The sequence below is a fragment of the Xenopus laevis genome, chromosome 9_10L (genome assembly GCF_017654675.1).
Source record: "Xenopus laevis strain J_2021 chromosome 9_10L, Xenopus_laevis_v10.1, whole genome shotgun sequence".
NCBI lineage: Eukaryota > Metazoa > Chordata > Amphibia > Anura > Pipidae > Xenopus > Xenopus laevis.
In genome coordinates this window covers 131,281,765-131,340,241 of record NC_054387.1, presented here as the reverse complement: position 1 = coordinate 131,340,241, position 58,477 = coordinate 131,281,765, and the positions used below count along the sequence as shown (strand labels likewise).

General features: G+C 40.0%; 1 protein-coding gene across 1 annotated transcript; it reads right to left on the bottom strand.

The window, feature by feature from the left end:
- Positions 1 to 14,547: 14,547 nt before the first annotated feature.
- On the bottom strand, positions 14,548 to 57,845 carry LOC121398113. Its single transcript, XM_041576699.1, has 21 exons — positions 57,755 to 57,845; positions 54,043 to 54,325; positions 53,530 to 53,727; positions 50,638 to 50,775; positions 49,042 to 49,146; positions 47,015 to 47,065; positions 45,256 to 45,312; positions 44,923 to 45,009; positions 42,978 to 43,077; positions 42,747 to 42,880; positions 36,507 to 36,560; positions 35,072 to 35,146; positions 32,938 to 33,144; positions 32,331 to 32,405; positions 29,195 to 29,401; positions 28,578 to 28,655; positions 27,681 to 27,884; positions 27,315 to 27,389; positions 23,248 to 23,451; positions 19,656 to 19,730; positions 14,548 to 15,301 (listed from the first exon to the last, which is right to left on the bottom strand). The coding sequence occupies exons 1-21, from the start codon at positions 57,811 to 57,813 to the stop codon at positions 14,960 to 14,962; spliced, it is 2,808 nt and encodes a 935-aa protein (XP_041432633.1). The 5' UTR covers positions 57,814 to 57,845; the 3' UTR covers positions 14,548 to 14,959.
- Positions 57,846 to 58,477: the final 632 nt, after the last annotated feature.

Here is a 58,477-nt window from a genome sequence, read left to right as displayed (position 1 = left end):
TCATGCAATTTTTTTTATGATTTGGGGGTTCCCTTTTAAATCCGACACATATAAAATCCTAATATGGAATGGCTAAGGATCTGTTGGGGACTCCCGAATAAGGGACACATTGTTATACACTGTCAAGTCAATGGCAGTCAGCACAAGCTCTAACAGGCAACTCTCTGCCAGTTAAGCCAACACTACATGCATAATGTATCATTGCACTAGCAAATAGCCCATCTGTGGGTAATCACTCAGCAAGGATACTTACTGGAACTACAATTTCCAGCATTAGAAACTATCATTTAAGGTGACCCCAAACCCCAGGGGAGAGACTGAATTCCTGCCTAGGTGTGCTCTGCTGCCTATAACAGCCACCTTTGGAGTTGGGCCTGGCCCTCAGCTATTCTGGTTCTGCCAGAACTTAGAAAAGGAGCTGGTAAGGAAAGAACTGAACGTAGTCAGACAGGCCAAATCAGAACCAGATAACAGGAGCAGAATCATGAGGCAAACTCAAGGTCAGGAGCAAGCAGGGTCAGAGCCAAGCAGTCACACAGGGGACATGAATCGATGAAAAAGCTAAGCAGTATTCAGAGCACGGAGGAGCAAGAAGCTTGAAATATAACAGGCAGTGAGTAAGTGCAGAGCAGGAGGTTTTATAGCCCGACTGATGTTCAACTCAAAACACATGTGGCCAGATTAATAACAGGTGAAACAAGCCATGACAATTTGCAAATACAGAAATACACAGTGAACCTTAGTTGTCTGCTCGTATAGAGTAGAGGTAATGCAGACAGCAGGTCATTGGTTCAAGCCCAGGCAAGATGATACAGAAACAGATTTATTAAAGGTCGTGTTGTATTTAACCCGGAAAATTTGAGTTTTTAAGGGTCATTTTATGTCAAAACTCGAATTCTCTGGTTAAAAAAAACTTGAATTTTTGAGCTTTTGCAAAAAAACTTGAATTTTTGGAGATTTATTATGCCCTAAAAGCTGGAAATAGCTGAAATCCGAAAATACACTATTTAAAACCTGGTCAGGGACAATAGGCCCGACCCTCAAGGGCCCCAGCCGGGCCAGTCCCCTCGTCCGTTATTGGAAATGGCACAAATGTATTTTTTTTCACAAAATGCTGGGAGTTGCAATAAAACAGAACCATATTTATTATTTGTGTCACATTCCAAACAGGCAGACGCACTTCCAACAAGGCATACATTCACAGTACACAGCATCCAGAACAGTTTCACAGTCAGGTTAGATACACACAGGCAAATATCAAGTGCCCTCTTCGGTCCCTCCAGTGTCCTCTCTCACCATCAGCCTGTGCTGCCTCACTAGGGTCCAGTCTGCAACTCTCCCCCCTCTACAGGGTTTAGCCCAAACACCATATAGAAAAGTGGGCGAATTTTTCTGTTGTAAATTCTAATCTTACATTTTGATAAATCTGCCCCCCAGGGAGAAACTCACTCTGTCTCTGTTAGTGCAAGAGAGTTCAACTGTGCTCTCTCCACACTAGCGTTGTGGCCCTCCTACACCTGCGGCATCAGAAAGGCCACCTCAGGCAGCAATAAACTCTGAAACGCCCTTGTCTGCCCCCGAAACTCCAGGCCGAGTACTGGTGCTAAAAACATTTTAAAGTTAATTTTGACTTAAAATTGCTGTTATACTATTTTTAACATGGGTACCAAGAGAATGGGATTAAAACATGGGGCAAATTCACTAAGGCGCGAAGCGCCGAACGCTAGCGTTAATTCGCTAGCGTTTGGCATTTTCGCTACTGCGCATATTCACTAACGAACGCTGGCGTAGTTTCGCTAGTGTTACTTCGCAACCTTACGCCAGGCGAATCTTCGCTAGCGACGAAACTACGCAAATTCACTTACTTGCGCAGTGTAGTGAACGCTACCTTTTACGCTAGACTTCCTTCGCCACCTCAGACCTGGCGAAGCGCAATAGAGTAGATAGGGATTGTTTTAAAAAAAAGTCAAAATTTTTTCTAAGTCCCAAAAAACGCTGGCATGTTTTCTACATGATGGCCGAAAATTTTTTGGGGCTCCCCTTCCTCCCCCCTACATTTCCTGACTCGTGGCAACTTACCTAGACAGTGGGCACATGTGTAGGGCAAAATAAAAATTTTATTTGCAGATTTGAAGGTTTTCTAGGCATTTGTAGTGCTGATACGTGTTCCTCCATTGAAATTTGAATTTCGCGCCGTATGCAAATTAGCCTTCGCTAGCGCAACTTCGTTTTATATAGCGAAACAACGCTAGCGCAACTCCGCAACCTTACGCTACCCCTGTGCGCAACTTCGGATTTTAGTTAATTTGCAAAGCACTGGCGAAACTACGCCTGGCGAAGTGCGGCGAAGTGCGGTGAAGTTGCGCCTGCCGCAACTTCGCATCTTAGTGAATTTGCCCCATAGGGTGATAAATAACACAATTCCTGATGGGTACATGGCCACCACAGGTATTTAAGCATGTCCTAAATCACATTCAAGAGGACTGGATGAAACCTTGTTGTTACTCAAACCCCTAAAATACAAAGTCAGTGCAACGTTCCACCTCCAAAATCCCCTGATTGAGTAGCTGCCCTGCTATCTGTCATTATCTCTGTGTTTGTTAAGTCCCAATGACTTTATTGCTTTATGGTCTGTCATTAGATGAGTTCCTGATTGAGCAGGTAGAGAAACCACAAGAGATGTGGCACCATGCCCAAGAATGATGGGCTGATATTGTGTTTGTTCCCAGTACTATTATGATAATGATCAGGGAGATAACACTGTGTCAAAGAGATAATCTCATATCTCAGGTGTGTTATCAGTACATATAACCCGGTAGGAATCTTTAAAGATAATTTAGTGGCACGTGTCCTTATTTATTATTATTTTATTTAGTGGCACATGTCTTTTATTCAATCGAATGGTTCTGAGAAAATTAGAATCATATTCGATTCGTAATCGATTTGTACGAATCGAGTTTTTCTCGAATGTCAGGAAGGCTATTAACATTTCCAAATGGCTCAGTGAACCTCTGCCCTTGACTTCTATGTGAAGTCGGCAGGTTTTAGGTGGCGAAAATTTGAATTAGGACTGTTTCCAGGGTTGAGGTGTGATACATCTCATATTCGAAGGGGGATTAAAATACGAATGTGTACATTTATAAACTCTGACTCATTATTGCTCATTAAACTCTGAAAAAAATTCTATAGTCATGTTATTTACAAAAGAGTTTATTTGTATTACATTAAAATGATAATGACCCCACATGGAGCCTAACACATTTCATGCTTACCTTGCTTAATCATAGGTAATCCCAAATGGGACACGTCTTCATACATACATATAAATTTTCAAATGAACCCACCCATCATTTACCGTATATACTCGAGTATAAGCCGAGTTTTTCAGCATCCAAAATGTGCTGATAAAGTCTACCTCGGCTTATACTCGGGTCAGCGGGCAGTAGCTGCCCCCCAGCAGTCACTTTTAATCATTCCTATACCAACAGTTCACTTGGGGAGAGACTGCAATATCCCACAATGCCCTCTGTTGGTTATATGAAAGAATAACAGTGCGCCCTCTGTTGGTTATATGAAAGAATAACAGTGACTGCAATATCACACAGCGCCATCTGTTGGTTATATGAAAGAATAACAGTGCGCCCTCTGTTGGTTTTATGAAAGAATAACAGTGACTGTAATATCACACAGCGCCCTCTGTTGGTTATATGAAAGAATAACAGTGCGCCCTCTGTTGGTTATATGAAAGAATAACAGTGACTGCAATATCACACAGCGCCCTCTGTTGGTTATATGAAAGAATAACAGTGCGCCTCTGTTGGTTATATGAAAGATTAACAGTGCCCCTCTGTTGGTTATATGAAAGATTAACAGTGACTGCAATATCACACAGCGCCATCTGTTGGTTATATGAAAGAATAACAGTGACTGCAATATCACACAGCGCCATCTGTTGGTTATATGAAAGAATAACAGTGACCGCAATATCACACAGTGCCCTCTGTTGGTTATATGAAACATTAACAGTGACTGCAATATCACACAGCGCCCTCTGTTGGTTATACGAAAGATTAACAGTGATGGCAATATCAAACAGCACCCTCTGCACATGGTAGTGGGACAGTGGGACAATGCACACAGTAATCCGTTTGGCAATTCTCTGTCACCATCAACTTTGCAAAGAAGTCCGGTTGATCGCTGGGGGGGTCGCTTTGGCAGAATGTGCGCTGCTGGGAGACAGGGCTGTAGTTGTGTCTAGGCTTATACTAGAGTCAATAAGTTTTCCCAGTTTTTGTAGGTAAAATTAGGTACCTCGGCTTATACTCGGGTCGGCTTATACTCGAGTATATACGGTAAAACCAATCGTGTTTGTTGTTGTTGCATAAATAGCTCATCAAGATATTCCTAAAAGCGCTTACTGGAATGTAAAATTAACTAGAGAGGTACATTTCCTGAAGAAAATGTGAGTGGTGCTTGCCGTGGCAAAACTCAGGCCCAAATCTGATTGGCTGTTGTTGCCCTGCCCCTTTTTTTCCTAATTGTGAACCACAGTCACTCAGTGACTAACATACCAAAGTTTGGGAATGCTGTCATTTAATGTGTAAAAATGGCAGCATTTCTATTTTTTTCTATTGAAAATCAATGAATGAAATTTGATTGGTTGTTGGTGGCTCCGCCCACTTTTTCTAAACTTGAAGTGGAAACCCCCAGCGACCACATTTGTGATATTCAAGGTCCCTGACATCAATACTGAGAGAATGGCAGCCTTCTTAATTTTTCCCATTAAAACCAATCAAAGAAATCTGATTGGTTGGTTTTGGCTCCACCCACTTTTCTTAATTTTAATCCCAGTCCCCCAGTGACCAACTGTGCCAACTTTGAGGAGGCTGCCATTAACCGTCTAAGAGCGGCAGCAGTTTAAAATTTTCCTATTTAATTGAATGGCTGAAATTTGATTGGCTGTTGTAGACTCCGCCCACTTTTTGTAAATTTTGGCTGCAGTCACCCAGTGACCCACGGTGCCAAGTTTGGGAGCTCTGGCTTTATTACTGTGAGAATTACAGCTGTTTACATTTTCTCATTGAAGTCAATAGGGAAAATCTGATTGGTTGTTTGCGGCTCCGCTCACTTTTTTGGGTCCCCAAAATAGGACAGAAAAGTCACAACACCCCATTCCCGAATAAGCTGAACGGTTTGACACCTCATTCATGGGTCTGCGACAAACTAATTATTCGATAAATTCCCCATTATAAGTCAATGGGGCAAATTTGGGGACCTCTCCTGCCCCGGGGGTAAAACTTATACCCTCGTGTGGGGTATCATCTGACACAGGTCGCAAACCTCTTCAAATGTGGTAAATTTAACGTTTCTACAAGATTCCCTCTCTGCGCTAGAATCCGTCAAAAGTTGGCCTCAATGTTAATCTATGGGACTTTTCGGGGTGGTTAATTGCCCCCGCAAGGGGCAATTAACCACCCACCCCTTAGAAAAGTCATACCACCCCATTCCCGATTAAGCCGCACGATTTGACACCTCATTCATGGGTCTAGGACAAACGGTGCGGGACTAGTTACGCGCCAAACTTTCATACGGAAGAAGAATAAAAATAAGTTTGCAAGATAACAGTAGTGATGCTTTGCTTCGCAAGCACCACTAATGAGGGGGCTATTCTAAGCACTTTTGCAATGTACATTCATTATTTATTTTTTTTAGATTCCAAGATATTAAGGGATACATGTACTGTTAATGTGAATTAATTTTGTTCCAACAGCGCCACCTGCTGGTCAGTTTCCCACCAGTCTGACCACCAAGCAGTCAAGGAAGTTGTCAGGAGAAAGAAAGAGGCTGCTCTGATGTTCTTCTGCTTATGAAAGATTTTAGAAAAGTTTCCTATTACATTCAATAATATTCAAAAGTGTCTGGTGACATTGGTTTTATTGCAATACTTAATGTTGCTAATCTGATTTATATGTTACCTAATCCGTTCAGTGTAAAAATAAAAACTGGGTAAATAAATAGACTGTGCAAAATAAAAAATGTTTCTAATATAGTTATTTAGCCACAAATGTAATGTATAAAGGCTGGAGTGATTTGATGTATAGCAAGTCAGTCAGATCACTACTTCCTGCTTTTCAGCTCTCTTGGTTTACACTGACTGGTTACCCTGGCTACCAGGCAGTAACCAATCAGAGACTTGAGGGGGGGCCGCATGAGTCATATCTGTTGCTTTTGAATCTGAGCTGAATGCTGAGGATCAATTACAAACTCACTGAACAGTTATGTCCCATGTGGCCCCCCTTAAAGTCACTGACTAACTCAGAGTTAGAGAGCTGAAAAGCAGGAAGTTGGATTCTGGCTGTTTTATTAGACATCTGTTCACTCCAGCCTTTATACATTACATTTCTGGCTAACTAACTATATTAGAAACATTTTTTATTTTACACAGCCTATTTATTTACCCAGTTTTTATTTTCACACTGAACTGTTCCTTTAAGGGGCCGTGTAGTGCAACCCAAATATTGTGTATTGCACTTTCTACAAGTAATCAGATAGATTACTCCTATACTATTGCAATTTACAATTTGTTTATTACTGTATATTTTATTAGTAACTGTAGATTTAAATTCCTGAAAAACTTGGAGAAATTTACACGTAAATGTTTTACCTCTTTTTGGTCACTAGAGGTCTCTATGTTGCAGTTTGCATTCCACATTTGTAGCCAAGGTTTCTGTATGTGCAACACTGTCTAGATGAATGGTGCAGGCTAGAAATAGGATAGAAATATCAGCAGTCCAATAGAACTTATATTTTTGATCTTCATTGCTCAAGTGATGGAGGTATCACTTACCAACTCCAGTACCAACTCCATACCTGAACACAAGGGCCAGTTTGTGAGATATTGGATCTCCTTGCATATATGTTTAGAAAATGGGACAATTAGCATAAAGAACTGAAAATAAGCCAATGAAAATGGATGTTGGCAAGGTGGCACTGGGACAGAATTTATTTGTTGACCTTAAAGGGATACTGTCATGGGAAAAAAACATTTTTTCAAAATGAATCAGTTAATAGTGCTGCTCCAGCTGAATTCTGGACTGAAATCCATTTCTCAAAAGAGCAAACAGATTTTTTTATATTCAATTTTGAAATCTGACATGGGGCTAGACATATTGTCAATTTCCCAGCTGCCCCAAGTCATGTGAGTTGTGCTCTAATAAAATTCAATCACTCTTTACTGCTGTACTGCAAAGTTAGAGTGACATCACCCCTCCTTTTCCCCCCCAGCAGCCAAACAAAAGAACAATGGGAAGGTAACCAGATAGCAGCTCCCTAACACAAGATAACAGCTGCCTGGTAGATCTAAGAACAACACTCAATAGTAAAATCCCATGTCTCACTGAGACACATTCAGTTACATTGAGAAGGAAAAACAGCAGCCTGCCAAAAAGCATTTCTCTCCTAAAGTGCAGGCACAAGTCACATGACTGGGGGCAGCTGGGAAATTGACAAAATGTCTAGCCCCATGTCAGATTACAAAATTGAATATAAAAAAATCTGTTTGCTCTTTTGAGAAATGGATTTCAGTGCAGAATTCTGCTGGAGTAGCACTATTAATGGATGTGTTTCGAAAAAAACATGTTTCCGATGACAGGATCCCTTTAAACCATGTTAGGAACCAAAACACCAATGAGCATTTTATCATGTTGTATGAACCAATTGTATTATGTGTATGTATGTTTATATCAATGCCCAAAATGTTGTCCTATCTTAATGGAAAATCATAATTAGACATAAGACAAGGAAACAATGTAGTAACAATTTAGTAATGGATTTTTTTTGCTGAAAAACTAATCCTGGATTTGGTGCATCCCTAATTAAGGTACTTGTGTCCAAACACACAACTTTTGACTTCCTTGTTTTTGTGATGAAAAGTCACATGATTATTTGGATTCAGTTTAGACAGGTACTTGGATTTGTCCCATTCCAAATTCTGCTGAAAAAGGCAGAATCTTGGCCGAATCCTGAACCGAATCCTGGATTCAATGCATCCCTTATTAAGGTATTTGCGTTCAAACACACTCCAGCTCTTCCACATGGTTTCCAATTTGCTCATGCACAATGATTAAAGGGGTGCACCTGTACATACTGATGCTGGGGAAACCTGGAACTGCTACCCATGTGGACCTGGCAGTGGGTCATGTCAATAGGCACACCTGACTTGCACCCAGTGATTTGGATGTTTTACACACATGACGTAACTAGAGGAGCCACTTTAATTTTTTTTTGTGATCAGGTTGGGTTTACTTGAGTTGGACATGAGTCAACTTTTTGGGGAATGGCTGGACACTGTGCCTTTGAATATTCCCTAGTAGATCCCCTTCTACCCCTCTGCTGATTCCCACCATGCTGCGCTTACCTGAGCTTAAAACATAGAAACCAGTACAATTTGCAGGAAAATTTTATAACTTCTATGACAGACTGCAACTCCAATAACAGGCGCAATCAAATCTTTCTTTTAACAGGAATACAAATGATGAGAGCTAGGGCAGAACACAAGATTTATCAAAGTAATGGCTTAAAGTGACCACTTCAATACATGGGTAGTGATGGGCGAATTTCGCCGCCAGCGAATAAATTCACGAAACGCCCGCGAAAATTCGCGGCAAAAACGGGCGCCGGCGTCAAAAACGGGCGCTTGCATAAAAAAAACAGGCGCCGGCGTCAAAAAATGAGACGCCGGCGCCGTTTCGCAAATTTTTCGGCGAACCGAAACGCCGCAAATTCGCCCATCACTATACATGGGGCATGTAACTGAAATATTTTTAAATAATAAACTGATTTCTTTACAAATGGCAATATATTTAGATATAACTTTACAGCAGACCTTTTCTCTCTCTGACCCGTGCATCCGTAACTAACAACTCAATAGTCTGTAAAGGAATTGCTGCACATTTCCAATGAAAACACATTCCAGAAATGATCTGAAATTATTATATACGGTAACATATCACAAAGCTCCATCTATGGTCTGTTTGTTTTAATATTACAGGTATAGGATCCCTTATCCAGAAACCCGATATCCAGAAAGCTCAGAATTACGGAATGGCTGTCTCCCATAGACTCCATTTTATTCAAATAACCCAAATTTTTTAAACTAATTTCCTTTTTCTCTGTAATAATAAAACAGTAGCTTGTACTTGATCCCAACTAAGTTATAATTAATCCTTATTGGAAGCAAAACCAGCCTATTGGGTTTATTTAATGTTTACATGATTTTCTAGTAGACTTAAGGCATGAAGACCTAAATTACGGAAAGATCCATTATCCGGGAAACCCCAGGTCCCCAGCATTCTGGATAACAGATCCCATACCTGTATTATAAAATAAAGATGTGGATATTTCATCTGTGTTCACACAACTAAAACTCTACCTGAATTCTTAATTCAAGTTGAGTGATCTGAAAAGGTAGTGCTAGCTCTGATGTTCATACCCTTTGAGCTGAATGGACTTTGTATGCACAATGGATATAATATAGTGGATAATGTACTCCCTACTGTAATTTATAAAGATATTATGTTACCGAGGAGTTATGTGACCATATAAAAGCTTTTATACAGGTCACATAACTCCGAGGTGACTATTAATATCTTTATAAATTTTCAGTGGGGGGTACATTATTCATTATAATCTACAATTTCTGGGTTCAGTTTGTACTTTCTGACGAGTTCTTTGCTTTTTAAATTATGTCGTACTTTAGTATATTTAGCTGGGTACCTTTATTTCTTCTTGCTATGGTCATGTCACATGTGTGTTGCAGCTGGGATGTAGTTCTTTCCTTTTTTTCTTCACAGGATTCCTCTCCATTTTTGCGCCCCCCCCCTCTGCATTACCAAAGTCTCCTCCCCTTCGTATACACTACCTGGAGTCTCTCTCACCCTCCCTTACATTATCTAAGTCTCGCTCCGCCTCCCATCCACACTGAAGGCTAGCTCCCCACTGTGTGACATTTTCTTTCACTGCATCACAGACAGGTGAAGGCAAGGGAAGGAGGCGGAGCAAGTCTTCAGAGAGTGGACGGGAGGTGGAGCGAGACTTTGGAAGGGTAAGGGAGGGGGAGCGAGACTTCAGATAGTTGATGCGAGGGGGAGCGAAAATGGAGAAGAGAAACGCTAGTGTGGCAGCTGCAGATTTTTTACTGGAGTGAGATCTGCTATGAAGGAAAGAGAAGCCGAAGGGAGAGGGTGGAGCGCGTTGTGGGAGGTAAGCAAATGCAGAGCCGAAAGCTATGGTGGTGGGAAGGTCGGGTAGAGGCGATGGCAGCAGCTGCGAGTGCTGTCCCTTTAAGTTTATAAACGGCGCGTTCTGGCGTAAGAACGCGCCGTTTATAAGGATATAATTTACAGTCTGGTCCCATTGGGAAATGACCAGACTGTAGATTATATATACATACATGGTCAAACTGGGGTTGGGGCCCACTAGAGAACATCACTCCAGGGGCCCACCAAAGATATAAGCATACCTGCCACTGAAACCGCTGCCACCCCCTAAGGGATGGAAGTGAAGAGTGAGGCTACAAAAAATAACTGAGCTTAGAGGGGTGCCAATATTTTTATTCTCTTTGCAACACCCTTTCGCCATAATTACCCAGACGTGCAAGTAAGATTACTGCAGAAAATTATTAATGAGCACATTATCCATAGGCCTGCCAGTAAGATAACTGCAGAAATTGACAATGAGCGTATTGACTTCAGACATGTCAGTAGAATCACTGCAGAAATGGATTATAAGAATATTAACCTTAGATCACTGCAGAAAATGGATTATGAACACATATTGATAACCCACTGATTGTCTAACTAACACAGTTCTTTATATAACACAGTCCCACTCAATTCTAGAAGGGATTCAACCAGACACAGTTTAGATCAAATGAAATGCTCAAGCCCAAGCCCTGGAGGTTTAAGCTGAAAACAGGAAGTCTGATACAGAAGCCCATGAGTACACAATAGAAGGAAAGAAATGTGGTGTTTCTTTTGACAGAGGACTCAGAGCAGAATTACTTTGAGGGGTTACTGGTGTATTTATATAGAACTTTCTGATAAAGCTTATTTAATTATAGCCTTTAAAGCTCTATCTATAGTCAATTGATTCTAATGCTATTGAGTCTGATGTTTGTCTTAATGATAATTATAGTAAAAAGAATGAATTCTTCACAGACAAGAGAGAGCTTGTTAATTCATTCAGTTACACAGTTGACCAGTATACATACTTAAGTTACTACTTGAGTTACTAAAACTCAAATTAATCTTTTTTTAGTTTTTATGAAAACAAAGTCATCCAAACTCCCTTCCACGAATTGAACTCATTTATAAATTTTTCGCTGAAGAATTAGAGCGAAAAAAAAAATCAAGTGTCAATTTGTATCATACGACTGACGCTCCAAAACGTCAAACTCAACATCAAATTGTTCCTGCGACTTTTTCAGATTATGGAATGAAAACCCCGATTTTATGGTACAAAAACCCTGACTCTTTTGGATTATCAAACGAAAACCCTGACTTTTTCGGATTATCCAGAGCAGATCAAAATGTCAAGAAACAACTTCTGGGACATCGGTCATTGACCTCGACAGGTTTCAGATGAAGTATTTTCAGATTCAGATTTTTACGCAGCTTTGGGGTATATCTCTAAAAATTCATTTTTTTTCCTTCTAAAATTTGAGTTTTCACCTCGACCAGTGTTTTTCTATGTTTTTCTCCATTAAGTTTTATAAATTTTGAAAATAGCATGTCATTGTACCAATTACAGCATATCCAGGACAAAAACTTGACCACAAAAATTTGAGGTTTAATAAATGGGCTCCATAATGCTAATTTATGTGATCTCAAAAACCAGCAACATTGATGATATACTTAGCCTTTGGTCTGTAAGAATGTTATAAAACATAGAAATATTATATACAACAACTCAGTTTGGTCACCAAAATTAGTATGATTTGGACGCAGACTAGGGTTAGTGTAGATTTCCAGGTACAAATGGAACCAATGGAGAGACAATGTTTTTTATTGAATGATGTTTATTTGGAGAACTCCTTAGGCAAGAAGAAAGCATTTTTTTTTGCTAGGGATTGCCAAAAGTTAAGCACCCTCAAGTGATTGTATTGACTTAGCTCACACCCGGGGCTGGTGTTCCTATCAGCAGAAAACTGCACCAGTCTGGGGGTTCTTCCAGCAGGCACCATGGAGCGATCCTCTTCCAACTTCTTCTTTCTTCTTGAGGCTCCACATGTGCAGTAGCGTGAAAAGCTGAACAAGTCGTCTATTTCCTTCTACTGCTCATGAGTCCGTCCTGGGAAATTTGAAGAACAGAGAAGAGAAGAGGACAATCTCTCAGTGGTGCTTGCTGGAAGAACCCTGGGTTGGTGGAGTTTTCTGCTGATAGGAGCACCAGCCCGGGGTGTCTGGTAAGTAAATATTTGGCCTAACTTTTGGCAACCCCAAGTTAAAATTACTTTCCTTCTCCTTTAAACCTCACTAATTCGATTTTTGTTAAATAAGGCCAATAGTGTACAGAGATATATGTAACAGGTGGATTAGGCTTAGACTTAACCTTCCTTGGGTTATTATACACTGGTTCCAGAACCAAGGCAAGGGGTCCAACTCCCAACACACTATAATTAGACTCTTTATCCTCAGGTGGGGCCCTCTCTTATGGTATGGAGGAAGGGATTACCACTCTGGTATCAGCACACACAGTATTCACTCTTGATCAAATAAACTTTGGGTGCCAGTGGTTCTTTCAAACAGTAGAACACTTAATTGAACTGACACTTCTCATCAAATCAACGCATGGTTGCTAGGCTAATTAGCAACCAGATTGCTGAAATTGAAATTGAAACAACCACAAATAATAAAAAATGGAAACCAATTGCAAATTGTCTCAGAATATCACTATACATCATACTAAAAGTTGATTTAAAGATGAACAACCCCTTTAAATATGACTGAAGTTACGTTATGTAAACAAGAGAAGTTGTATATACAAAAGAAAATGTCCATTGGGGCATTCTGTATCTTCAGTGTCTTTCCACCTTATTAAATATGGAAGTTCCCCACAAGGATTAAATCACTGGTCAGTATTTATTTTTTACTTGACAGATTGAATTCCCTTTAACATAATTTGGCCTCGCCTCCTTAAAGGCAGGATCTAGAATTTAAATGAGCTGCCACCGCTAGTGATGGGTGAATCTGACCCATTTCAGAATTCCAAAAATTTGTGAAACTGCAAAAATAACCAAAATGCATTAAAGTCTACTGGCGTAGACCCATTGTGTATGGGCATCATTTTTGAGGCGAAACACAGCTAAAAATTTTGCTCATCACTAATCGCTACTATAAGATTAGTGTAGAGGACCAGAGAAATCCTTCTCCTGTTTTTCTGTCTGGGACATCATCCTGCCCAGTTACAGGCTGGAGAGCCATCCAATTGGCTGGGCACCCCAGTTCATCCTTGGGAGAGAGGGTGTGCCTGAATTTGGAGCCTTTTGTACAGGGTTTCTGACATAGTTTAACAGGGGTTGTGTGGAGAAAGATCCAGCCAGAACCAAGTCGTGTGAAACTGTCCAATCTGTTGAATCTGTTGGAATACAGAAAGAGACAATCCTGTTCCCTGCCAAGATGCTAGAGACTCAGAAGGAGAAAGGTGCCACTGGTGAGATTGATCCTGCTGCAGAGCTGCCTTTAATCTCCATTGTGACTGCCTCTGAGAGCACCCCGGTGAGCGAGCCACCCAAGGGAGGATACTGGCAAGCATGGGGCCCCAACTTGAAGACAGGTCTTGTGCATTTACCTGCTATGTGGGAGCAGCTGCTAAGTTTCAAAGGGAGAGCTGCTAAGTTACAAAGGGAGAACAAGCAAGTTAAAAAGCTTCCCCCAAACCCAACACTGGAAGGATCACATATCTGCCCTGGGGTGGTCCATTTATTAAAGGTCCAATTTTAGTGGTATCCGAGCTTTATGAAACCACAATTAAACTCTATTTCCATAAATGCTATAAAAGTTATTCAAGTTAAGATCCAAATATAAAATTTACAAATAAAAAAAAAACTCTGAACAATCAGACAAGCAATACAAATATCTCTAAAACCTCTGAAAATACTAGCGAAAAAATACCCGAAAACCTCTAAGGGGCACATTTACTAAGGGTCGAAGCAAAATCCTTCGACTTCGAATATCGAAGTCGAAGGATTTACCGCAAATACTTTGACTTCGATTGAAATACTACGATCGTTCGATTGAACGATTAAATCCTTCGAATCGAAGGATTTTAATTCATCGATCGAACGATTTTCCTTCGATCAAAAAAAACTTAGAAAACTTGTGGGGAAGGTCCCCATAGGCTAACATGCAATTCGGTAGGTTTTAGTTGGCGAAGACAGTACTTCGACTATCGAATGGTCGAATAGTCAAACGATTTTTAGTTCGAATCGTTCGAGTCAAAGTGGTGGTCGAAGTAGCCAATTCGATGGTCGAAGTAGCCAAAAAAATACTTCGTAATTTGAAGTATTTTTTATTCTATTCCTTCACTCAAGCTTAGTAAATGTGCCCCTAAATGTCTGAATTGTAAAGGTCCAGTAGAATCAACTCAGCTCCCATTGACTTCTATGGGACCTTGACTGTTTTTACTTCGCAGAGTATGTATTGCAGTTTTTTGTGGTTTTTTCAATTGAATAAATCTCGATCTTTTAAAGTTTTAGAGAAATTTTTTAAAAAAACTATTTTTTTTGAGAAAAATATGATTAGTGAATAAAATGTAAATCTGAATATTTGTAAATAGTTCCCTTGGTGTTACTGGTTTCACCTTCTGACTGCTGTTTGCAGATACACACCTTATCAAGAACAGTTCTCCCCCAAAAACAAAGGCACCATCTACCCCACAGCACCCCCAGTGGCACCTCCCACTAACGCAACATTACAGCTAATATTGCAACTACTATAGCTACAAACACCAGGAAACCACACAGGATTCCACACACAACTGCTTCTGAATTCACTTCTCCATTTGACAAAATCCACCAAAATTTGGAATGATAGTTGTTAAAATACTCTTTGCAAAATGCCTCCTGCTCCTGGGTGAAATATAAATCCATTCTATCTGCAAGTATCTCCTTCTCTTGGTTATCAGTGCCCTCAAGTGAGTTTGTAAATTCTATGTTGTAGTTGTCAACAGCATCACTGATCTTATCCTTCATTTTAAATGGTGTCACCATCAGGTTTGCCAACAAAGTTGATGTTTCTTCTTCCTAGGAAGGAAAACATGTGACTCTGGGTTAACTATGGTAATTCTCCAGCACCATCCAACCACCACCATCACCACTACTAGTGAAAGATAAAATTGTGCAGCATCTATAGATCAAGAGAAGAAATACTGTGCCATTACTTCTTTAAACCTATGCAAATTGCTTATTCAGTAAGAAATATGAGGTGTTAGAGAGGAGTGCAGCATAGAGCTTTCCCTTTCCCAAGTGTCATTCTGCAAAACTTTCATGCACTTTGCACATCAGAATTTTGTATCAGTTCTGTTATATTTTGTTCCATGTGACTACATTCAAATTGTAGGACACCTGCTGTTGATCCAACAACATCCTACAAAATCCCCTGTGTAGTTTACTTCTAAAACAAAGTGATACTGTATACCATAACAGAGCAATATCATTTTAAAGATGTTACACAATTTAAAAGCACACTCCCTTTCTAGAGACTATTATCCACTGTTACTATAGGCACCATCTCTACCTACTATACCTGCTATCCCACAGTCACACTCCCTTCCTAGAGACTATTATCCCACTGTTACTATAGACACCATCTCTCCCTACTATACCTGCTATCCCACAGTCACACTCCCTTCCCAGAGACTATTATCCACTGTTACTATAGACACCATCTCTCCCTACTATACCTGCTATCCCACAGTCACACTCCCTTCCCAGAGACTATTATCCACTGTTACTATAGACACCATCTCTCCCTACTATACCTGCTATCCCACAGTCACACTCCCTTCCCAGAGACTATTATCCCACTGTTACTATAGGCACCATCTCTCCCTACTATACCTGCTATCCCACAGTCACACTCCCTTCCCAGAGACTATTATCCACTGTTACTATAGGCACCATCTCTCCCTACTTTACCTGCTATCCCACAGTCACACTCCCTTCCCAGAGACTATTATCCACTGTTACTATAGACACCATCTCTCCCTACTATACCTGCTATCCCACAGTCACACTCCCTTCCCAGAGACTATTATCCACTGTTACTATAGACACCATCTCTCCCTACTATATCTGCTATCCCACAGTCACACTCCCTTCCCAGAGACTATTATCCACTGTTACTATAGACACCATCTCTCCCTACTATACCTGCTATCCCACAGTCACACTCCCTTCCCAGAGACTATTATCCACTGTTACTATAGGTACCATCTCTCCCTACTATACCTGCTATCCCACAGTCACACTCCCTTCCCAGAGACTATTATCCACTGTTACTATAGACACCATCTCTCCCTACTATACCTGCTATCCCACAGTCACACTCCCTTCCCAGAGACTATTATCCACTGTTACTATAGACACCATCTCTCCCTACTATACCTGCTATCCCACAGTCACACTCCCTTCCCAGAGACTATTATCCCACTGTTACTATAGGCACCATCTCTCCCTACTATACCTGCTATCCCACAGTCACACTCCCTTCCCAGAGACTATTATCCACTGTTACTATAGACACCATCTCTCCCTACTATACCTGCTATCCCACAGTCACACTCCCTTCCCAGAGACTATTATCCACTGTTACTATAGGTACCATCTCTCCCTACTATACCTGCTATCCCACAGTCACACTCCCTTCCCAGAGACTATTATCCACTGTTACTATAGACACCATCTCTCCCTACTATACCTGCTATCCCACAGTCACACTCCCTTCCCAGAGATTATTATCCACTGTTACTATAGACACCTTTAAGAATGGCTTGGATGATTTTTTGGACAGACATAATATTAAAGGCTATTGTGATACTAAACTCTATAGTTAATATAGGTATGGGTATATAGAATTTTAATTAAAAGTAGGGAGGGGTGTGTGTATGGATGCTGGGTTTTCATTTGGAGGGGTTGAACTTGATGGACTTTGTCTTTTTTCAACCCAATTTAACTATGTAACTATGTAACTATGTAACTATGTAACCATCTCTCCCTACTATACCTGCTATCCCACAGTCACACTCCCTTCCCAGAGACTATTATCCCACTGTTACTATAGGCACCATCTCTCCCTGCTATACCTGCTATCCACAGTCACACTCCCTCCAGAGACTATTATCCACTGTTACTATAGAACCATCTCTCCCTACTATACCTGCTTCCCACAGTCACACTCCCTTCCCAGAGACTATTATCCACTGTTACTATAGGCATCATCTCTCCCTACTATACCTGCTATCCCAAGTCACACTCCTTCCAGAGACTATTATCCACTTTACTATAGCACCATCTCTCCCTACTATACTGCTATCCGCACTCACACTCCTTCCAGAGACTATTATCTCACTGTTACTATAGACACCATCTCTCCCTACTATACCTGCTATCCACAGTCACACTCCTTCCCAGAGACTATTATCCACTGTTAATAAGACACCATCTCTCCTACTATACCTGCTATCCACACTCACACTCCTCCAGAGACTATTATCTCACTGTTACTATAGACACCATCTCTCCCTACTATACCTGCTATCCCACAGTCACACTCCTTCCCAGAGACTATTATCCACTGTTACTATAGGCACCATCTCTCCTACTATACCTGCTATCCACAGTCACACTCCTTCCCAGAGACTATTATCCACTGTTAATATAGACACCATCTCTCCCTACTATACCTGCTATCCACACTCACACTCTTCCCAGAGACTATTATCTCACTGTTACTATAGACACCATCTCTCCCTACTATACCTGCTATCCCACAGTCACTCTCCTTCCCAGAGACTATTATCCACTGTTACTATAGGCACCATCTCTCCCTACTATACCTGCTATCCACAGTCACACTCCTTCTTCCTTTATCCACAGTCACACTCCTCCCAGAGACTATTTCCCACTGTCTATAGCCCATCTCTCACTATACCTGCTACCACAGTCACTCTCCAGAGATATTATCCACTGTACTATAGACAACTCTCCTACTATACCTGCATCCCACAGTCACCCTTCCCAGAGCTTCATTCTATAGGTACCATCTCTCCACTACTGCTTCCCATCACACTCCCTCGGATATATCACTGTTACTATAGCACATCTCTCCTACATCTGCTTCCCCAGTCACACTCCCTTCAGAGATTATTTCCACTGTTACTAACACCTAGAATGCTGGATATTTGGGCAATATTAAGCTATTTATACTAACTTATTATATAGTATGTTATAGAATTTATTAAGTAGGAGGTGTGTGATGAGCGTTTCATTGGAGGTGATGATGGACTTTCTTTTTACCCATTAACTATGTACTATGTAACTATGTACTATGTAACCATCTCCCTACTACTCTACCCACAGTCACACCTCCAGAGACTATTATCACTGTACTATGACCTCTCTCCTGCTATACTGCTATCCCACAGTCACACCTCAGAATATTTCCACTGTTACTAAGACACTCTCTCTACTTACCTGCATCCCACAGCACATCCCTTCAGAACTATATCCATTTATATAGGCTCATCTCTCCTCTATACCTGCTATCCACAGTCACACTCCCTTCAGACTATTATCCTGTACTATAGGCACCATCTCTCCCACTATACGCTATCCCATAACCTTCCCAGAGATATTATCTCACTGTCTAAGACACATCTCCCTACTATACCTGCTATCCACAGCACACTCCTTCAGGACTATTATCCTGTAATAGTACTATATGCTATCCCACAGTCACACTCCCTTCCCAGAGACTATTATCCACTGTTACTATAGACACCATCTCTCCCCTACTATACCTGCTATCCCACAGTCACACTCCCTTCCCAGAGACTATTATCCCACTGTTAATAGGACACCATCTCTCCCTACTATACCTGCTATCCCACACTCACACTCCCTTCCAGAGACTATTATCCACTGTTACTATAGACACCATCTCTCCCTACTATACCTGCTATCCCACAGTCACTCTCCCTTCCCAGAGACTATTATCCACTGTTACTATAGACACCATCTCTCCCTACTATACCTGCTATCCCACAGTCACACTCCCTTCCCAGAGACTATTATCCACTGTTACTATAGGCACCATCTCTACCTACTATACCTGCTTTCCACATTGCATTATTTCACCCTAGTATATGTACTATCACACTGTTGGCCATATTGTAAGTGAATATGAGAAGGACCTTGGCTTGTAAGTTCCACTCCACACTAAAACATAAATGTGCTTTAGTATGTTCTAAAGCAAAAATCAAGGTAGCAGTAAAGCAGAATCAAGTGCAAGAAAGTGAAGCGCTGAAGTGGAGCAGAGAAGAGAATAACTACACAGTTTGCTCAGAAGGAGAAATTGTATATTGATTCGCACACTTACCATTTCGTACAGAAAAGTCCGGAACGTTTGCATAGTTTTTTCCATTGTTTCCTGATTTTTAAAAGCATAGAATTTCTGAGGAGAACGTAAGATAATAATTACAAATCATTTTTAAACCAAGCCTGTAACATAAAATGTTTCCTTATTTTCTAGCATTAGAGTAATATAAAAAGAATTGCCCTCACAGCCCCATAGAATGATCACATTTTATTATTCTTATTTTGATTTAATGGGTACAGTGGTACCTGCAAAAACATAGACACACAAACCAGCCAAGGGCACACAAACATGTTAGGTCACATGAGCTAATTACTGGACAAAGTTCTGTCTTCTACTCTTCTTCCTGTTACAGTTAGAGCTGCATCATATCCTGTCCGGTGATCTTGGAGGCAGAGCACAGACCATTGCAAAATGGCGGCTCAAGGGAAAAGATATAAAGGGCAAACAAAGGCCGATTTTCATTAAGGCTTGGAGAGGCCTGTTTGCAGCGGCGTAAGTATAGAGGAAGCAGACTAGACAGGTCTCTGCTTCCTCTATGACCAACAGGAACCCCCTCTCTTACCTGCAGCGGAGAAGCAGAGTGCATCCACACAGGGTGGATAGTGGGCGGAGTCTGGGCAGTGAGTGGGTGGGGTCTGGGTGGGAAGTGGGCAGGAGGATGGGGATCGGAGTGAACTGGGCCTCTCTGAAGATTTTTTGCAAGGGAAAAGATGTAAAGGGCAATCATAGGTAAATTTCCATTAAGGCTTGGAAAGGCTAAGCCTCCCCACACCTGTTTGCACTAGTGTAACTATAGAGGAAGCTGAAAAGGGGGACCCAGACTGCTGGGTCTGCTTCCTTTATAACCAACAAGAACCCCCTCTCTTACCTGCGGCAGGGGAAGCAGAGAGCGTCCGCACAAGGCGGACAGTGAGTGGGCGGAGTCTGGAGAGTGAGTGGGCGGAGTCTGGACAGAGAGTGGGCGGGGTCCGGGTGGGAAGTGGCGGAGGCAGGAAGTGGGCAGGAGGATGGGGATCGGAGTGAGCTGGGCCCCTCTGAAGATTTCAGAAATCTGAAATCATCCTGGATAGGGGGTTTTGGAAGGAGTTATTGCAAGGGGTTATTGGCACAAAACATAAATACCATCAATGGTCAGTGGCAGTTCCATAGAAATATTCCGGTAGGTGTTGGCTAAAACTAAATATAGTGTGCATGTGTGGTGCAGTCATTATAGCACTATTGTGACCAGATACCAAAGTATTACGTTGAAACTCACAGAGAAACACACACTTTTGAAATTATCACTTTGCAACTGCAGTAAAAAGGCAGCGACTGTTCTTTTGCAAGGGGGGCAAAATATCTCTCCATTATACTTTCTATAGATCTCCCATAAATGACACAGTTAGCATATCCCATGGGTTTAGTTGCTCTTAAAGGGGCCGTACTACCAAAAATACATTGTTTTTAAGGAATGACAATAAAATGTAGTGTTATGCTGCACTGGTAAAAGTGGTGTGTTTGCTTCAGAAACTCTACTATAGTTTATATTAACAAGCTGCTGTGTAGCCATGGGGGCAGCCATTCAAGCACAGTATACACAGTAGATAACAGATAAGTACTACTATAGTTTATATAAACAAGCTGCTGTGTAGCCATGGGGGCAGCCATTCAAGCACAGTATACACAGTAGATAACAGATAAGTACTACTATAGTTTATATAAACAAGCTGCTGTGTAGCCATGGGGACAGCCATTCAAGCACAGTATACACAGTAGATAACAGATAAGTACTACTATAGTTTATATAAACAAGCTGCTGTGTAGCCATGGGGGCAGCCATTCAAGCACAGTATACACAGTAGATAACAGATAAGTACTACTATAGTTTATATAAACAAGCTGCTGTGTAGCCATGGGGGCAGCCATTCAAGCACAGGATACACAGTAGATAACAGATAAGTACTACTATAGTTTATATTAACAAGCTGCTGTGTAGACATGGGGGCAGCCATTCAAGCACAGTATACACAGTAGATAACAGATAAGTACTACTATAGTTTATATAAACAAGCTGCTGTGTAGCCATGGGGGCAGCCATTCAAGCACAGGATACACAGTAGATAACAGATAAGTACTACTATAGTTTATATAAACAAGCTGCTGTGTAGCCATGGGGGCAGCCATTCAAGCACAGGATACACAGTAGATAACAGATAAGTACTACTATAGTTTATATTAACAAGCTGCTGTGTAGACATGGGGGCAGCCATTCAAGCACAGTATACACCGTAGATAACAGATAAGTACTACTATAGTTTATATAAACAAGCTGCTGTGTAGCCATGGGGGCAGCCATTCAAGCACAGGATACACAGTAGACAACAGATAAGTACTACTATAGTTTATATAAACAAGCTGCTGTGTAGCCATGGGGCAGCCATTCAAGCACAGTATACACAGTAGATAACAGATAAGTACTACTATAGTTTATATAAACAAGCTGCTGTGTAGCCATGGGGGCAGCCATTCAAGCACAGGATACACAGTAGATAACAGATAAGTACTACTATAGTTTATATAAACAAGCTGCTGTGTAGCCATGGGGGCAGCCATTCAAGCACAGGATACACAGTAGATAACAGATAAGTACTACTATAGTTTATATATAACAAGCTGCTGTGTAGCCATGGGAGCAGCCATTCAAGCACAGGATACACAGTAGATAACAGATAAGTACTACTATAGTTTATATAAACAAGCTGCTGTGTAGCCATGGGGGCAGCCATTCAAGCACAGGATACACAGTAGATAACAGATAAGTACTACTATAGTTTATATAAACAAGCTGCTGTGTAGCCATGGGGGCAGCCATTCAAACACACGATACACAGTAGATAACAGATAAGTTCTGAAGAATCCCATTGTATCCTATAGAGCTTATCTGTTATCTGCTGTGTACCCTGTTCCTTTTTATCCTTTTCCAAGTTTGACCTGCACTTTTACCAGTGCAGATCAAAATATCATTATATTTCAATTACTATGATACACTTTCAGTTTTTTGTGTTACTGTTCCTTTAAGTCAGACCATGTAAGTGACAGATTTCAGGCTGTAGAGCATTTTTAGACATAAATCCACCCTGTGTGCTCAGACAGGTATCCTCATATATCCTTTATTTATTATAATACACAAGTTCCAGTGAGTCATGTGACAGAAATGACATCAGAACTCACCGTTTATAACTGATGACATCAGAACTCACCGTTTATAAGGATATAATTTTCAGGATATTCATGGCTTTTGTGTATTATAATATAATATAGGTCTGAATCGGCTGTTTCTCTGACGTAGCCTACCCAAACAAAAACATCACCATCTATATTAAAAGATTCTTTTAATATCTCAGTTAATATGATATAAACTATATGTTGGTAAAATATTCATTCTGGGGGGGGGTATAGTTTTCCTTTAATGCTAATACTTTAGGGCAATGAAGTGGAGATCAGCAATTGGCTAAAAGTAGCAGTTGACAGAAATTCATGTTAAACGTATGTAACCTTAAATAACTCAGATGCTAAATAGACCCAATTCATTGTTTTTATCTCTCTGCTGTACCTTTCTATACTTGTTACAGAACACGTCCTTCTCTTGCCGAAAGCCAGTTTGTATTTCATAGACCCGACATTGCTTCTGTTGTTCATCAATGCCTTCAAGGGATTGTCTATAAATAGCCAGTAATTCATAAACTTTATTTCTCATCCGCTTCTCTATTATATCAGGGTGCTCATTCTTCCTGATGAGAGAAACTGTTTCTGATTCCTGTAAAAACAAAAAAAAAAAGAAAGATACATAAAATGAAGACTAGAATACCCACAGACTAGACTTAATTTGTATACGTTAATTCAATATAATAAAACTAACTGATTTGTGATAACAGCCCACAAATGACCTTGTCATGCACCAAAGAATTATAAAGTTTATCACTAACCCCTCATTGTCCTGATACTAAAGCTCCAGCACTCCAGTGTCTTTGTACATTCCATTTGCAAATTTATGCACCATCTCTCCCTACTATACCTGCTATCCCACAGTCACACTCCCTTCCCAGAGACTATTATCCACTGTTACTATAGGCACCATCTCTCCCTACTATACCTGCTATCCCACAGTCACACTCCCTTCCCAGAGATTATTATCCACTGTTACTATAGGCACCATCTCTCCCTACTATACCTGCTATCCCACAGTCACACTCCCTTCCCAGAGACTATTATCCACTGTTACTATAGACACCATCTCTCCCTACTATACCTGCTATCCCACAGTCACACTCCCTTCCCAGAGACTATTATCCACTGTTACTATAGATACCATCTCTCCCTACTATACCTGCTATCCCACAGTCACACTCCCTTCCCAGAGACTATTATCCACTGTTACTATAGAGACGATCTCTCCCTACTTATACCTGCTATCCCACAGTCACACTCCCTTCCCAGAGACTATTATCCACTGTTACTATAGGCACCATCTCTCCCTACTATACCTGCTATCCCACAGTCACACTCCCTTCCCAGAGACTATTATCCACTGTTACTATAGACACCATCTCTCCCTACTATACCTGCTATCCCACAGTCACACTCCCTTCCCAGAGACTATTATCCACTGTTACTATAGGCACCATCTCTCCCTACTATACCTGCTATCCCACAGTCACACTCCCTTCCCAGAGACTATTATCCACTGTTACTATAGACACCATCTCTCCCTACTATACCTGCTATCCCACAGTCACACTCCCTTCCCAGAGACTATTATCCACTGTTACTATAGGCACCATCTCTCCCTACTATACCTGCTATCCCACAGTCACACTCCCTTCCCAGAGACTATTATCCACTGTTACTATAGACACCATCTCTCCCTACTATACCTGCTATCCACAGTCACACTCCCTTCCCAGAGACTATTATCCACTGTTACTATAGGCACCATCTCTCCCTACCTATACCTGCTATCCCACAGTCACACTCCCTTCCCAGAGACTATTATCCACTGTTACTATAGACACCATCTCTCCCTACTATACCTGCTATCCCACAGTCACACTCCCTTCCCAGAGACTATTATCCACTGTTACTATAGAGACGATCTCTCCCTACTATACCTGCTATCCACAGTCACACTCCCTTCCCAGAGACTATTATCCACTGTTACTATAGAGACGATCTCTCCCTACTATACCTGCTATCCCACAGTCACACTCCCTTCCCAGAGACTATTATCCACTGTTACTATAGGCACCATCTCTCCCTACTATACCTGCTATCCCACAGTCACACTCCCTTCCCAGAGACTATTATCCACTGTTACTATAGACACCATCTCTCCCTACTATACCTGCTATCCCACAGTCACACTCCTTCCCAGAGACTATTATCCACTGTTACTATAGAGACGATCTCTCCCTACTATACCTGCTATCCCACAGTCACACTCCCTTCCCAGAGACTATTATCCACTGTTACTATAGAGACGATCTCTCCCTACTATACCTGCTATCCCACAGTCACACTCCCTTCCCAGAGACTATTATCCACTGTTACTATAGGCACCATCTCTCCCTACTATACCTGCTATCCCACAGTCACACTCCCTTCCCAGAGACTATTATCCACTGTTACTATAGACACCATCTCTCCCTACTATACCTGCTATCCCACAGTCACACTCCCTTCCCAGAGACTATTATCCACTGTTACTATAGGCACCATCTCTCCCTACTATACCTGCTATCCACAGTCACACTCCCTTCCCAGAGACTATTATCCACTGTTACTATAGAGACGATCTCTCCCTACTATACCTGCTATCCCACAGTCACACTCCCTTCCCAGAGACTATTATCCACTGTTACTATAGAGACGATCTCTCCTACTATACCTGCTATCCACAGTCACACTCCCTTCCCAGAGACTATTATCCACTGTTACTATAGGCACCATCTCTCCCTACTATACCTGCTATCCCACAGTCACACTCCCTTCCCAGAGACTATTATCCACTGTTACTATAGGCACCATCTCTCCCTACTATACCTGCTATCCCACAGTCACACTCCCTTCCCAGAGACTATTATCCACTGTTACTATAGGCACCATCTCTCCTACTATACCTGCTATCCTACAGTCACACTCCCTTCCCAGAGACTATTATCCACTGTTACTATCGACACCATCTCTCCCTACTATACCTGCTATCCCACAGTCACACTCCCTTCCCAGAGACTATTATCCACTGTTACTATAGGCACCATCCTCCCTACTATACCTGCTATCCCACAGTCACACTCCCTTCCCAGAGACTATTATCCACTGTTACTATAGACACCATCTCTCCCTACTATACCTGCTATCCCACAGTCACACTCCCTTCCCAGAGACTATTATCCCACTGTTACTATAGGCACCATCTCTCCCTACTATACCTGCTATCCCACAGTCACACTCCCTTCCCAGAGACTATTATCCCACTGTTACTATAGGCACCATCTCTCCCCTACTATACCTGCTATCCACAGTCACACTCCCTTCCCAGAGACTATTATACCACTGTTACTATAGACACCATCTCTCCCTACTATACCTGCTATCCCACAGTCACACTCCCTTCCCAGAGACTATTATCCCACTGTTACTATAGGCACCATCTCTCCCTACTATACCTGCTATCCCACAGTCACACTCCCTTCCCAGAGACTATTATCCACTGTTACTATAGACACCATCTCTCCCTACTATACCTGCTATCCCACAGTCACACTCCCTTCCAGAGACTATTATCCCACTGTTACTATAGACACATCTCTCCCTACTATACCTGCTATCCCACAGTCACACTCCCTTTCCCCAGAGACTATTATCCACTGTTACTATAGGCACCATCTCTCCCTACTATACCTGCTATCCCACAGTCACACTCCCTTCCCAGAGACTATTATCCACTGTTACTATAGACACCATCTCTCCCTACTATACCTGCTATCCCACAGTCACACTCCCTTCCCAGAGACTATTATCCCACTGTTACTATAGGCACACCATCTCTCCCTACTATACCTGCTATCCCACAGTCACACTCCCTTCCCAGAGACTATTATCCCACTGTTACTATAGGCACCATCTCTCCCTACTATACCTGCTATCCCACAGTCACACTCCCTTCCCAGAGACTATTATACCACTGTTACTATAGACACCATCTCTCCCTACTATACCTGCTATCCCCACAGTCACACTCCCTTCCAGAGACTATTATCCCACTGTTACTATAGGCACCATCTCTCCCTACTATACCTGCTATCCCACAGTCACACTCCCTTCCCAGAGACTATTATCCACTGTTACTATAGACACCATCTCTCCCTACTATACCTGCTATCCCACAGTCACACTCCCTTCCCAGAGACTATTATCCCACTGTTACTATAGACACATCTCTCCCTACTATACCTGCTATCCCACAGTCACACTCCCTTCCCAGAGACTATTATCCACTGTTACTACTGTCTACTTATAGTTCCAGTTCTGCTTCCAGAAGTTATTTTGCTTATGCAGCAGAGGAGAGAATTACTGCAGAAAGATTGTTCAGAAATGGAAAATATTTATGTGCACACTTACCATTTTCTCTAGTAATTTCTGGAAAGCAATCTTTGTTTTTTCCATAATTTTCTGATTTTCATAAACATGAAATTTCTAAGGAAAAAATAAATGTAAGATAATATAGTTCCTCATTCTGTAGCTAGAGGGTAAGAAAAACTATCAATCACTCGACCCCCTAAGCTAATCATGATATATATTTATATTATATTAGTTTACATCTAGCTGACTAGCTGGTAAGTTCTAGAATCATTTGTATTTCCCTGTATAACTTGACCAGAGGACCTTTCTGAATTTACCACCAAACTGTACATTTCTTTGAAGGTGCGAGTGGGTTTATTAAAGGTGTTTACATTTGTGTACTTAGCATTTGGCTCTATACAGTACCTTTCTATACTCCTCACAGAACCGTTTCTTCTCTTGCATAAAAGATTCTTTCATTGTATGGACACGCTGTCGCTTCTGCTGGTCATCAATACCTTCAAGGGATTCTTTGTAAACAAAAAGTAATTCATCAACTTTATTGTTCAAGTCATTCTCTATTATAATGGGGTGCGTATTGTTCCCGATGAGAGAAATTGGTTCTGATACCTATTATAAAAACAAACAAAACCAAACTAAAAATAGGTAAACAAACACTGTACTTAAAGGGATTGTTAAGATTTCTATGGTGTCGTTTTTATTCATAAATTACACTGTTTACACTGCAAATAATTCACTCTACGATATAAAATTTATTCCTAATCCAACATGTGTATTTTTTTTAGCAATACAATTGGTGTGTAGGTGCATCTCAGGTCATTTTGTCTGGTCATGTGCTTTCAGAAAGAGCCAGTGCTGCACTATGGAGCTGTTTTCTGAAGTTTATCAAATAACATGACTGGAGGCATCTGGGAAACTGACAATATATCTAGCTATATGCCAGATTTTGAAATGAAATATAAAACATCTATTTGCTCTTTTGAAAAATGGATTCAAGTACAGAATTCCATTCTATTTTTGAAAAAAAAAACATGTTTTCCCATGACAGTATCCCTTTAATAACAGCAACTCCTGCACAACTGCATAACAACTACAACCAAGGGCATCACTAATATATAATAATTGTAAATAGGAGTTTTATTGGCTTCTAATTCCACTTCGAAAGGTGACAAAACAATGTGTTTACAGAGAAGCTATTATTTGATAACGTACAGTCAGCCACATAGAGGATCACATACAAGGAGTGGGTAAGAAGGATCGGGATATTGAGGGTTTCTAAACATACAGGAGGTATCTACTCACCTTTTTATGTTTTATTTTTCGGTGAAAAGTCCGTTTAATATTCACCTTTAGCTTTTTATTTTGAAATGCATAGAAATTCTGAGCAGAGAGAAAAAAATATTATATATACAGTATATTATTATGATCTACTATTAGTGATGGGCGAATTTATTCGCCAGGCGCGAATTCGCGGCGAATTTGCGCGATTCGCGTCCAGCGAATAAATTCACGAAACGCCTGCGTAAATTCGCAGAAAAAATTCAAAAACAGGCGCCGGCGTCAAAAACGGGCGCCGGCGTCGTTTCGCGAATTTTTCGCCGTTTCGCAAATTTCGCGCGAAATTCGGCGAAGCGAAACGGCGCAAATTCGCCCATCACTATCTACTATATATGTCTATCTGCCCTGCATTCTACTCCACTGTGCTGCCATTTATAGAGTTTGTTACATGTACACAACTACCCCTGACCTCTCAGCCCTCGATCTTCCAACTAAACCCCTCTTTAGGAGCAAGGCCACAGGGGTTATAGCCACAACCATCGCATGTCAACTGTGGGGGCAGAACTGGAAATTCTTGGGCCTTAAAAAGAGCAAGCCCAATCTTCCATTGCCCCAACAACTCTTCAATTTTAACTTTATACCTTGGAGTACATTTTACACAACTCTTTTTGTTGTTCAAACATAAAAGATTCCAGTTCATTTTCAAGTATTTCGTTTTCTTGGGTATCGTCCCCTTTAAAGGATTCTTTAAATTCACTCAAAAAATTGGTTGCCGTATCACTGATGTTGGACTCCATTCGAGCTGGTCTCAAATTCTGGACTTTAATCAGATGATATCTTTCTTCTGACTGGAATGGCAAAACACAATTGATCAACTTTTCCTAATAATTCAATGTGTCAGCCGTTCTAGATGTCATATTCTGACATTTATTAAGCATGCGCAGACATTCTTAAACCAATACATTTTTTTAGTAGTATTCAATCTTTTTGAAACCATGTTTAAACTCTATTTATCTAAAACTCCGCATACCATAAAAGATATTAAAATATCCAAATACAAAAAGCATGAAAAAAAAAGCTGAAGAATCAAAAAAAAACCAAATATTTCTAAAATCTCTAAATAATTGAGTCTTTTTGGACATTTTCTAGCAAATAGCAAAAATAATCCAAAAAAATTTATTTATTAAAAGTCGGATTTTAGTGATTTTAGAGGTTTTTGAAACCACAACTAAACAAATGCTAGCACCAGGATTTATCAAAAAGGTCGGATTAAAAAAAGTACAAACTAGAGTTTGTAACTCTTAAGTTGAAACAAGTTTTTTGTACAATTTTTAGCAAAAAAATCTGAAAACCACAACATTTTTGATAACCGTTTATACTTGAGTATAAGCCAAGTTTTTCAGCATCCAAAATGTGCTGAAAAAGTCTACCTTGGCTTATACTCAAGTCAGTAGGCAGTAGCTGAGATTGCAGTCACTTTTAATCATTCCTATACCAACAGTTCACTTGGGGAGAGACTGCAATATCCCACAATGCCCTCTGTTGGTTATATGAAAGAATAACAGTGCACCCTCTGTTGGTTATATGAAAGAATAACAGTGACTGCAATATCACACAGCGCCCTCTGTTGGTTATATGAAAGAATAACAGTGCGCCCTCTGTTGGTTATATGAAAGAATAACAGTGACTGCAATATCACACAGCGCCATCTGTTGGTTATATGAAAGAATAACAGTGCGCCCTCTGTTGGTTATATGAAAGAATAACAGTGACTGCAATATCACACAGCGCCCTCTGTTGGTTATATGAAAGAATAACAGTGACTGCAATATCACACAGCGCCCTCTGTTGGTTATATGAAAGAATAACAGTGACTGCAATATCACACAGCGCCATCTGTTGGTTATATGAAAGAATAACAGTGCGCCCTCTGTTGGTTATATGAAAGAATAACAGTGACTGCAATATCACACAGCGCCATCTGTTGGTTATATGAAAGAATAACAGTGACTGCAATATCACACAGCGCCATCTGTTGGTTATATGAAAGAATAACAGTGATGGCAATATCACACAGCGCCCTCTGTTGGTTATATGAAAGATTAACAGTGACTGCAATATCACACAGCGCCCTCTGTTGGTTATATGAAAGAATAACAGTGACTGCAATATCACACAGCGCCCTCTGTTGGTTATACGAAAGATTAACAGTGATGGCAATATCACACAGCGCCCTCTGCACATGGTATTGGGACAGTGGGACAATGCACACAGTAATTCTTTTGTCACCATCAACTTTGCAAAGAAGTCCGGTTGATCGCTGGGGGGGTCGATTTGGCAGAATGTGCGCTGCTGGGAGACAGGGCTGTAGTTGTGTCTAGGCTTAAACTCGAGTCAATAAGTTTTCCTAGTTTTCGTAGGTAAAATTAGGTACCTCGGCTTATACTCGGGTCGGCTTATACTCGAGTATATACGGTAGTTTGAAAACGGTCCACCTCCTCCTTGATTTCTACAATAACTCGATAACTTTTACTTGATGAAGTTTGGCATTAAAAGCTTTTGTGATTTTTTCACTTAATAAATCTCAAATTTATAGAGCTTTTTAGACATATAGGAGAATCACACATTGTTTTGTGATTCGTTGAAAAACATCGCAATTCGATTGTTAGTAAATACATCCCTAAGAATCTGCTGAATGTTTTAAAAAAGGTCCAATAGGATCAGCACAACTCCCATTGACTTCTATGAGACCTTGACTGCTTTTACTTGGAGAAGTTTTGTATTAGATTTATTTTTTGTGGTTCTTACACTTATTAAGGGGCAGATTTATTAAGGATTGTTGTGTTTTCCACAAAAAAATTTAGTTTTCAGGGTTATTTTTTTGGTCAAAAATAAAATTTTTGGGTTAAAAAAAAGACTCTAATTCTTTGAGTTTATTACACCTCAACTGTGGAAATAACTCAAATCCAAAAATACACCATCTAAATCCTGTCGAGGTCATGTAGGTGTCATTGGCAGAGGTCCCTTGAACCATTGGAAGATGTTTACATCCTTCATGGTGCTTGAGTATTTTGGAGGGGAAAACTCAAGCTATTCGAGTGACTCAAGGGTTTTTTTGCTGAAAACTCAGTTCCAGTTTTCAGGTTGTTAACCCCAAACTTACGGATTTTTTTAGTTTTTTCCATTCTAGTTTTTTCTTAAATTAGAAACCATTTGAGTTGTGAGTTCTAATTACTCTAAAATTCGACCTTTGATAAAGTGTAATACATTTTTTGAGAATTAAAAAAATACATGATTAATTAGAGAAAAAAAATACGATTCATGGCGAAAAAAAGGAAATCCGAATTTACAAATAATTCAACGTGAATTATAAATAAGGCACATCATTTATTTGGGAAAATGAATTATGTACAATGAGAGATACAGTGAAGGAAGTAAATACTATGGGAAAGTTGAGTACTGTAGGTAAAGGGATTAGGAAAGGAGTAAAGCCAAGTCAGGGCAGAAAGAGAAAGGGAAGAAGGAACAGGCAGTCAGAAACTCAGGGGTATGAATAAGATTTGGACCAGGGTAATGTCTACAAAGGGATGTTTTAGCAAAAGTCTAGAGCGGATGTTAACGCCAACCTTTGCTTAGCCGTAATGAGAAATGTAATATTCACCAATGAAGTGTGTGCAGGGAGTGTGCATGGGCTTTAGTAAATGCCATAGAAGGGGAAAGATGAATGGCAAGCACTGGCCTTTGAACCTAAAATATTAGCAGGTGGGATCTACTGACCTTTGTGAATATTACTTTCAGAAACTTCTCTCTAATATTCTCCATCCTCTTGTGATTTTGAAATCTATGGAGGCTCTGTGGGGGAATCAACAATAGAAAATGTATTGAAAGATTTCTGAGAATAGACTGCTGGAAATATAATTATCGTTTCTCACTTGGCCACCTACTGGGGTTATAGTCGCCCCATGAAGATGTGACATAAGGGGGTTTCCAGAAAAAAAAAACATATTGGACATTTCATCTCAAAAGCATGTAAGGAGGCTGTTTCACAATGCCACATGCAGACAGTTTAGGCTATTGGGGGACAAACATGATTTAAACATGATAAACATGTTAAAACTGGTGGTGCATGGAGGGGTCCTGTATTGAGTGTATTAACGATGTCACATTGGAATTCATGCCATCTAGACATTATGATGAGAATTCTGGGAAAATAATAGACCCAATGCTGAAATTACTTAAGTGACACATCTTTCAACATTCCACGTATATCATTTCTGCCCCCAGTACAACTATTGCCTGTCACATGGTACAGGGGTCAACCTTTTACCTGTATCAAACCACACAACATCCAAACACCAAAAGTCCCACCAATTTCATTTGGTACCTTTAAGTGTTCTGTAAAGAACTCTTGCTGGCATTTTAACAAGTAGCATTCAAGTTCCTTTTCAAGCCTTTTATTTTCGTTGGCATCATCCCCTACACACGTTTCCTTAAAGTCAAGCTGGATTTTGGTTGCAGTTTTATTTATTTTAGTCTCCATTAGAGATAGACTCTCATCCATATTCTTGATCAGAGAATTGGCTTCTTTTGACTGGAATAGTAAAACCCCATGTTAAACAAAAACAAATTACAACCTTCTCATTGCCATGTATCTCTGGACACTACCTGTAAAGAACGGTTTAACAAAAGTATATGCAGACTTCAGCAGAAAGTTTTATGAAAGAAGTCAGTAGGACCACAACTGGCAGACTCAAAAATACTATATAAAACTCAGGTCATTTATGACAAGCAGATAGAAGCCACTGGATGTTAATAAGACTCTTTTTTTATATCTTGCAGTTACCACGGATCCATCACCCAGAAAAATCTTCTCTATATGGAGACAGGCAATGAGTTTACACACAGACTGGGCACCAAGGATTAATTACGTTAATTAAAAGAAACAGATGTTAAAGGTTCTCCACAGCACCTTAACAACTCATTCAACCCTACCTGAGCTATGTGACTTAGTACTCTTATTAACTTCCTATGAAACATATTGTAATCAGGCCCTTCCTTTACACACAACATACACAAGTATACAAATACACAGTCACTTGTTATAGTTACAGAGATTCACCCCAAATCTCTCCCTTATTGGCATTTAGGCTTGGTCCCCTGAGATCAAAAGAAGGTTACAGATAAAAAGCAACACTGGGGTAACCGTCACCCTGCTATAGTTCCAGGGGTACCCAGGACACAAATAAACACTCACCCCAAATCTCCCCCTAACTGGCCTTCAGGCTGGGCCCCCTTAACTCATAACAAGGTTACAGATATATAGAAACATTGGGGTAACAGTCACCCTGCTATAGTTCCAGGGGTACCCAAGGCACAAATAAGCACTCACCCCAAATCTACCCCTAACTTGCCTTCAGGCTGGGCCCCCTTAGCTCATAACAAGGTTACAGATATATAGAAACATTGGGGTAACAGTCACCCTGCTATAGTTCCAGGGGTACCCAGGGTACAAATAAGCACTCACCCCAAATCTCCCCCTAACTGCCCTTCAGACTGGGCCCCCTTAGCTCATAACAAGGTTACAGATATATAGAAACATTGGGGTAACAGTCACCCTGCTATAGTTCCAGGGGTACCCAGGGCACAAATAAGCACTCACCCCAAACCCCATTTTGTAATGCACATTCTTTATTTATTCTTTTTTAATTCCAAGATATTAAGGGATACATGTGCTGTTAATATGAATGAATTTTGTTACAACAGCGCCACCTGCTGGTCAGTTTCCCACCAGTCTGACCAGCAAGTAGTCAAGGAAGTTGTCAGGAGAAAGAAAGAGGCTGCTCTGATGTTCTTCTGCTTGGGAAAAAATTAAGAACCCTTTCTCAAATCTTTCCTAAGCAGAGGAAAACCAGAGTAGCCTGACAATGTCTTTGTCTATTTGGTGGTCAGAATGGTAGTAAAATGACCAGCAGGTGGTGCTTTTTGAACAAAACTCATTCATATTAACAGTGCATGTATCCCTTAATATCTTGTAATGAAAAAATAATATATAATGAATGTACAATACAAAAGTGCTTAGAATAGCCCCCTCTTCAATTTTACACACTGACTTATTTTAAAGGTTTACTTATCCTTTAAGAAACATCAAGCTACCTTAAATGTTCAGAAGACCTTTAATATGTTCTCTGACTTCTGACTTCCTTGATTTTTTTGACATGGTAACTGTCTATAATGGTTATTCCCGGACTAATCACTGAGAAACCTGCATGCTGGTCTTTAGCAGCCTCTTCTTATTTTTGAATAACATCGGAATTGCATTTTCCATGACCACTGCTTCTCATGCATGATTCATTTTGTTCCATTAAGGAAACTTTCATCCTCCTCACAACTATCTGCCATAGTGAGGAAGTAACTAATATACCAGGAGAAGGAATATGAATTACAGTCCATAAGACATTGGAAAAAAATGGATGCAATAAAGAGAAACAAGAACTATAAGTTTGGACATGTTAACTCACCATCGTGTGTATAAAATTGTGGAATCTCTCTTTCAATTTTAACACGTTCTTGTGATTTTCAAAAGCAAAAAACATCTGCGCAAAATAAAATAAAAAGAATACAAAAGTTTGAGAACAACCTGCCGTGTTCTGGTTGAGCAGCATGAAAAAGAAATGTGGAGAAGAACAGTGACTTCATTAACAAGTGATTCTTTGTATAGGAGGGCTACATTTTCATGGACATTGGAGATCACTTGAGCTAAAAGTTTATTTGACACAAGCTCAGTGGATTGGGAACTCATAAAGAGTCAGAACCCTGGACAAAGGGATGACATTGTTTTATAGATAAAGGAATATACAACATGAAAATATACAGGAGTATAAGTGAGTTATTAGTGGGAGACCATAGAGATATCTCTTCACAGCACAGAAAAACAAACTGCTCTTATAGCCAAGCACGTGGCTCTGCCTCAAGGCATTTTGAACATTACCAGTACTGTAGGTGATGTTCAAAATCCTCCTTTATTAAAAATGGCATCTTTAAAGGAGAAGGAAAGGTCCAAGCCAGTTTATTGCCAACATATTAGCCACAATAGTGCAAGTTAGAACACTATTTTTATTCTGCAGAATGCTTTACCATGCCTGAGTAAACAGCTCTAGACACTGTCTCTGTTTGTTTAGGATAGCAGCTGCCATTTAACATTGGTGTGACATCACTTCCTGCCTGAGTTTCTCCCTGCTCACATACAGCTCTGAGCTCAGATTACAGCAGGGTTGGGAGGAGGGAGGGGGAGAGAGGAGCAAACTGAGCATGCTCAAGCCCTGCCCTGGAGGTTTAAGCTGAAAACAGGAAGTCTGATACAGAAGCCCATGAGTACACAATAGAAGGAAAGAAATGTGCTGTTTCTTTTGACAGAGGACTCAGAGCAGCTTTACATTGAGGGTTTACTGGTGTATTTATATAGACTTTTCTGATAAAGCTTACTTACTTTTAACCTTTACTCCTCCTTTAAGTCCTACCCCTTTAGAAGCCAATATTTTGAACTGAAAAGATCTAAAGAGATCAAATAGTTTGTCTGCAAGTTTGGATTTCAGTTGAGCAGTTCTGGATACCTAGCTGGCCATACTGACATGAAAGAGTAATTGCATGTCTCAGCCCATTCATGTCCCTGAATCAGTAAAGCCTCTCATTTTTAGTTATGGCTGTACTATATGTGTAGTGTGAGGCATGGGAATACTTTCTTTTTTTACCAAGGCTGTCATTGCATGTCTGGAATCCTTTTAGCCCTTCTCACCCAAAACACTATGGTTTCTCTGTTTCAGTGATTTCTAGTAGACATCACACTATCCCATATAATATAGAGTAAGGGTTGAATTGCCCATTAAAATATTTGAGTGGTATTCGAAAGTTCACTTACATATGTTCACATAGGAGTTAGAAAAGTATAACACTTACCTGGAATGGGGAGGCAAAGCTGTACTCTGTTCTCTGCAGAACGTTCACAGCACTCTGTAAAGAAATGAATAGTAAATAACAGGATTTATGCCTTTAGTTGTGCCGTGTTGTAATTAGCTTGTGTGGAGTATATTTATTGATGGTATTGAGATTCTGCAGGAGAGGGTTACATTGTGCTTCTGCTAAAGCATTGGTGAGGGAACTTTTCATAGTGATTTGACCAAGTTGTAGGGGGATGAGCTGTCAGGTCATTCAGCTCTCAATAATTTTTCACTGACTTTGAAAACCAACAGACTTAATAATTAAACCAACTGATAAAGGGGGTGCTGTGGTAATAATGGACCCCACAGATTACATAAAAGAAGCCAATAGACAATAGACAACACTAAGGGGCTTATTTACTTAGTTCGAGTGTAGGAATAAAATAAAAAAAAACTTTGAATTTCGAATGATTTTTTTGGCTACTTCAACCATCGAATTGGCTACTTCGACCTTCGACTACGGCTTCGAATCGAACTAAAAATCGTTCGACTATTCGACCATTCGATAGTCGAAGTACTGTCTCTTTAAAAAAACTTCGACCCCCTACTTCGGCAAAGTAAAACCTACCGAGGTGCAATGTTAGCCTATGGGGAAGGTTCCCATAGGCTTAAGCTTTTTTTGGTTGTAGAAAAATTGTTCGATCAATGGATTAAAATCGATCGATGGATTAAAATCATTCGATCGATGGATTAAAATCGTTCGATCGATGGATTAAAATCGTTCGATCGATGGATTAAAATCGTTCGAATCGTTCGATCGATCGATTAAAATCGTTCGAATCGTTCGATCGATGGATTAAAATCCTTTGAATCGTTCGATTCGAAGGATTTAATAGTTCGATCGAACAATTTTCGTTCGATCATTCGATCTAACTAATTGCGGTAATTAACCCTCGATATTTAACCCTAGGTAAATGTGCCCCCACATGTTGTAAAAGACTGAGGACCCAACTCATAAATATAAGAAGGAATTAAAACAGATATCAATGGTCTTTCTACCCCGCAAACACACTTAATGGACTTGATACGAGTGAACCCCAGAATTGGTACCTTTTACATGTTACCCAAAATACATAAGGACGGAAACTCAGGGTGACCCATCCAATAGGTATTGGAACATTAACTGAGGGCATATCTGTCTCTGTATACCAACATCCCACATGAAGACGGTATTGCAGCCTGCCAGAACTTCCTAGAAAAAAATCTGCCCACAGTCCCAACTCTACAATTGATCAGATTTATACTGAAACACAACTACTTCTCATTAGGGGATGCCATATACCTCCAACTGATGGGAAGTGCTATGGGGAAGCAAAATGGCACCTCAGTATGTCAATCTGTTTATGGCCCAGTTAGAGGACAATTTCCTGGCTTCCAGCAACACCAGGCCCTTAACCTATTTACAGTATAGAATAGATGACATACTTATCATGTGGACAGCATCAGAAAAAGAACTAATGGCATTCTACCAAAGATTTAACCAATTCCACCCCAACATCAACCTTATTCTTAACCACTCTTACTCACACATCAAATTCCTGGATACAACCATCTACATCAAAAATGGAACCATACAAACATCCTTATCCCAAAAACCAACAGGCCACATATCTCATGTGGGACAGTTTTCATCTTCATCACATAAAAAAATCAATTGTGTTTAGCCAGGCTCTGAGATACAACTGAATTTGCTAAAACCTTGATGACAGAAATAAACATCTCCATTCCTTACAGAAAGCTTTTGTTAATCAGGGATCCCATCCGCAGGTTATTGATGATCAAATCCACAGAGCAACTCAAATACCCAGAGACACACTCTTGGATTACAAAGAAAAGACAGAAAACACCAGGGTACCTATTGTACTTACCTACAACCCACAACTGAACATTATTAGAAAAATAGCCAAAGACCTGCAACCCAAGCTCCATACAGATACCGACTAAAACAAATATTCCCAGAACTTCCCCTCTTGTCTTATAGACAATCACCTAATCTGAGGGAAATGATTGTCAGACGTCTCTTCCTAAAACAACTAAAGCAGCGACATTTCCTGCAACAGCAACAGATGTGAAACCTGCAAATACATCCCGTGCAAAGTTGCAATTCTGAATACACAAAAAGTCTTCACCATTCTGGACCACTAGTCGTGTGCTTCATCCAATGTGGTATATATGATTACATGTACTGGGTGCTCTACAGGAGGCAGATACATTGGTGAAACAGGACAAAAATTGCGCACAAGGATGAACCATCACAGACATAAAACCAACAGCAAATCATGTGATACACCAGTGGGGCAACACTTCTGCAGTCAAAATCACAGTCTTCAGGACATGCAGGTCTTAATTCTAAAAGGGAACTTTAAAACTGAACAGGAAAGGAAGATTTATGAATTCAAATGTATGGAGTTATTTAACACATTAAGACAGGGCCTTAATTTAGGGTCAGGTTTCATGTCTCACTATGTGATCTGACTGAATCCAGACTCCTGGACTATTTACAACCCACCCTAATTTATTGTATTATCTCTACAATTGATCTCTATCTCTCTGTAACTTCCTAATTTATTGCCCATGAATCCCTTTCACTGATCTAACAGTATACTGTATATGCTGTGCCTTTCTAGCTCTCATTTGTATTTTGCCTGAAAACATTTTTTATTGTTAGCCAATATAGGTATCACTTCTACAATTCAGGTATGGGACCTGTTATCCAGAATGCTCGGGACCTGGGGTTTTCTGGATAACGGATCTTTCCGTAATTTGGGTCTTCATGCCTTAAGTCTACTAGAAATTCATTTAAACATCAAGGGGCCGATTCACTAACTTCGAGTGAAGGATTCGAAGTAAAAAAACTTCGAATTTCGAAGTGTTTTCTGGGCTACTTCGACCATCGAATGGGCTACTTCGACCTTCGACTATGACTACGACTTCGAATCGAAGGATTCAAACTAAAAATCGTTCGACTTTTCGACTATTCGATAGTCAAAGTACTGTCTCTTTAAGAAAAAACTTCGACCCCCTAGTTCGCCATCTAAAAGCTACCGAACTCAATGTTAGCCTATGGGGAAGGTCCCCATAGGCTTTCCTAAATTTTTTTGATCGAAGGATATTCCTTCGATCGTTGGATTAAAATCCTTCAAATCGAACGATTCGAAGGATTTAATCGTTCGATCGAAGGAATAATCCTTCGATCACACTATCTGCGCTAAATCCTTCGACGTCGATATTCGAAGTCGAAGGATTATAATTCCCAGTCGAATATCGAGGGTTAATTAACCCTCGATATTCGACCCTTAGTGAATCGGCCCCTAAATAAACCCATAGGCTGGTTTTGCTTCTAATAAGGATTAATTATATCTTATTCAGGATCAAGTACAAGCTTCTGTTTTATTATTACAGAGAAAAAGGAAACCATTTTAAAAAATTTGGATTATTTGGATAAAATGGAGTCTATGGGAGACGGCCATTCCGTAATTCGGAGCTTTCTGGATATCGGCTTTCCGGATAAGGGATCCAATACCTGTACTTTTTGTATTTGTTGTTTTTTTATTTGTTATTTTCACAGATTTAGTAACAGCCTCTATCATTGGTATCATTGGAAAGCCAAAGTGGGCTTGATATCCAAGGTCTGAAGGATTACTGCTGGAAGTTAAATTACTAAGGTTTCATGGCCTGATGTACTATAGGCGAGATACTGTATTGTGCAATTTTGGCTAGCACAAAGTCTGTTCGAGTCATAGGTGGAGGAGCAGCACGTGTTGCATTTAGATTTTTCCATCACCAAAGTTCTGTGTGCTGCATAGCTTCAGGCCACCAGGGGGTTTTATCACTGTGGGAGGAGTGACATTAAGGTCGAGTTATCGAGTATACGGTGGACTTAACCAGGGTCGGACTGGGAGGCATGGGGCCCACCGGGCTACTGCCCCAGGGCCCCCCTCCAGCCGCCGCTGCCGCTCCGGAGTGCTGCAGAGGGCTAGTGCGCATGCTACCTTTGTGCGCATGCGCAGCCATTCTATTCTACCGCGACCCCAAAAAAAGTGGGGTCGCGCCGCCCCACTAAGTAGCGGTCTGGGCCGGCGGGGCCCACAAGAGCCCGAGGCCCATCGGGGTTTTTCCCGGTGTCCCGCCGGCCCAGTCCGACACTGAACATTTCCAAATATGCAAATAGTTGTAGTTGGATTTTTAGCTAACATGACTATCAAATGATCAAGAATCACTGCTAAACAAGATGGTGGGACGTCAGCCATGGGTTAGTTAGCAATGATGCATAAAATAATAAGAAATCTAATGTACTGATCCAAGGACAGGGTGATTAGCCCATAGGACAGGTTCTTTCTAATTAATATATGTTTCCTCTGTCATGTGAAGGTAGTTTAAGTGACAACAGCCTCTGAGCCACTAGATCTGTCTCTTGCAGTAGTAGTATGCTAGTAGTATGCTTTTTCACAAAGTCAAAAATGAGGGCTTGCTAAAAGAGTTCATGCCCTTGACACCCCACGAGATGATATCAAGCATTTCTCCTGAATGTTGTCAATTATATATTCATAATAATTTTAAAGCAGTGTTTGCTAGTGATGGGCGAATTTATTCGGCAGGCGCGAATTTGCGGCGAATTTGCGCGATTCGCCGCCAGAGAATAAATTCGCGAAACGCCCGCGAAAATTCGCCGGCGTCAAAAAATCGCCGGTGTCAAATTTTTTTTTTCGAAAAAACGGACGCCGGCGCGATTTCGCGAATTTTTGGCCGTTTCGCGAAGTTCGCGAATTTTTCGGCGAAACGGCGCAAATTCGCCCATCACTAGTGTTTGCTGGTTGGTGTTGTATACTGAAAGCATGTTGAAAGATGGAAACAAGAGGGGTGTAACTATTTCCCTTCCTATTTGAAGAACTAGGCAGTTCTCCATTCCCATAATAATTAGGTAGACTATTTCTAGGGTGAGATCAAATGGTTGAGAAACAGTATCCACTTGTATGGTTGTAGCTAAGTTACAGATAGAGAGCCAGGCAATGTGTGAATACCAGAAGATAGACTGTCCTCTCTTGTAGTGTCTGAAGATCTGCCCTCAGGAGGGAGAGATCCATGTTTACCTATTCTATTCTGAATGATAATGCGCATATGTTGTATCAGAAATGTGTTATGAGTAACAGTTACACTGCTTGGATATGAAATGCAGGTGGAGAGGCAGAATCGTGTTGTTTCTGTGGTGGCTTGGTGCTGCCATCTTGTTGGGTATTCTGGGAATTTGTGCCAGTTTAGAAACCCATGTCTTCTGTACCTGCCACTGGGTACAATCAGGATATCGGAGCACTTGTATGCTTAGCAAGTCATGCAGACCACACTTTGTTTTTTGTTTGTTTTTTTATTAAAGTCAGAATGTCAAAAACTCGTAAAATCCAAATTTTTAGTGGAAAAAAACCTCAAAATGTTTATTATACGCTGAGGACGGAAAAAGTCATAACCTGAAAATCCGGCATCTCAAACCTACCAAGGTTGTATATAAGTCAATGGAAGAGGTCCCTATCTTATTTGGAAGTTTCTTTAGTCTGCTCTGGAGTCGGCCCGTAAATCTGAAAAATGCTGGCTTTTGGGAAAAGGCCCAAAAAAACCATATGATTTGGGAAAAACAAAATCATATGATTTGGATTTTCGATTAAATTGTGCTTTTTTTTTTATAATAAATAAGGTTACATTGTGGATTCTATTTTGGTCAGACTTTTTTATTTAAAAAAATCTGATTTTGATAAATAACCCCCTTTGAATCATTAATCACCTCCTTTGAATCATTAATCTTTAGTTTAAGTTTGAGAAGAAATACAAACACAGGAAGTCCAAAATCCACCAGTCCCCAGTGCTACACTGTAGTACTATGACTTACCAGGGGCGCGCCGCCAATGAGGCAAGCTGAGCCGCTCGCCTCAGGCGGCAGCGCCTGAAAGGATTCCAGGGGCGGCAAAAAGCCGCTCCTGTACCTTTAAGAGCCAACTTTCCGGTTTTTGAACCGGAAATTCGGCTGTACTATTGCGAGAGAGCGCAATTGCGCTCTCCGCAATAGTGTTTCTGCCTCCCCTCCCGACACGTAAGTTGGTGAGGGGGGCGGCATTGCAGGAGCCGCCTTACTGTAATTTATCACCTAAATTCATAGGTTGACAATGGTTACATTTGACGAATTGAAAGAGCCACATGTAATGATACAGACCTTTACTATCCCAGCCAGTTGACCACAAGTCACTTTTTCTCCTTTATTATCCATTTTGATGTGGAGATGAATGTCTCTCACCAGGTTGAATATGTAGATTTCAAAGAGATGCTTGAAATCATCCTCCATATTTACTATAGAGATGGGGAGAAATAATGATTTAAAGTAGTAATTGAGTTGATTGTGGTTTATGGAAATAAGAAAGGAACAGTTTCAAGAGTTTGTTGTTACCTGACAATTTCCTCCGTCTCCCTTTGTGGGGCAGATATGAGCAGTCTGCTAATGGCTCTTTCAGGGTCTCCAAAACCAATTTATACAAAGACGGATTATACTGCAAAACAGAAAGGTTGATAAGGTAAGAGTTGAAGATTTATGTTTCATTCATTTTTTTACTTATAAAATATGCTTGTATTTATTTATTGTATTGATTTATTTATTTTTAAGGAAATGTATACAAAGTTTTTGAGCAACAATGGTGCAACCTTGTCTACTTTCTGGAAGTGTTCCCTTAGAGCTAAAGCATTTTAAACCTCCCTTTAGAATACTCCTCGCTTGACATTAGTCATCTGCATTTCTTTCTCTTGAATGGTGAAATCCTTTGGAGGTAAGCAGTAGTACTGTAGTCCCAAAAAACATACATAGTTAGTTACATAGTTAAATTGGGTTGAAAAAAGACAAAGTCCATCAAGTTCAACCCCTCCAAATGAAAACCCAGCATCCATACATACACCCCTCCCTACTTTTAATTAAATTCTATATACCCATATCTATACTAACTATAGAGCTTCGTATCACAATAGCCTTTGATATTATGTCTGTCCAAAAAATCATCCAAGTCCCTCTTATAGTCATTAACTGAATCAGCATCACAACATCACCCGGCAGTGCATTCCCCAACCTCACTGTCCTGACTGTGATGAACCCCCTACTCTGTTCCTCTAAATGAAACTTCTTTTCTTCTAGTCTGAAGGGGAGGCCTCTGGTACGGTGATCCACTTTATGGGTAAAAAACACTCTACTTTACACACTTTTTGCACTCAATATCTGCTTCCTACAGATTTAAACACATTTATGTTTGTAAAGATTCTCATCCAGGTCATGGTATATCTGTAGAAATAAGTCAAATCAACGGGACTTGCTGTGTCATCCAACTGGCTTTCTCAATTCAGAATGACTTGTAAATAAGATCTTTCTTGAATAAATACCCTGGAACGTTACTCCAATCAGCATAATCTGTTTATCATAATCCACAATGATGTCATGAAGTTGGGTGTTGATTGTATCAGCATGATTGGAGCTTTGAGGTGTTGTTAAACCTTCCAGGGAGAGGGGCCAAAACAGCATTGTATGTGGCAGACAATAGATGTCGTACCCCCCACCTCTATTCAGACTTGGTTTTTCAGTTTTTACATAGTGACATTCCTCAGGTTCTAGCATCATTTAATTATTCATGAAAATATGCCTGATCTTTTTTACAAGTTATTCTGAATTGACAAAGTCAGTTGGATGACTGGTGAAACGTCTTCAAGAAAAGACACAGCAAGTCCGATTGATTTGACTTATTTCTACAGATTTATCTGCAAGTCTAAATGAAAAGGTTCAACCAAGATTAAAAGAAATCCCAAAAAGAACGTTGAAGGGGCAGATTTATCAAGGGTCGAATTTCGAAGTGGAAAATACTTCGAAATTCGACCATCTAATTGAATATTACAAAATTCGAAGTCGAATTCGTAGAATTTTTTGCATCGTAAGATCTTACTTCATATCGTACGATTCAAGCTATTTTATCATACAATCGTATGATTTTCCTTCTAGATACAAAAAACATAGAAATATGCTCTGGAAGGCCCCCATAGGCTAACATAGCACTTCGGCAGGTTTAAGTTGGCGAAGTTTTTTTAAAGAGACGGTACTTCGATTATCGAATTGTCGAATAGTTGAACAATTTTACTTTGAATCTAAGTCGAAGTCATAGTAGCCTATTCCATGGTCGAAGTATCCAAAAATTACTTAGAATTTGGAATTTTTTAACTTAGAAAATTCCATCGATTTCACTTCGACCCTTGATAAATCTGCCCCTACGAGTGAGGTTAAAAGCATTCTCATTGTAAATACCGTTCTTGACGTCAAGCTAGTAAAGGAACAGAAGATCAAGGAGTTGAATGTAACTCCATACCTTAGTCTCATGAATAATGTAACTCCACAAGTCTTCTTTTCCGCAAACCTTTACATCTTTTCTGCTTGGCCTAAGGATATCCAGGTGCTGTAATATAAAACAGTATAATTATTGGAATAAAAACAATGGTGCAGGGGTTTTTCCGAAGATCATTGAAAGGCTTGGTCTAAAATAAATGCTTCTAGAGAAAGAAAATACAGATAAAGTTGGTTAATAGCCTCACATATCAGTGACCCAAATGGAGGGATTTATTTGAAGAATTCAGTAGTCTTTTGTTTTTGTTTTGTTATTGTGTTTACAGTGGACTGACTCATATTACATTTTATGACTTACCTGTAAGGGTTCGAGCTCAAAGGATGTTCCAACACATTTCGCAACATGGAAATACATCTGTAAACAGAAACTACACAACTGTAGCTGGAATGTTTCTCAATAGCTTCAAGATGAATAGTCGGTTCAATTTAAAATTCTCTGAAATTCAAGTGGATTTTTTCAATGATTTGCGTTCAGATTTTTTTGTAATGTCTTTTACTATTTCTGATACTCGATGTTTTAGCTGAGAGCTCACTCATGAGTAATTGGCTGCACATTTTAAAATTGGGTGGGGGGCAAATTGACCAGCATCCACTGTTTCCCAGAAGATTGTGATATTCAAATTCAATTAGAACTTCAAACACCTTTATCAGGAAATTTTTCAGAAAAGTCACAGACTAGCTATAATTATTTCTTGGGATAGAGATGAACACCTGGTTGGATGGGTTCAGTTATAAAGTCACTTATACAATTAGGGGGTTACCTGTATTTATTAAAGTCCAAATGCAAAAAACCTGTGGTTCAATCCGAAAAAGTTTTTTCCAGATCCAATTTTTCAGTGACTTTTTAATCATAAATAAGGGTAAATCTTGTATTCTAGTTGGGTTGGTCTTTTTTTATTTAAAACATCAGAAAAATTCGGATATTGATAAATGAAATGAAGAACTTGCCAATATATAAACGTCTCAGATACTACAAAATACACTATTGTAATATGGTAATAACAACAATAATAATAATAATCACAAAGACTACACTTTTTGTAAGCCCTCCCCTTCATGCTGTTCCAACTGACAAAATAATCATTTACAATTCTATACTTACTTTGTAAAAGAATTCCATTTAGGGGCAGATTTACAAAGGTTCGAATGGTTTTAAAATTTTTGGTCAAATTCAAATTTTATACCACCAACTTGAATTTGAATGTAAGATTTATCGCACCTCAACCCTAGAAACCGTTCTAATTCAACTAAAAGTTTATTTTAAAGAGACAGTACTTCTACTATCGAATAGTCGAATAGTCGAACGATTTTTAGTCCGAATCGTTCGATTTGAAGTCTAAGTCGTAGTGGAAGGTCGAAGTAGTCAATTTGATGGTCGAAGTAGTCAAAAAAAACTTTGAAATTTTAAGTTTTTTTCATTCGAATCCTTCACTCGAGCTTAGTAAATGTGCTCCTAAATTAAAAAAAAAACCCTTGAAGTTAAGCTTAGGGGCCCATTCACTAAGTTCGAGTGAAGGAATAGAAGGAAAAAAGCTCGAATTTCGATGTTTTTTGTGCTCCTCGACTATCGAATTGGCGTAAATTCGCCTGAGTAGAATGATTCGAATAGATTGAGCGCAAAAACGCTGCGACTATTCGCCCATTCAATAGTCGAAGTACTGTCTCTTTTAAAAATACTTTGACTGCCTACTTCGCCACCTAAAACCTACCGAATTGCTTTAAGAGCCTCTGGCCCGATGCTTCCAAGCTGTATCCGGAATGACTTCTCTTAACTTGGGGATCAGATATGAGTGTTATAAAAGAGTTTATCTACATTATCAACACTGGCTACAAACATATTCATCCCCTGACTCCTTTACCTGGCTGACATATGTAGATTTACATTTTTTGAGTGGGACATGCTTTGAGCTGCTTGGAACTGGAGCACTGGAGAATAATGCCGAAGCAAACACACAAGCAGCAACTACATTTGGGGAAAAAAAACAGCAAATGGCCAAATTCAAAATCTTTCCCACCCACCCCCATTTCATGTCGAAAGCATTTCAGCATATTCTTACCTCAAAATAATCCAATACTGTTGTTTTTAGTACTGAGTCAACAATAAAGATCTGTAAAATATCATCAGGAGAGCAATAAGCACAGAATAGTATGATGTCTATAAGAGTTTAATATACATATGTCTTCCTTTAAAGGAGAAGGAAAGGTTAAAACTTAGTAAGCCTTATCAGAAAGGTCCATCTAAATATACCAGTAAACCCCCAAAGTAATGCTGCTTTGAGTCCCCTGTCAAAAGAAACAGCACATTTCTTTCCTTCTATTGTGTACTCATGGGCTTCTGTACCAACTTCCTGTTTTCAGTTTAAACCTCATTGCCCTGGGCAAGAGCATGCTCAGTTTGCTCCTCTTCCCACCCCCCCACCCCCTTCTCTACTGTAATCTGAGCCCAGAGCAGGGAGAGACTCAGGCAGGAAGTGATGTCACACCATGTTAATACTGCAGCTCCTATTCTAAACAAATCGAGAGTTTCTAGAGCTTTTTACTCAGGTATGGTAAAACATTCTACAGAATAAATATAGCATTCTAGCTTGCACTATTGCAGCTAATCTATTGGCAATAAAATGCCTCCGTAGCTTTCCTTCTCCTTTAATTACCCAAGAGGTATAGGTGATGAACTCCGTAAAGCTGTAGGAAACCTTACCAGAACCCTGTTTGTTTTCCGCAGTATGAATGTGCTCACCTTGGCCTTCCTACCCACCTAATCATGCCTCATAATGACATTGTGTATGTAATGACCCCTTCCACCCATGACTTACTTAAAGACACCAAGCCTGTTGGTTAGTGCTTGTCTATTGAGTAGTCTGGGATACTTCTCTGGATTGCTTGTCCATTTAAGACCTTGTATGAACCAGACAATTACCCTTCCTGATCTTCAGCCTGACTTGTTCTGCCTGCCTTGACCTTGGACCTGTCTGACCTGGCCTCTGCTTAAACCCCAAGATTTTCTCTTTATTAGACCGGTCTCTTTCCATCTACGTAATTGGCTTTCTGTTTGAACATCAGGCAAGTTTTGTGTTGCTGTGAGATGTTTGTGGGTCATTTCCTAATGTACAAAATAGGAGGTGTGGAAGCACTCTAAAGGCTAAGTAATAGTATATTTAAGTATAATGGAAGTGCTAGTTTTAATGCACATTGCCTAGTCCCCTGTCTCAAAAGTTTATAAAACAGGGGTTTTTAGTTACAAAGTTATGATCATAAAGTTGACTAATGGGGCCCTATACTTTTAAAAATGGGCGTTGGTTTGGACAATTCCTCTCCCTTAAAAGCCACATACTGGCGGGGGAGGATAGATCCTTTACACTGAAACCAAGGTTCAACAGACACTGATTACAGATAATGCTACTATGCAGTAAGACTTTTTATACTATGGCCGAAAGGCAAACAAGTTAGGGACCACCATATGGGTTTTACCTTGACGTGGTATGGTGGCTTTTCAACTCTATGATCATAACTTTGTAACTAAAAATCCCTATTTTGTAAACTTACTTTTGAGACAGGGGACTAGGGAATGTGCAATAAAACTAGCACTTCCATTATATTTAAATATACTATTACTTAGCCTTTAGAGTGCTTCAACACCCCTATTTTGTACATTGGGTCATTTCCTACACTTGGTCAGCTCAGCATAACATGGGCACATGCAAGATGCCTTTTATCTACGATACACTAGAGTAGGGATCCCCAACCTTTTGAACCCGTGAGCAACATTCAGAAGAAAAAGGAGTTGGGGAGCAACACAAGCATGAAAAATGTTCTTGGGTGCCAAATAATGGCTGTGATTGGCCATTTGGTAGCCCCTATGTGGATTGTCAACCTACATTGAGGCTCTGTTTGACAGTGCACCTGGTTTTTATACAACCAAAAGTCTAGAATTCAAAAATAAGCACCTGCTTTGAGGCCACTGGGAGCAACATCCAAGGGGTTGGAGAGCAACATGTTACTCACGAGCTACTGGTTGGGGACCACTGCACTAGACAAATAGTCAAATACCACATACATATAACATAGAGTTACTCCTATGACTTACCCGATATGAGCTAAGTGCTGCTGATATAGCAGAGAGCCTTATCCCAGTGTCACCCAATGACTCAAATTCCAGTGAGTCTTCTGTGTCCAGGACAAACACTGCCATCTGTGAAAAGAATACAACTCATGGTCATAGCATTAACAATAACACATACATTTGTGTGAGCACAGTGACAAATATCAGTCAATCAGCAATTAGCTATGATCAGCCTCCTAGTGGGAGAATAATGAAAACTATCCTCAGGAGCCACTCAGTTTGTGACAATAATGTTTTATAACATAGACAAGCCATTAGTATCTGGTAAAATATATCCTTATAAAAAGCGTAGTGATGTCATCATTTATAATTGGAGCTTAGTAATATAATGTGTCACATGACTCACTGAAACGTCTGTATTGTAACAAATTATGTACCCCCTGTTGTAAAATATGAGGATATTAGAAGTCAACTTGGAGTTCCAAGACCTGTATATAAGCACTCGGCCTGCAGCCTTTATGCCTTCATGGAATTAGTCAGTGACTAATATCCTTATCATTTACATTAGGGGGTACATTATCCCTTATAATACATGAGTGATACTCAGAGTTCCCTGTATAACTCAGCCTGCAGCCTTGTGCCTTTATATGGTCACAGAACAACCCCTCAGTGACTTCTAATATCCTTATCATTTACAGTAGGGGGTACATTATCCCTTATAATACATGAGTGATACTCAGAGTTCCCTGTATAACTCAGCCTGCAGCCTTGTGCCTTTATATGGTCACAGAACAACCCCTCAGTGACTTCTAATATCCTTATCATTTACAGTAGGGGGTACATTATCCCTTATAATACATGAGGGATACTCAGAGTTCCCTGTATAACTCAGCCTGCAGCCTTGTGTCTTTATATGGTCACAGAACCCCTCAGTGACTTCTAATATCCTTATCATTTACAGTAGGGGGTACATTATCCCTTATAATACATGAGTGATACTCAGTTCCCTGTATAACTCAGCCTGCAGCCGTGTGCCTTTATATGGTCACAGAACAACCCCTCAGTGACTTCTAATATCCTTATCATTTACAGTAGGGGGTACATTATCCCTTATAATACATGAGTGATACTCGGAGTTCCCTGTATAACTCAGCCTGTAGCCTTGTGCCTTTATATGGTCACAGAACAACCCCTCAGTGACTTCTAATATCCTTATCATTTACAGTAGGGGGTACATTATCCCTTATAATACATGAGTGATACTCAGAGTTCCCTGTATAACTCAGCCTGCAGCCTTGTGCCTTTATATGGTCACAGAACAACCCCTCAGTGACTTCTAATATCCTTATCATTTACAGTAGGGGGTACATTATCCCTTATAATACATGAGTGATACTCAGAGTTCCCTGTATAACTCAGCCTGCAGCCCTGTGCCTTTATATGGTCACAGAACAATCCCTCAGTGACTTCTAATATCCTTATCATTTACAGTAGGGGGTACATTATCCCTTATAATACATGAGTGATACTCAGAGTTCCCTGTATAACTCAGCCTGCAGCCTTGTGCCTTTATATGACCAGGATCAAAGCTGGGGCAATTATAATTGATGTTATTCTCACCTTTTCTCCACAATGATCTAGAATGAAGGGCTTGCTCCAGATCCAGATCCCCTTGGCCATACTGGTTATTCCAGCTCTCCATTCAAACCTACTAATTGGCTCATTGTGTGACCCCGGGTTTATTAGCTGACCCTTCTCCTTAATTAAAAAATAAAATGTGTTACAGGACCAATGATGTCAGTAATTCTAAACCAAATAAAGGGAAGATATATTCTTTATTTAAATTGAAAGAGAATGTTATCCAATATCCAATTATTTTCTACAATTATTTGCTACATAGACTACATAATCAGAGTTTATGTTATACACATACTGATATTTGTCATCATTTACACAACCCAATGTTTATTATTATTAATAATAATAATTAATAATAATAATAATAAATCAAGTCTACTCTGCTGTTTGTCCCTTCTCTTCAGGTAAGTTTCACTAAATTAGAAGTCAACAATCTCTTCCTAAGCGATTCCAATCTACAAAGTACTTTTCTTTAAAACCGGATTGCTGTGTTCCTCCAGAAACAAAGTTTCACGAGATCGGGGAAAACAGAAACGATTATATAGTGTAGTATCTCAGTGTAAGGGGCACATTTACCTAGGGTCGAATATCGAGGGTTAATTAACGCTCGATATTCGACTGTCGAAGTAAAATCCTTCGACTTTGAATATTGAAGTCGAAGGATTTACCTCTATTCCTACGATCGAACGATCTAAGGAATAATCGTTTGAACGATTCTAAGGATTTTAATCCATCGATCGAAGGATATTCCTTCGATCAGGAAATTGTTAGGAAGCCTATGGGGACCTTCCCCATAGGCTAATATTGGCCTCGGTAGGTTTTAGGTGGCGAACTAGGGGGTCGAAGAATTTTTTAAAGAGACAGTACTTCGACTATCGAATGGTCGAATAGTTGAATGATTTTTAGTTCGTATCGTTCAATTCGAAGGTCGTAGTCGAAGTAACCCATTCGATGGTCGAAGTAGCCATATTCAACCATTCGAAATTCGAACTTTTTTTCCTCTATTCCTTCACTCGAACTAAGTAAATGGGCCCCAATAAGTATCTCACCCTTAAAAAAAACAAAAAACTTTTTCATAAATAAATAATAAAACACACTCACAAATGAGTTCTTGATAAATCGCATAAAAAAGGACGCCGAGGAGCCATAGCGACATTGGGGACTTACACTGAAACTTTTTATGCGATTTATCAAGAACTCGTTTGTGAGTGTGTTTTATTATTTATATATTAAAAAGTTTTTAGGCGTTTCTGCACACGCTGTTTTTCTCTTCACCCAAGTAACGAAGGAGGAGTTCAAGTACGGAAATGAGCTCACATTTGTTTATGCCTATTTCAACTCACGTCTTGTGAGTATTCTATACCACTGGAGACATTAGGAATTCAGAGCTTTGCTGCTATTTTCCATTTAACCCATTCACAAGTTACGTGTCTAAAGAAGTTTTGCATTTGGGGACTTTGGACAATTGGAGTAGGTGTTAAATGTCACCACACTATAAATAGGCAACACGTATAGATAACACGTGCATGCCAGAGGTTAATTGAGAGGTGTGGAGTGTTTTTTCACAAGGTGTTAAATAATTAAGGCACTTAAAGGGATACTGTCATGGGAAAAAAACATTTTTTTCAAAATGAATCAGTTAATAGTGCTGGTCCAGCAGAATTCTGCACTGAAATCCATTTCTCAAAAGAGCAAACAGGTTTTTTTATATTCAATTTTGAAATCTGTCATTGGGCTAGACATATTGTCAATTTCCCAGCTGCCCCAAGTCATGTGACTTGTGCTCTGATAAACTTCAATCACTCTTTACTGCTGTACTGCAAGTTGGAGTGATATCACCCCCTCCCTTTCCCCCCCCAGCAGCCAAACAAAAGAACAATGGGAAGGTAACCAGATAACGGCTCCCTAAAGCTGGCCATAGATGCAAAGATCCGATTGTACGAATCATCGTACGATCGGACTTTCCAATCTCCCGACCCACCACTAACCATTCAGATCAAAGTCTTACCAGTCAGATTAGTTAAAGAACAGATTCTGCCCCTGACAGCAATCGTACGATATCTATGTCCAACCAAAGCTGGTGACAGTCTCCCACTGAAAATCGTACGATCGGCAATACACGCAGAGATATTATCGGCAGCCGACAGAAATTTTCTAACCTGTCCGATCGACCAAACGACCGATCTCCGCCGGACGAAAAATGTCAGGACTCTCCACACACGGTCTGAATATCGTACGAATCCTCGATTCGTACGATCAGATCTTTGCGTCTATGGCCAGCTTAACACAAGATAACAGCTGCCTGGTAGATCTAAGAACAACACTCAATAGTAAAATCCAGGTCCCACTGAGACACATTCAGTTACATTGAGAAGGAAAAACAGCAGCCTGCCAGAAAGCATTTCTCTCCTAAAGTGCAGGCACAAGTCACATGACCGGGGGCAGCTGGGAAATTGAAAAAATGTCTAGCCCCATGTCAGGTTTCAAAATGGAATATAAAAAAATCTGTTTGCTCTTTTGAGAAATGGATTTCAGTGCAGAATTCTGCTGGAGTAGCACTATTAACTGATGTGTTTTGAAAAAAACATGTTTTCCGATGACAGGATCCCTTTAACTTACAAAGGGTGAGATACTTTCACAATGAGATACTACACTATATAATCTTTTCTGTTTTCCCCGTCCTCGTGAAACTTTGTTTCTGGAGGAACACAGCAATCCGGTTTTAAAGAAAAGAATTTTGATCAGGCAGAGGAGAGCCTAAGATTTGCTGGACTTTGGGGATACCTAATCTTCCTGGGACTCAAGCTTATATATTTCTCTCAATGTACAAGGTAGTCAATACAAGTCCGTGATTAAGGCAATGGAGTAAATTACCTGGCAGGACAAAGTCCTCAGGATACAGTTTATAAGCGATGATTTACTCTGTTGTTTCTCTCCGATCACGCATATTAGGCACACGGGATAATCCATGATATTGCTGTTCATGAAGCATCTGTGTATGGCGGCTTCATCTACCTGGAGGTGACCAAATTCATCTGTGCGTACTAACTGAATGGCACAGACGGGGCTCTCCTTAAATGATGGGGGAAAACAGATGGGAAAAAATAATCCCTTAAATCATCCACCGCTCCTGTTAACACCATGTCTGACACCACAATCATCGACTTCTAAAAATGAATGGACAATTTCTTTGTGAACCCCTATAACATTCCAAGACTTGGCCTTCAACCTGTGGCACTCCAGCTGCTCCAAGACTAGAACATTCTATTGACGGCCAATGAATTCATGAAGTTGGTTTATAGTTTAGCAATAGCTGGAGAGCCCACAATGGTCACTGTGTTATCTAGACCAGTTCATAAAATCCAAAGCCATGTCTGAATGCCTTACCTTCTTGGCTTTCTCTTCTTTAGCCTCAAGTTGGACCCTTGCAACCAGATTTCTGAGTCTGTGGACAGGAATCAGCTGATCTTTGGGACAAACCTTCCTGCACTCAGGGCAGAGGCACCTCATTTGTTGTGAGGTGTCCCAGTAATTTGTGATGCACTCTCTGCAGAAGGTGTGCCCACAGGCGATGGAGACTGGGTCATTAAGCTCACTGCAGCACACGGAACATAAAAGTTCCTCCTCCAACTTCTGGAAGCTTGCTGGTTCCTCCTGTTGCATGATATCCCTAGAGACAATGGACTTATTTCATTCTGTAAATGTGCAACTATGTTAAGATGTGTAGAGAGACATATTGTGTAGAGAGATATACTGTATTAGCAAACAAAGAAGCAGTAAGTAACACACACACCGGGCATAGTCATAATGGCCTTACTAAGGGAATGGATGATATTGTATAGCATGACACCAGCAGTGCAACAAGAGTAAAGTCACATGGGCCCTTACAGAACAAGATAACAGACTTTTGGAACTTATTTGGACCTGCCTTACTGCTATTCCTGAGCTTTTGTGCCCTACCCTGCACATTTACAAATGTGATTGATAGAGGGTTGCACCTGTTTCTGTTCTTCAGTTTGCACAACATATTGGGGCACCAGGAAAGAGGGTCCTGGTGAAGTGCAAAAGGTTGCCAACACAATGCGCCTTCCATTAGCTCTAGTAATCCTCAACCCCCTTGCTCTGCCAGGGCTTCAGACCCTCCCTTACAGCAAGGCTTGATGGGTCCCCTCATCTCCAACTCCCCAGCCTGAAGGTCCAAATGGGCAAGGGTTATCAGACCTTCCTTCGTCTCACTGCTAGGGAGCCAAAACTTCTACCAGAGATATCTAAGCTGTATTGGGGTGGTTTACCTTTAAGTTAACTTTTAGTGTGTTATAGAATGGCTAATTTTAAGTCATTTTTCATTTTTTATAGTTTTTGTCTTATCTGCATTCTTCTTCTGACTGTTTCCAGCTTTTAAATGGTGGTCGCTGACCCGATCTAAAACAAATGCTCTATAAGGCTTCAAATGTATTGTTATTGCTACTTTCTATTACTCATCTTTCTATTTAGATCATCTCCAATTCATATTCCAGTCTCTTATTTTAATCAGGGCATGGTTGCTAGGGGAATTTGGACTCTAGCGACCATGCTGCTGAAACTGAATACAAACAAATAAAAAAAGGAAAACCTCAGAATATCACTTTTTACATCATACTAAACGTTAATTTAAAGATGAATATCCCCTTTAATTAATGTCCATGTTAAAGTCTAACTAAACAGGTAAACAACTATTTAACCTAAAACTTGTAGAGAAGAAACCTACGTATTGTAGTTCATGTTTTCCTTTAAACACCTTTTCCTGGGTTCTATTACAAGACATATACAACATTTAAATGTTGAGCATTAGTGGCCTTTAAAATGATAAAGTGGGGTGCAGTCACCTATTATAAGAACGAAGACATATTATGGTTCAAATGGTAAATACGAAAACTCACAAATTCAAGTTGGGAATAATTCAAACTCGAATTCGAGATTTATCATACTTCGACCCAGGAAACAACTGCAATTCGATAGTACGCCATCTAAAACCTGCCGAGTTCATGTAGGAGTCAATGGCAGAGGTCCAGTGATCCATTTGAAGATGTTAATAGCCATCCTGACATTCAAGTTTTTTCGGGGAAAAACACATTTCAAGTTCCTTCTACTTAGATTCAAATTTGATTCGGGTTTTTGGATCGGTAATATTCTTTCGAGTTTTAGACATTCGAGTTTTTCTGAAATAAGATGCTGTTCGAGTTTCGAGGTCAAAAAAACTCGACCTTTGATAAATATGCCCCCATATGTAATTAAAATGTACTAGGTTTGCCCAGCAGCAGTATCCCATAGTAACCAATAGGGTGTTTGCTTTTAAACAGGTGACCAGTAAATGCTATCTGTTGATTGGCTGCTATGGGTTACTGCACCCGGGCAATTATAGTCCCTTTTATTACATAATGCCCTTTGTGCATTAAACTAATAAAAATGCCTTACCCTTTAAACAAAACAGGGATTGTTTGTCCATATCTTGCAATATATTTAAGCTGAACAACTACGTCAAAGTCATCCCATATCTGGCCAGTCCTATGCTCAACTTTCATCTGATTCATTAAGAATTCTATTGCTTCATTGTACATCATCTTAACCTTTATTGTAATGTGTAGTGTTTAAAGGTAAGGACATGTTTTGACGTTTTTTAATAAAACATCTTAAAGGGTCATTTTCCGTAAAAGGGATACTGTCATGGGGAAAAAATTTTTTTTTCCAAAATGAATCAGTTAATAGTGCTGCTCCAGCAGAATTCTGCACTGAAATCCATTTCTCAAAAGAATAAACAGATTTTTTTATATTCAATTTTGAAATCTGACATGGGGCTAGACATTTTGTCAATTTCCCAGCTGCCCCAAGTCATGTGACTTGTGCCTGCACTTTAGGAAAGAAATGCTTTCTGGCAGGCTGCTGTTTTTCCTTCTCAATGTAACTGAATGTGTCTCAGTGGGACATGGGTTTTTACTATTGAGTGTTGTTCTTAGATCTACCAGGCAGCTGTTATCTTGTGTTAGGGAGCTGTTATCTGGTTACCTTCCCATTGTTCTTTTGTTTGGCTGCTGGGGGGGGAAACGGGAGCGGGGTGATATCACTCCAACTTGCAGTACAGCAGTAAAGAGTGATTGAAGTTTATCAGAGCACAAGTCACATGACTTGGGGCAGCTGGAAAAGTGACAATATGTCTAGCCCCATGTCAGATTTCAAAATTGAATATAAAAAAATCTGTTTGCTCTTTTGAGAATTTTTTTTCCCATGACAGTATCCCTTTAAGTTATAGAATGGGTAGGGTATATGCCTTGCCCTCATACCCCTTATGAATACAGCAGGCAGCACTGTATTCATGAAGGTCAGGCTTCTATGCTTCATTTTGGAGTGCAAGTACTTGCAGCAATTATTCTATGTGCAGGGGGAAGTACAAGGTGGAAAAACATGGTGGAGAGAGAGAGAGAAATACAAGCTTGGACAATCAAGCCGCAGAATAGAAATACTCAGGGACAAATACCTCTATTGTGGAGGCCCATTTATTAAAGGTCACATTTTAGTGGTTTTAGAGGTTTTTTTAAACCACAGCTAAACTCACTTTCTCTAAAATCACGAATGTTCCAAAAAACCTCTAAAAGTCTGAATCAATTAAAAATGGTCCCATAGGATCAGCGCAGCTCCCATTGACTTCTATAGGACATTTTTCTATTCGATTTTTTTTTTGGTTTAGTTTTTACACTTAATAAATCTTGAATTTTTAGAGCTTTTAAGAAATATAGAAAAATGCTTGAAAATGCAAACTGCCACATAGTGGGTCCCTCCAGAAAAACATTCAGAGCCACCAGTACTGCCAATAACCTGAACTCTCAGCTCCAGGGGGCCCCACAGGGGTCTGCTGTATGGTAGTTATGGCACTGCTGCTACATTTTTGAGTGATGATATTATCATTATTTTATATATGAACATAAACAGGAAGTTGTGTGGGGCAATTTCTGACAGTTGCAGCCCTGAGACGGCTAGAACGAAAGAAATTGTGTAACGTTATACCGGGGAAAGCAAAAAGGAGAACAATTATCATACAGTAAAGACAAAGCGTCCTCAAACTTACTCCGGTCTGCTGTTTCCCACCAAAGATTTCAATGGAAGTAAGAGAGACAATCCTCGCATGGATCCATTAGTAAAGCAAAGCCACACCTTTGTCTCTGAGAAACGAAACTGCAAGCTGATCCTGGACTTTGGCAAGGCTTGCCATCTGACTCCTTTAAAGGGGAATGTCAACCTATCAATGCAAAACAAATTCAGGAAGTAACCCCATACTGTTTGTTTATCATGTAGGAAAAATATCAATTCTCCCATTTACATAATGTTCCCCATTTTGGATACCCATTAAGCAAAGGTTGGTAGGATTAGAGATTTCCAATGCCAGGGTTTTACTGTCCTTGCTGCTCCCAGGCAATATCCTATTAGTGAATTTTAATATTTTAGCTTCGGACCTGTTAATATTGATAGTAAACCAATACCTGAACCCTTCGTTATGGTCATATCAGACAGTATATTAATTACCCAAAACACCTTATCCCAGAACAATTTCAGTTTTTTACAATTCCACCAGATGTGTAACATAGATCCTATTTCCTCATTACATAAGGCAGATGGGACATGATATATTTTTTTGAAGTATCTCAAGATCTCAGGACATCTGTACCATCCAAATATAATTTTAAAATTGGTTTCTTGAAACTTAAAGCTATAGAGAATTTATGGGTAAGAAAGAAACAGGGTTTGCAGTGTTCATTGGTATATGTAGTCCTTAATTCTTTCTCCCATTTGG

What these genes read in the sequence shown, in the direction of transcription:
- LOC121398113 (XM_041576699.1), bottom strand. Translation starts at nt 57,813, where the DNA reads ATGCGAGGATTGTCTCTCTTACTTCCATTGAAATCTTTGGTGGGAAAC. An exon ending in GTGGGAAACAGCAGACCGGA is followed by an intron (nt 54,326 to 57,754) that starts GTAAGTTTGAGG and finishes CATTGTCTCTAG; the next exon opens with GGATATCATGCAACAGGAGG. An exon ending in AAGAAGAGAAAGCCAAGAAG is followed by an intron (nt 53,728 to 54,042) that starts GTAAGGCATTCA and finishes CCATCATTTAAG; the next exon opens with GAGAGCCCCGTCTGTGCCAT.